This window comes from Spinacia oleracea, chromosome 2 (assembly GCF_020520425.1).
Source record: "Spinacia oleracea cultivar Varoflay chromosome 2, BTI_SOV_V1, whole genome shotgun sequence".
NCBI lineage: Eukaryota > Viridiplantae > Streptophyta > Magnoliopsida > Caryophyllales > Amaranthaceae > Spinacia > Spinacia oleracea.
Genome location: NC_079488.1, coordinates 60,672,741 through 60,744,829, shown reverse-complemented (window position 1 = coordinate 60,744,829; position 72,089 = coordinate 60,672,741). Strand labels below are relative to the sequence as shown.

The following is a 72,089-nucleotide window of genomic DNA, read 5'->3' as shown; positions in this document are numbered from 1 at the left end:
AAATGAGCCCCTAGGTATCTACCTAGTGACATAGAGCTTTGCATGTTGAAAGTTCCGGCAATATTTAATCTTCTTGTGTTATTAATTTGTTTGGAAAAGACAATATCGGATTTATGGAAATTCACTAGTTGACCCGAAAGGTCGCAAAAATTTGTGATGATATTCTTAAGATCGATACATGAAGCAGTTGTTGCTTTACAAAAGAGAAGGCTATCGTCTGCAAACATGAGGCAAGGTATTTTAGGGGTATGAGGAGAGATTTTAAAACTGATGCCAGTCGTATGATTGAGTCCTGCTCTGGTTAGCATTATGATAAAAACTTCCATACATAGTAGGAAGAGGTACGGTGAGAGCGGGTCACCTTGTCGAAGCCCTTTGGAGGGCTTGAAATGATCTGTGGTTGATCCATTGATTTTAAGGGAATAGGAAACTGTGGTCACACAAGATTTAACCCATTCAATCCATTTGTTGGGAAAACCAAAAGCTACTAGTGTTGCCCAAAGAAAATCTCACTCTACCCGGTCGTAGGATTTTTCCATGTCTAATTTTAGGGCACACTATCCTACCTTGGGTTTCGATTTTTGAAAAACATTAAGAATTTCTTGCACAATAAGGAGGTTGTCATGAATTGATCTTTCCAGCGTAAAGGCATTTTGAAAGGGGCTTATATGGTTTTGGAGAATCGGTGTAAGTCTTGAAACTAGAAATTTTGCAATAGCCTTATACATTGTGTTGCACAAGCTAATTGGTCTGAAATGATTTGGGTTTTCCGGGAGATTTTTTTTGGAATCAGGGCAATGATAGTATGATTAAGGGCCGGCGGGATTGATCCATGGTGGAAGAAGCTTTTGATTGCCGTTGTTACCTCTTTCGCAACGATGTTCCAGTAGGCTTGAAATTTTTTTGGTCCATATCCATCCGAACCTGGAGACTTTAGGGGGTTCATATCAAAGAAGGATGCTTTTATTTCCTCGTCCGAAAAAGGGGCGATGATGTTATTTTCTTCGTCTTGGGAGAGGATTTTTGGCAGGAAGGAAAGGTCGATGTTTCTGTTGTCTGGACTGTTAGAGGTAAAACGTTTCTTGAAGGATTGAACCAGGATTGATTGTACAATCACTGGGTTATCTTCCCATTGATCTAGATCATTTTTTAAGCGGTGTATTAGGTTCCTAGATGATTGCATTTTTGTTCGTTGGTGAAAGAAATGTGAATTACGGTCTCCTTTTGTTAGCCATTCTTTATGCGCAAATTTTTTCCAACTATTTTGTCCAAAGAGTAGAAGTTTTTCACGTTGTTTGATCATTCTAAGCAGGTGATCATGGAGTATTCTGTTGAAAGGTTGGCTTAGAAGTTGCGCTTGCAAGGTTTGGATTTTATCCAGATTTTGGGTTAACTTGTTGTTCATATGACTGTATTTCGAGTGTGCCCAAGATTTGAGTTTAAATTTTATAGTTCTTAATTTCTGGCTAATCCTAAAGAACAAGGATCCCGGAATATTATTGTAATCCCCCGTAATTTTATACATTTTATTTATATATTTTAACGAATATTTAATATATTTAATATATATTTAAACATAAATTACGGATTTTAGAAACAAATATGTAATTGAAATGTAATTAGTTTATTTCAATTGAAATACTTTAACGATTTACGAAATCAAAATGTATTTTCGAAATTTTACGTTAAAACGATTTCGAATTACGAAACCACGTTCTATTGAAATTAGAAAGCAATACTAAACATTGTGGATTCATCAACCTAAATTCTACTCCTAGCCCAATTGGGCAAAGCCCAAACAAAAAATAAAACCCTCCCCTTCTCCTTCCTGATTCACGTGAAAACTAGAGAAAGGAAACCAAAACCCTCCTTCACTATTCACGTAAGTTGCAAACCCTCAAGAACTCTCTCTCTCCTCGCCGCTGCTCTCCTCCCTCACGACTGAGCTCTCGCCGCCGGACTCCTCGACGCCGGTGAGTTTCCTTCTCCCTCTCATTCGATCTCTCCTCCTTCGTTCCTCCTTTGAGTGCTAATTTTTGTTCTTGCAAAACCTTACTTGTGGTGTGTGGAACCAGTAACCACCAAGACTCGCTGCCGCCGACTCCCTGCCGCCGCCAACACCTCCTGACCGCCGGCCGGTAGTTCTCTTTCCTCCTCCCTTTCTCTTTTCTATTTTATTCTTTTGTTGTGGTTGTGTATTCAACTGATTGTGGCTGACCACCACTCGTTCGCGCAGCAGCCACCGCACACAACCGCCGTGTCCAGCCCCTTTGCCGCGAGCCACCTCTGTCCGCCGGTCACTCCTACTCCTCCTTCTTTCTTGGTTATTTCTTAAACCCTAAGTAACTAATTATTTTAATTATAGTTTGTTAATTTAAATGATATTCTTGAATTAAATTTATAATTTTTATTGTGGAATATGATTTTCAGATTTGAGTGTTGTCATTATAAACGAATTAATTTCAGTTTTGATTAATTAAAATTAAGATTAGGGCTTAATCATAATTTATTAACTTGAATTATGTTTTCTTGAATTAAAGTTATGGGTTTTGTGATTTAAATTATAAATTTGAGATTATATGAATTTTATAATAAAGTTATTAATTTTCAGATTATCTAATTACATTGAAATATTGGTTTTTGATTGTTTAAAGTATGAAATTCAAGGTTTTTATGATTATTAATCCTGATAGGTTGAGTATGGATCATTGAATTGGTTGTGTTGAGATACTAGGAACGTAGATTGACCATGGTGAAGCTTTTAAATGAATTTATATTGCTGAAAATTTAAAGTACGATGTTTGCAAAAGTTTTCAACGAATTTCAATCACTAGTTCAATAATTATGATGCTAGGAAATCAAATGTTTAAGTTTTGATATTGGGGAAAGCTCTAAATATGTTTAGGATACATTTAGAATGCTTTATTATGGTTGCCAATGATTAGAAATTGATTGGGATTACTTGTTGGTTGTTTTAGGCGGAGAATTCTCTTTAGGCGACTTTTGAAAGTGTTAAAGTGGCCTATCAGTTTGTTTACACAAGGTACGTAAATACCTGTGTGCTTGGAATGTGTGCTAATTGTTGAAACCATGTTGAATTGTTGATGAACTTGGTTATGTTAATGTTGTTGATGAACTTAGTCAGGTCGAAATTGCATGTTTGATAATGTTGGATGAACATATTAAACCTTTATTGCATTTTGAGGATTATAACATGTTAGTATGGAAGATTGATGCAAATATGTTTGATTGGGAACACTAGATTATTTAGTATATAATTCAGATCAGTTAATTGTTGTTCCCTTTTAGCTTTTCACTACTTTATGAGGGCGGAGGACCTTATTTAGTAAGTTGAGACCTTATACCCATATACAGGGGTTGATCAGTATTAAAGAAAAGATTGGAGTTAATTGGAATGAGTCTTGTTTGATGCCTTTGTGATCACTTACTCAATTCCAAGATAAAAACAGTTGTAAATAAATGTGAGTTGCATGCCTTATGTGATTGTTGAGTCATAACAGGGTGTCAATTTGTAAATCATGTAAAGTGAAACTGAGTAGCAATAGCTTTAGACTGTGCACGTCTAAAGTGACGGACAAACAGGAGTTGGGGTTCATGGTGGTAGCCCATGGCCTTTCATTCGGACCGGATTGATCACCGCGTCCTATTTTCAGTCAAACGTTCCTCGATATCGCAGGTCACTGAGGCTACGGAGTCGCGCCCGTACCTCGTCTTCCTTAGTGAAGACTTCTAGCTAGAAAACTCGGTCCATTGCCTATTTCAATTAAAATAATGTTATTGTTATGAAAGTCTAGTCCAGTCTAGCCTAGTCTAGTTAAGTATGGTCGTCAGATTATCATGCTTTGTCTGCCCTTAATTATGTTTAATAGTATCATGTTAGGATTATTACTGCTTTAGTATGTAGTACTCAGCTTTGCTGATTACGTGCTTTGTTTGTGTGTGTTGATCATGGCTATGCCTATTGATCCTGTGATGACCCATCTTTGGTGAGCAGTCTCTAAGGATCAATAAGCGTTGCCCATCTACAGGTTTGAAGATGATGCATCATTGGGATCGGGATTAGAGAGCTTGTAGTTATATTTGTTTAATTAAGTGATTTGATTTGTTAACTTGGATTTGAAATTTGTCGTACTATTCGTGTTTCCTTATTTCAGTTAATTGGTTTTGGACCTAATATGTAATAGATTATTTATGAACCTAAAAGTTAGTTTTATGTTTTACGCTGCAAAATTCTGAATAAGCCGTTACGTTTTCACACGGGCGATAATACTTTGATAATTCCCTACAGTTATATTTAAGAAGGGTTATTTTAGAAAATGGGAATTGTTGGGGTGTTACAAAGTGGTATTTTTGAGCTAAAGGTTTTACTGACATTTCGTGTCTACCTTTTATAATTTAGGCGCCTAACTAACTAATTAGTTACGTAAAAGTAATTTCGCACTAGTGAATAAATTGAAAGTTATTAGCTAGAAATGTTTGAATTTATTTTAATATTGACTCTTGAAACGTGCTTTGAAATGCGTTCTTGTTCATGTGAATTAATGTATTTCGATTCTTTTGAAATTCAAATTAATATTTTCAAAAAAAAAAAAAAAAAAAAAAAAAAAAATTTTACTGCTGCTGCTGCTACAGTACCGTAAAAAAAAAAAAAAATTAATTAATTATTTATCGTTTAATAATTATTCTTTTAATCAATCAAATTCTTATAAATCATTCGTGTTTTACTCTTTTATGCTTCAATGTTTGATATACTATGATTATTTTGAGAGTTGGGTAGTATAGGAAAGGGCATATAGAATAGAAGCATTGTGTCTGCATTATGTCAACATGATTGTAATTTCTATACCTGCTAACTGTCGTGTCTTTCCTACGCGTTGCGATTGATATATATTCTTACTTATTGTGTATTGTGGGATCATACGGTAAGTGAGAGTACTAATTACTAACATAGAAACTATGTTTAATTGTTATAGATCACTAATCATGTCTGGCATACAAGGGAATAGAATAGGGAGCAATTCTAACCCTATTGTTCTAAGCGATGATGAAAATGAAATGGATTACGAGTCTGACATTAACAGTTACACCAGCCATGAACTTGTTCTGCGTCGAGTTTTAAGAGCAGGAGAACCTGATAGTGATGATGAAGCCCTTCGTGAATTTGATCGTGCTAGAGGGCAAACTAGGGTCGATATTTATCAAGTTGTTTTGAGACCTGAAAGCGATTCGGAGCCTGAGTTTGAGCATGAATTTGGGTTTGAGTTCGAACAAGAATTTGAGTTTGAGTTCGAACATGAATTGGAGGTTGAACCTGAGTTTGAGTTTGAGCCCGAACATGAACCTGAACCTGAGCCTGAGCCAGAGGAAGCTAATCATCAACTTCAAGGTCTACGAAGATCCTCTAGGCCAAGAAAAGAAGCTTATTATTTTGATATGGATGACGATGATGAACTTAAATATGAGTTATTCACCCTAGAAGGTTATAGCGAATCAAAGGACAAGTCTGATGATGTTTCCCTTTAGCTTTGCTTACATATTTAGTTGTGTGTGAGAAAAATGTTGGACAATCCGCCCAACCATAGTTTATGTTTATATCGTAGAACCTTTTTACTTTATTTTGAGAACAGGTGTGTGTTAATATTTAGGATTGTTATTGACATTCTTCTGAGGAATAAAAGTTAGATTATTGACTATCTAAAGGATCAAAGTTTTACGGGCACGCAAGGGGAATGTTTTCTTCTTTTATTCTAACTTATTATTCGTGATGATTGAAGTTATTCCTTGTCTCTCAGTTGAATGTTTTGCATGATTGTTCATTTCGTGTGCATTTTGAATGTTAATGTGATATTGCATTGCTAGAGGATAATGTAAGTAAAGTTTTGAACCTGAATTAGAACATATTAATTTCAGGTCACGCTCTAGGATGGCCAATAATAGTGACCTAGCTGCTGCTATTCGCCTCTTGGCGCAAAAACTAACCCAGGAAAGAACTGAGCGTCCCGATTCTGCAGGGGACATGTTTGAAAGGCTTGCGAAAGTTAAGCCACCATACTTTAAGGGGCAGGCAGACCCCACCTTCCTTGAAAACTGGATCAGGGAATTTGAGAAACTATTTGGGGCGGTAAACTGCCCTGAGAATATGAAAGTAGGCCAAGCTGTCCTCTACCTGAAAGATGAGGCCGACCTTTGGTGGAGGGAAAATGGGACTAGACTAAGTGCTGCTGAGGGATTCAATTGGGATTCTTTTATTGTTGCTTTGAGGGGGAAGTTTTATCCTCCTTTTATGAGGAAGCAGAAAGCCCAGGAATTTATCAACCTTAGGATGGGGAATATGACCATTGCTGAATACTACAGTAAGTTTATAGCTTTGTCGAGGTTTGCACCTGAGGTGGTAGCTACTGAGGAACTAAAGGCTCAGAGGTTTGAGCAGGGGTTAACCGATGAGATCCAACTGGGATTAGGCGGGAAACCTTTACGTCCTTAGACATTGTGTATGGAAGAGCTGCTCATATTTATGGCCTGCAGACCAGGAGAGACAAAAAGAATATTGTTGTTGGGGATAAAAGGAAAGAGTTTACTGCTGGGGGAAGTCAAGGGAACTTCAAAAGGAATAGAAATGGAAATGGGAATGATAATGGCAATGGTAACTTTCAGGGAAGAAATAACCAGGGGAATAACTACACCAACAAAAACCAGCCTAACAGAGTGCATCACTGTAAGATGTGCAACAACAATCACCCTGGGAAGGACTGTAAGGGGGAATTGGTAACTTGCAACTACTGTCGTAAGAAGGGGCATAGAGAGTATGAGTGCTTTACAAAGCAGAAGAGAGAGCAGAATGGTAGTGGGAGTAGTAACCAAGGGAAACCAGGGTTTAACCATTCGGGGAACCAAGGTTCGAAGCCTGCTGGGGCACCAAATAACCAGGGAAACCAAAACAAACCTGCCAATGGGAACAACAATAACAACAAGGCTCCCGGAAAGCTGTTCGTAATGAGTAGAAATGAAGCTGAACGTTCTGCAGATGTAGTTTCGGGTACTTTCTCTATCAACTCCTTATCTGTTAAAACATTGTTTGATTCAGGGGCAACATATTCTTTTATTTCGACCTCTATTGTTAAAAATTTGAAGTTAGTAGATTTTGAGGCAATTGATTTACCTGTTAGTATGCCCAATGGTGCAACAATAAGGTGTACGAAATTATTTAAGAACTTGCCTTTGAAGATAAAAGATTGCACTTTTCCATCTAATTTGATAGAATTTAGTTTGGGGGACCTAGATGTGATTCTGGGGATGGATTGGCTAAGCTTATACAAGGCCAGGATAGATTGTGAGATTCAGAAAGTAAGCCTAAAGAACCCTACTGGGAAATCAATATCATATAGACGTTTTGGGAAGTCTAGGAACTTTGGGGTGATCTCCGCATTGCAAGTGAGGAAATTGATCAATAAAGGGTGCGAACTATTTTTCTGTAGTGTCCAAGATGTGAGTAAGGAAACTGGGGTAAAGATAGAGGATGTCCCAATCGTAAGAGAATTCGTAGATGTATTTCCGGATGAGATCCCGGGTATGCCACCGGCTAGAGCCCTCGAGTTTACCATAGAGTTAAATCCCGGAACCGCACCTATATCCAAAGCACCTTATAGGATGGCACCCCCAGAAATGAGTGAGTTAAAGACACAATTGCAGGACTTGTTCGACAAGGGGTACATTAGGCCTAGTGCATCACCGTGGGGAGCTCCAGTATTGTTTGTCAAAAAGAAAGATGGGAGTATGCGGCTATGTATTGATTATAGGGAGTTGAACAATGTAACAATCAAAAACAAATATCCTTTGCCTAGGATAGATGACCTGTTTGACCAGTTGAACGGGGCAAGTGTATTCTCAAAGATTGATTTGCGTTCGGGATATCACCAATTGAGGGTAGCTGAAAAAGACATTCCTAAGACTGCATTTAGGACTCGTTATGGCCATTATGAGTTTACAGTAATGCCTTTTGGGTTAACCAATGCACCCGCCATATTTATGGATCTGATGAATAGGATTTTCCATGAGTTCCTAGATAAGTTTGTGGTGGTATTCATTGATGATATTCTGATCTATTCGAGGGATGAAAAGGAACATGATGAACATTTGAGGGTTATCTTGGAGACGCTTAGGAAGAACCAGTTGTATGCGAAGTTCTCTAAGTGTGAGTTCCGTTTGGAAAAGGTAGCATTTTTGGGGCATTATGTGTCAAAGGAAGGAGTCTCTGTGGATCCTGCCAAGATTCAAGCTGTGAGTGAGTGGCCTACTCTGAAGAATGTGTCTGATATTCGGAGTTTCTTAGGTCTAGCTGGGTATTATAGGAGATTTGTGAGAGATTTCTCAAAGATAGCAAGACCCATGACCAACTTGATGAAGAAAGAATCAAAATTTGAGTGGAGCGAAAAATGTGAGGAAGCCTTCCAAATTCTCAAAGAGCGTTTAACCTCAGCACCTGTTTTAACCTTGCCTGATGGGAATGAAGGGTTTAAGGTATATAGTGATGCGTCGAAGAATGGGTTGGGGTGTGTATTACAGCAAAATGGGAAGGTGATTGCGTATGCGTCGCGTCAATTAAAACCATATGAGGCTAATTACCCTACCCACGATCTAGAGCTAGCTGCGATTGTTTTCGCTTTGAAAATTTGGAGACATTACCTCTATGGGGCAACATGTAAGATCTTCACAGACCACAAAAGCCTAAAATACATTTTCACCCAGAAAGATCTCAACATGAGACAAAGAAGATGGTTAGAGTTGATCAAGGACTATGATTTGAACATCCAGTACCATGAGGGGAAAGCAAACGTAGTTGCCGATGCATTGAGTAGGAAATCTAGCCATAGTATGAATGTCTTGGTAGTGCCTGAAGAGTTGTGTCGAGACATGCAGAGACTTAGCCTGGAAATAGTAAATCCTGGGGAAACCAAAGCAAAACTGAGTGCATTATCGTTGGGGTTGTCTATATTCGAGGAGATTAGAGAAAGTCAAGCTGGGGATGGGTGCTTAGAGAGAATCAAAGAAAAGATGGGTCAAGGGAAAGAAGTGGATTTCAAGATTCATGAAGATGGTAGTTTGAGGTTCAAAGGGAGATGGTGTGTACCACAGAAGTGTGAAGAACTCAAGAGGCGTCTTATGGATGAGGGGCATAATACTCCATATTCTGTGCACCCTGGGGGTGACAAGTTGTACAAAGACCTGAAGCAAATCTATTGGTGGCCTAATATGAAACGGGAAGTTGCCGAGTTTGTGTCTAGATGCCTAACCTGTCAGAAAGTCAAAATAGACCACAAAAGGCCCATGGGGAAAGTTCAACCTTTAGAAGTGCCTAGATGGAAGTGGGATTCCATTTCTATGGATTTTGTTACTGCCTTGCCTAGATCAAAGAACGGAAATGATACCATTTGGGTTATTGTGGACCGTCTAACAAAATCAGCCGTGTTTATTGCGATTAAAGAGACATGGAAAAAGAAACAGCTCGCAAAGACTTACATTAAGCATGTAGTGAGGTTGCATGGGGTCCCAACCGATATTATCTCAGACCGTGATTCAAGATTCCTCTCGAAATTTTGGCAAAAGGTCCAGTTGAACCTTGGGACAACTTTGAAATGAGCACTGCTTTCCACCCTGCAACCGATGGTCAGACTGAGAGAACTAACCAGACTATGGAAGATATGTTGAGGGCTTGTGCGATTGACTTTAAGGGTAGTTGGGAAGACCATCTAGACTTGATCGAATTTTCATACAACAATAGCTACCATGCAAGCATTAAGATGGCACCTTTTGAGGCACTATATGGGAGAAAGTGTAGAAGTCCCACCTGCTGGAATGATTTCAGTGAGAATATAGTCTTGGGAACGGAATTCATTGAGGAGACTGTCAGGAATGTAAAAATGATTCAGGCTAGGATTCAAGCTGCCCAGGATAGGCAAAAGAGTTATGCGGATTTGAAAAGAAAAGATGACGAATTTGCAGTAGGTGATAAAGTGTTCTTGAAAGTATCACCAACCAAGGGTGTGATGAGATTTGGGAAAAAGGGCAAGCTAAGTGCCAAGTATGTAGGCCCATATGAGATTCTGCAACGAATAGGGAAAGTAGCATACAAGTTAGCCTTGCCAATGGAGTTCGAAAAGATGCACGACGTGTTTCACATTTCCCAACTAAAGCGCTATATCCCTGATGAGCGTCATATCTTAGAGCCTGAGAAAATCCAGATCGATAGTAGCCTCACATACGAGGAAAGGCCTGTGAAAATCCTTGATAGGAAAGTGCGTAGTACACGCAATAAGGACATCAGCATAGTGAAAGTGCTCTGGTCGAACCACGAGTACGAAGAGGCAACGTGGGAAGCCGAAGCTGAAATGAAGATCAAGTACCCAGAGTTATTTTCCAAGGTGAGTTACGAGGGCGTAACTCGTTTTCTTTAAGGGGGGTAGAATGCGATAGAAATTCGCGCTTTTACCTATTTTTTATGGTATTTTTATGCATTTTATGCTTATTTTTTAGCAACATTTACATGTTGATGCAAGTAAATAGATTCTCCGCATAAGAAAATGTGTTCTTGAGTATTTCAAGTAACGCTTAGTTGGCAAAAGAGTGCACAAGAGTGGCACAAAGTGCAAAAGTTTGGAAAAATATGCGAATTTTCGTGTCAAGTTTCGGGACGAAACTTCTTTTAAGAGGGGTAGATTGTAATCCCCCGTAATTTTATACATTTTATTTATATATTTTAACGAATATTTAATATATTTAATATATATTTAAACATAAATTACGGATTTTAGAAACAAATATGTAATTGAAATGTAATTAGTTTATTTCAATTGAAATACTTTAACGATTTACGAAATCAAAATGTATTTTCAAAATTTTACGTTAAAACGATTTCGAATTACGAAACCACGTTCTATTGAAATTAGAAAGCAATACTAAACATTGTGGATTCATCAACCTAAATCCTACTCCTAGCCCAATTGGGCAAAGCCCAAACAAAAAATAAAACCCTCCCCTTCTCCTTCCTGATTCACGTGAAAACTAGAGAAAGGAAACCAAAACCCTCCTTCACTATTCACGTAAGTTGCAAACCCTCAAGAACTCTCTCTCTCCTCGCCGCTGCTCTCCTCCCTCACGACTGAGCTCTCGCCGCCGGACTCCTCGACGCCGGTGAGTTTCCTTCTCCCTCTCATTCGATCTCTCCTCCTTCGTTCCTCCTTTGAGTGCTAATTTTTGTTCTTGCAAACCCTTACTTGTGGTGTGTGGAACCAGTAACCACCAAGACTCGCTGCCGCCGACTCCCTGCCGCCGCCAACACCTCCTGACCGCCGGCCGGTAGTTCTCTTTCCTCCTCCCTTTCTCTTTTCTATTTTATTCTTTTGTTGTGGTTGTGTATTCAACTGATTGTGGCTGACCACCACTCGTTCGCACAGCAGCCACCGCACACAACCGCCGTGTCCAGCCCCTTTGCCGCGAGCCACCTCTGTCCGCCGGTCACTCCTACTCCTCCTTCTTTCTTGGTTATTTCTTAAACCCTAAGTAACTAATTATTTTAATTATAGTTTGTTAATTTAAATGATATTCTTGAATTAAATTTATAATTTTTATTGTGGAATATGATTTTCAGATTTGAGTGTTGTCATTATAAACGAATTAAGTTCAGTTTTGATTAATTAAAATTAAGATTAGGGCTTAATCATAATTTATTAACTTGAATTATGTTTTCTTGAATTAAAGTTATGGGTTTTGTGATTTAAATTATAAATTTGAGATTATATGAATTTTATAATAAAGTTATTAATTTTCAGATTATCTAATTACATTGAAGTATTGGTTTTTGATTGTTTAAAGTATGAAATTCAAGGTTTTTATGATTATTAATCCTGATAGGTTGAGTATGGATCATTGAATTGGTTGTGTTGAGATACTAGGAACGTAGATTGACCATGGTGAAGCTTTTAAATGAATTTATATTGCTGAAAATTTAAAGTACGATGTTTGCAAAAGTTTTCAACGAATTTCAATCACTAGTTCAATAATTATGATGCTAGGAAATCAAATGTTTAAGTTTTGATATTGGGGAAAGCTCTAAATATGTTTAGGATACATTTAGAATGCTTTATTATGGTTGCCAATGATTAGAAATTGATTGGGATTACTTGTTGGTTGTTTTAGGCGGAGAATTCTCTTTAGGCGACTTTTGAAAGTGTTAAAGTGGCCTATCAGTTTGTTTACACAAGGTACGTAAATACCTGTGTGCTTGGAATGTGTGCTAATTGTTGAAACCATGTTGAATTGTTGATGAACTTGGTTATGTTAATGTTGTTGATGAACTTAGTCAGGTCGAAATTGCATGTTTGATAATGTTGGATGAACATATTAAACCTTTATTGCATTTTGAGGATTATAACATGTTAGTATGGAAGATTGATGCAAATATGTTTGATTGGGAACACTAGATTATTTAGTATATAATTCAGATCAGTTAATTGTTGTTCCCTTTTAGCTTTTCACTACTTTATGAGGGCGGAGGACCTTATTTAGTAAGTTGAAACCTTATACCCATATACAGGGGTTGATCAGTATTAAAGAAAAGATTGGAGTTAATTGGAATGAGTCTTGTTTGATGCCTTTGTGATCACTTACTCAATTCCAAGATAAAAACAGTTGTAAATAAATGTGAGTTGCATGCCTTATGTGATTGTTGAGTCATAACAGGGTGTCAATTTGTAAATCATGTAAAGTGAAACTGAGTAGCAATAGCTTTAGACTGTGCACGTCTAAAGTGACGGACAAACAGGAGTTGGGGTTCATGGTGGTAGCCCATGGCCTTTCATTCGGACCGGATTGATCACCGCGTCCTATTTTCAGTCAAACGTTCCTCGATATCGCAGGTCACTGAGGCTACGGAGTCGCGCCCGTACCTCGTCTTCCTTAGTGAAGACTTCTAGCTAGAAAACTCGGTCCATTGCCTATTTCAATTAAAATAATGTTATTGTTATGAAAGTCTAGTCCAGTCTAGCCTAGTCTAGTTAAGTATGGTCGTCAGATTATCATGCTTTGTCTGCCCTTAATTATGTTTAATAGTATCATGTTAGGATTATTACTGCTTTAGTATGTAGTACTCAGCTTTGCTGATTACGTGCTTTGTTTGTGTGTGTTGATCATGGCTATGCCTATTGATCCTGTGATGACCCATCTTTGGTGAGCAGTCTCTAAGGATCAATAAGCGTTGCCCATCTACAGGTTTGAAGATGATGCATCATTGGGATCGGGATTAGAGAGCTTGTAGTTATATTTGTTTAATTAAGTGATTTGATTTGTTAACTTGGATTTGAAATTTGTCGTACTATTCGTGTTTCCTTATTTCAGTTAATTGGTTTTGGACCTAATATGTAATAGATTATTTATGAACCTAAAAGTTAGTTTTATGTTTTACGCTGCAAAATTCTGAATAAGCCGTTACGTTTTCACACGGGCGATAATACTTTGATAATTCCCTACAGTTATATTTAAGAAGGGTTATTTTAGAAAATGGGAATTGTTGGGGTGTTACAATTATTTTGCCATTCTTTTCGAACAATATCATGAGTTTCTTTGTCTAGGACCCATAGATTCTGAAATCTATATAATTTACTTTTGGTGTTGGACGGTGTTTTTGTGTCTAGAAAGACAGGAGCATGGTCTGAGACTGTAAAGTTTCCATAGCGTAGGAGGGTGTCAGGGAAGATCGACTGAAAGCTATTTTGTGCGATGGCTCTATGCCTCTATCTAACCGTTGGAGTAGTAAGTCGTGACGATTGGCTTTCCATGAAAAGGAAGGTTGAGTGTTATTCACATCATAAGCATTAAGGCTCATTAGTAAAGAGGGGAGTCTTTGGCATTGAGAGGCCGTAATTGGGTTTCCTCCGAATTTGTCGTCGGGAGATAGTAATTCGTTAAAATCTCCTATTATTAACCATGGTTGAGTTATATTTTCATGAAAAGTACGTAGATACTCCCAGAAATCTTCTTTCTCGCTTTCTTGGGCCGGGCAGTAAACTCCCGTCATTAGAAACGTTTTGTTATTCGGTTTATACAAAACTGTCATGTGGGCACACCTCTGTACTATTGAGTAGTTCAAAACGGAGATGTTATCGTTATTCCAACAAAGCCACAAACCCCCACTATGATTCGAGGGATCAATGATTAAGTGTTGGTGGAAATTTAGAGCTTTTAAAAGAGTCTTGTTGTTTGCATTATTTGTTCTTGTTTCTTGAATACAAATAATATCCGGTCGAAAGTTATTTTTCATGTGAATGAGTTCCGCAAGGGCTTGACCTCGCTTCCCTCCTTGTAATTCCAAGAAAGAATTTTCATGATTAACACAATGTTGAATTAAACTCGTCGTTCTTAAAATGGACCTTACTACAATGCGTATTGTAAGCACAAATTAGATTTCTTTTCTTATAGACGGTTAAAAAAGGGTTTTGGATAAGGGTTCCCATATTAATCGAGAATTTCTGTTGAGGCGTAATTAAGGATACGATAGTTAATAAATGTATGAGTTCCTGGTTCCTGCACATAATATCTTTTACAGAAAGAAATTTAGAGGCGGATATATAAATCCGGTTCCGATAAGGAGCGAGCTCCTTAGGCAGTTCAAGTAGTAGGATTATCCTACTACATACCAAGAAGGGCTTGAAAAACCCTAGTGGACATACTAAGTACAAAATTCGAGTATGAAGTACGGGAAAGCTATTTATAAGTACATTATTACATTCTGACTGACGAACAAGTAAGATGTCGGTGGCACCACAAGGTAGTAGAGATCGATTGCTGCTTGAGTTCCTTTTTTGAGTCCAAACTGATTGTACCTGTCCAAGCACTAGGCAAGAAAGGCATGAAAAATGGAAAATAATAGTTATCGAATTTAAATACACAATGTTAGTTGTCGAGAAGATACTACTATGGTGGGTTTTACACAGAAAACCCTCAGGCTCATTAATATTCTTAAGGTGAGCTACATAATCGGGATAATGTTCGTTACGGAGTTATCTCACGAGACTAAACTTCAACCCAGCCTTTAGCCTCCCTAGGGTAGGGTACCTAAAGAGATTGAGGAGCTCAGAATGGAGAACTGACTCCGACAAACAAAGGGACCAGGGGCTAAAACAGTTAGGCGGTTGAGGGGCAAGGTCATAACGAAAAGTCAACATATTACTCGTAAAAAGGCAGCATATATTCTGTACTTTGGGCCAAAATGCAGAGGATTGCAATAAACATAACCAGAGGAGAGGAACATAATAAAGATTCGTGGTGAAGAGAGTCAAGATCAAACGAATTTCCGGTAAAAGACATAGTATAGACTGACTTAGAAGGGCGGATGCAGAAGATTGAAACTTTAAATAAAAGGAAAGCATCGTTTCAGTAATTGAGCAAACAAAAGGGACATACATAATCCAGCCATTGTACTGAGAACATGGGCATTTTACCAAAAAAGCTAAGGACAAGAAAAAAACAAAGGCCAAACCCTGACTAATTACATTACAACATGACCACCACCAGCATCCAGTTACAACGTTAGGAGTCATAATACAGCAGGGGCAAAAGTGGCCAAGAAACCAGAACACAGTAAACAAACCGCAAATACATCGACAAAAGTAGAGCAAAAAATAGTCTAGTCCATCAAAACCCAGCCAAAAACAGTACATCAGCCACATTCCTTCAATTACATTGAAGAAGTGGGAGAGAGGCTAGAACCATCTCTCTTCCTTCTCTTGTGAAGTTCTAGCTCACCAGGAGGAGTACCGGGATTAAAGAAATCAGCATGGGCCTCAATATCATCCATTTCATCATCAAGAACATTAAACGGAACTTGGTGTAGTTCCTTAAAACCCGGGAGATCATCAACAATATCATTTTCCATATCAGGGAGTAATTGTTCAATAACAGGAGGGTTAAGAGTGACGGTTTCTCCAGTTGAAACCTCGAAATCAGCTAGGCCTTGGAAAGGGTTCTTGGCAGGGATAGGAGCACCAACAACAACTATGGGTTTAGATGGGGAAACCAGAGCAACTGAAGGGGCAGTGTTGTCATAAGGGTGAAACTTGGGACGATTAGTTTTTAGAAAGGTGCAGGGTTTGGCCCTTCTCTTAGGAACAACCGTGAGCCAGTCAGTAGCAGCAGCATTATCTAATGAAGTTGGGGCAGTGAGACTAGTTGCATCCATTTTTGCAACCACAAGTTCAAGACACGGGGCAGGCTTAGCAGGGCATTGGTTCATACACTACTACAAAAGTTGGAATAAGTAACGCTAAAAAGAGTACGGTTAAGTGTGTTAAGCGTTTCATAGGATAATAGAGTACGGTTTTCTCTAATAACAGTTCTATGGGAGAAAGAATAGAGAACGGTTACGACACTTAACCGTTTCATATTTTTTACCATAATAAAGAATAATTTTATTTAATATATACATGTGTAGTAGGAGTAAGAATCAAAAACATATAAAGCTGTGTTTTAAATCTTTGATACAGGCGTACTATATTCTCATTAAAAAAAAAAAAAAAACTAATGCAGCAGCAGACTAAATAAATCAAACCGTAAAATCAAAAACCTCGCGCAAACCAAAATCTCAAGCAAAAGTGCAAAACCAAAACCTTAACATTCTACCCTATCCTTTCTAACAAAACCCCAGAATCCAATCTCCTGGAAAACTTAGACCATAATCACGCACCACTACCAGATCACCGCTGCACCACCAGATCACCGCCGCACTACTGTACCGCATTATTGTTCGTTGGCCCCCCTCTCCCTCTCCCTCTACTCAAAATCCCCAATTCGTCTAGCGCTTTTCGGCGACTTTTAGGGTTTTGCGCAAAAATTGAATCACACAGCGTCGAATGGCCGGAGCTAGATCTTTGTTCTTTGGCTCCCCTCTCCTTCTCTCTCCTTTGTATGTTCACCGGCCTCTTCTGTTTTTCCTTACTATACTCGATTTGTAAAGGTCATTTTTTGTTCAATTACCTTCTCTTTGGAATTGAATTTGAATATTGGATGATTGTAGAAATAAAAATTTCGAACGCTTTGAATTTTTGTGCCACTTGAATTTTAACAATGGTGCAGTGTGATAATTAGGTTTTCGTTCCCTCAAAACAAATTTCGTTGACAGATTGTTGTTTATTTAATTATGTTTTTTTTTGTTGGAAATCATCTAGGTTTGATATAAATTCCGCAAGTTTGTGGTTCCATTAGGATTTTTTCTATGGGTTATTTGCTACTTGTATATCTGAAATTGTAAATTTAAGGTAGGTAAGTCATTTAAGTTAATTTTCATTTTCTGATTTCTATGTTATGAAACCATAATTTCGTCCAAGGTTATTTGATTTTGTAAAAAGTGACGAGTACTTCTTAGTTTCCAATTGTTCTCTGCAATTTGTGTTTAAACTTGATTAATTAGTTTACTGAAGACTTTTGTGGGTTTGTTTCCTTTAGGGCTGTTTTATATATCAAGAAAGAATTCAACTTGCAGAGTGCACCAACTTTGGAAGGCTTAATTGTGACTATGGCACTAGTTGGAGCAACTCTGATCACAACATGTTGCGGACCGATTTCAGATCGTGTTGGTCGTCGCCCTATGATGATTATCTCATCTCTCTGTTACTTTGTTAGTTCCTAAATAATTTTGGGGTCTCCTAATAATTATGTTATACTCTTTCACCTTCTATTGGATGGTTGCGGAAATTGGTAGTAGTCACTCTTGTTCCTCTTTATATACCAGAGACAGCTCCAACTGAAATAAGGGGTTCATTGAACACACTTCCTCAGTTCACTGGTTCTGGTGGAATGTTTGCCGCGAACTGTATGGTTTTTGGAATGTCACTAATAGGAAAACCTAGTTGGAGATTGATACTTGGGGTTATTTTAGTTTCATCCAGTATTCACTATATATTAACTGTATTCTTCTTGCCCGAGTCTCCTCGTTGGCTTGTTAGTAAAGGAAGAATGAATGAGGCCAAAAGGGTTCTTCAACAATTGCGAGGCAGGGATGATGTCGATGGTGAGTCCTCTGCTACTTCTATAGTTCCATTGGAAAATTTTGCTTGTACAACTTAAGCCCCTTAAAACATTTCTGCAATATTATGGGGAATGACATTTACTGCATTGGTTTTTACTTCCTGTTCGAGGAAAACAAGCATGATAGCAAAAGATAAATTTAATTAGGCTAACAGTTGAGAGTTCAGTGAACTATATATGCTTAACTTCTGAGCGAAAATGGATGTGCATGTTAATGTTAGACAGACCAAAACAGATAGTAGGATGGTCATTATGAAGTAAAGGGAGTATGATTGTTTGGAAATTGATTTTGTGGGTTTCATTCTTCCTTTCAGAGATGATAACCAACATTGAGTAGAGTTTGAAGAGAGAAAAGTAACTATAATGAAGTAAACATGGATTTGAAAACATGATGCATCTATCTTTTGTTGATATTGCAATTCGGTCAAGCTGCAAACCAATAACTCCATCCCACTCACTGTCATTTTCTGTCTCATCTAAACCAGGGAAGATTGTTTCTCCTTTCTTTCCGTCTTGAAGTCTTATCTCATCTAATTGTTAGTGAGTATGATTTAGACTCACATCTGTCTAAACTTTTACTTAGTGTTAGTTCTTCAGGTTGGATTATGATGACTATGTAATACTTTGATCTAAGAGCTTTTTATTAAAACCTACTTATATTTTCTCGTCTTCTCCTTAAAAAAAGTCTTGAAAATGAAAGCAATGTTTGGAAATTGATCTTAAATAGATAGTTGATTGAAAATTGAAAGGTAAAGCAATGTGATGTAATTTACATTTTCTTTGATAGTTTGATGGGTATTATAAAGTTGTTATGTGGGCTAGCTTTGCTATCACCTCTTAGTTTTTTCTGATAAATCTGACAGGTTTGAGACATCAAATCCCTGTACTTGTTCCATAAGCAGCCTGCTTGATACTAATTCATGTCACTATTTCAGCAATCATGATAGCTAGGTTTAATCGTATAGTCAACAGTCTTAACACGAAAAAATACTGGCAATTTGAGACTTAAATCCTTAAGAGATAACCCGTGCTGTTGTTTGTCTGGACTTCTGTCTGCACCTCCCTGCAATCCTGTTGCTGTTTTTGTATTGCTTGCCGCATGTTCTTTGTTAAATACTATTTCTTCTTGCTATCATGTTCATTTAGTACTCTTACATTTTAACTTGTATTGTAGTATTTTAACAAAGCTCCCACGTATTCTCAAACTACGATTTACGAGCTAAGGGAGAGGTGGATCTCATACGTTATCGAATATCACCAATCAAATAACGATGAAGATGAAGATTATGATGATGATGATCTAGTGTGACTTAAGCTAGCTCAGGGAGATGGTTACCTCAGTTCAGTCCGGCAGATGAACTGCCAAGTCTACCACCAGTAGACAATTCCAACAATATGGTCCTTGTTCTTGCTGCAGAAGCTGCCATTGTTTTTGCTACACCATCCCTAGTTGCTGCTGCAATCCCCAGTACGTTGCTGCTGCTACAGAAGCTTCAGCTCTTGAATATTTTTTTTTTATTTATATTGGATTTTGTTTTTGCCGTACCTTAGTGTAGATCGTTTATATTTTATCAATGAATAATAAGATTTTGTTATTGAATGAACACTATTATGTTGTTATTGAATGAAAGTATTTTTGGAAAGATCGTGTGGATATCATTTTTATTTTATCTATTTAAATCTGGTTTACATATAGGACTTAGAATCGTAATATCCCTAAAAAAAAGGGGTAAAATATAGAACGATTGTCTAAGAAAACTGCTTTCTATCTTAATTTAAACGGGAAGTATATAGTACGCCTATGTACGGAAGATGTTCTGTATCTCAATATTTAACAGGAAGAATAGAGGATGGTTATGTACGGAAGGCACACTTTATTATAGAGTATAGGAGACGGTTATGTACGGTAACCGTTCTATATTCCTTCCTCATTTTCTGATTTTAGGAAGGGAATAGAGGACGTTTATCTCTTATCACTGTACTTTATGACTAGGTATATAATACGCTTCGTTTACCCGTTTTATAAACTTTATAGCGCGCTGAGTTGAAGAACGCCTCTAAGGCGTCCTATAAAGTGTATTTCAACAGTACTCTATACCCTTTTTTGTAGTAGTGATAGTGTGGGTAGGATCACCACAAACAGGACAGACTTCCCAAACACCCTCATAAGAAAGAAAATATTGCTGAGAGTCATGACCAAAATCAGAGAGATTGACCTCGGGACAGGCTTAGTAATGTTTAAATTGACACAGACACGAGCAAATTGACCCTTTTCCATATTTTCCTTAGTGTATCTATCAAGACGAATGGGATGGCCAACACAGCTTACAATTTGATTCAAATAACGCCAAGACCAATATTCAGTTGGGAGAAAAGGAATTTTAACCCATTGATCTACAGAGGTAATGTTGCTAAATTGGGCACGAAAACCAGGTCTCTAGGGCAACAAGACAAAATTAAGACCCTGGACGAACCAAGGCCTGTTGTTCCAAATTTCATTTTTATCAATAGGGTTGCTAAATTGAATTAAAAACCAGCCATTACCTAGGTACCTAAAGTTTACCTCTCCGTGAGTGTTACTCTAATAATTTTTTCAGCCTAGCCAAAATAGCAGCCTGAGGAATAAATTCTCCCCAAGCTCTCCCATGGAGACAAGTATCCTCCATTTTTCTTATCTCAGAATCAACAACAGCAGGGGCAGGGATTATTACAACAACTCCAGATTGACCGTGAACCTCTGGACCAGAATTGGGTTCAATACTCTGAGGTGGGGTACTGGGAGTAGGAGAATTATTGATACTTCCCACAGAGATGGTAGGGGTGACATTGGGGTTGTTGAGCATGGTTTCAGCTGAAGAACTAGGATCACTGGGATGTTTAAACTCAGTGGAAAGCTTAGGTGGGTTCGTCTTGAGAATGGAGGCATAATTGTTTTGAGTAAGGTTATCAGACATTAAGAGAATGCTAAGACAATAATTCAGAGTTTGAGATTTTAGAAGAGAATGCTTGTTCAGAATGCAACTAAGAGGTGGAAACAGAAGGGTGGAGTGATCAACCAAGAGAATAGGAGTACAGTATTTATAGTAAAAATGATTCTTGACACTCAGAAAGCAAATATGGGGGGTAAACAGGTAATTTTTCTTATTAATGTTCATACAACAGGCACAAATTGGGGAATTCGAAGAAACTTGGGGGTCAAGGTGAGCAGAATTAATTCGGATCAAAAAAGAAATCGGGAATTCAAGGGTTTTCAGAAAATAAAAACTCACAGACACACGCAACAATTCATGGTGAAGATTAACCGAACACAACAAAACATGGGACACCCAAACAAAACACAACAATTTAACATAAATTCGACAAAATTTAATGATGAACAATACATGGGAACAATAAAAAGGGGAGATGAAAGGGGACTTCCCTGGGTAAGGTTGCAACGCAAAAGGGGGATCTTTGAGGAGAAAATCCCCGGATCTCGTCATCCAAAGAAGATCAAGGACGTCATTGGCCAGCAAGGATGAAAATTGATTTAAATCACGAAAATAAATCGTAATAAAACCAATTTCATCATTAATTTTTTTCGAGAGAACCCAAAAAGGATGATGAACATCATCCACCACCGTTGGCTGCAAATCGTAGCCGAAAAGGGAACTCGAGAAACTAAACAAAATTTTGGGACTTGATAAGTAGGCGAAAAGGAGCAATTAGGATCATAATTACCGTAGGTCTTAGGTGTGATTACGAGGCTATGGTCGAAACCATTGGAGCTGATAGGGGAGAAGAAGAGTTGCCATGGAGGCAAGTGAGGAAGAAAGTGGGCGGCGGAAGAACCAAGGGTGAGGGTATGGGATTTTCTCTCTCTAGATTTCTTAGGTATCTCATATTTCTTTTTTCTCTTCCTTTTTTTCTCTCTCATTACTTCGTCTTCGTACAAGAATCTACTTTTGGCCAAGTGTTAGTTTCTAACTTTTTTCCATTAAATTTAAGAAAATTTTGACAAATACAAGTATACAATCTAATAAAGTTTTATATTTGTCAATTACAACCTCAAACTTTTAATTTATCAATTACAACCCATAAAAAATTAAATAGAAAAATAAGAATTAAACAAAATAAATCAAAAAATAAGAATTAAAAAAATCGAAAAATAATTTTTGTTATAGATTATGTAATTATTTTTTAATAACATTAGATTTTTGATGGAAAATGACACCGAGTTGTAATTTAAAATTGATATATAAGTTTAAGGTTATAATGTTATTTTTATGTTCTTTGTTGTCCTCTATGTTATAAGTAAAAAGAGTTACTATGTTATGATCACAATAACTATATGATAATAACAATAACTATATCTGCAACTCTGCTCGTATATGACTATCATTAATATTAAGAGATACTATATCATGTATATTAGTAACTATATGTTTTTTAATATATAGTTACCATGTTATCATTATGTTCTTATTATGTTCTTTCTTTGTACTCTATGTTATTAGTAATAAAAGTGACTATATTATTATGACAGTAACTATATGACTATAACAATAACAATAACTATATCAGCAATTATGTGAGTATCTTACCATCGTTAAATCTAAGAGTTACTATATGATGCATAATAGAAACTATATGTTTTACATAGTTACTATGTTATTTTTTTATATTTACATGTTAAATTATTAACTTAGTTTATATATGATTGATTCAGAAATACAAAGATGATGCATCTGAAATTGAACTCGTGCAAATAATAACTTCTACAAGGACCACAAAAGCATGAGAAGAAGAAGAAAGTTATGACAACAATGAAAACCAAGGACGTGGTACGTAGAGGAAGGAGATGACGCGGATGTGGAAGGAGAGGATGTGCTGGTGGAAGGAGGAAGGGACGTGGACGTGGCGATTAGTATTTTTTAGTCCAAAAAACATTTGAGTTAATGTGGTTTATTTAATAAAGGCAAATAATTAGAATGTCGTAGCTAAAAACAACTAACCATGTAGTATTTTTTTTCTTAATTACTGTTCAAGAGTTATAATTACTCTTACTTTTGATATAGTTACTTTTTTTTTATTTCAGTAATTATATGATATATAATAGTAACTATATAATAAAAAAAGTTACAATATGACCTCTAAGCATCTATATCATATGGTTTATTTTATAATATAGTAATTGTTTTCAGTTAAAATTACTTTTCTATATGATATAGTTAGTTAGTTACTCTTTGGATAGATTAGTTATCATTATCGAAATGACTATATTATTATTATTATTATTATCTAAAGATATAGCTACTTTACAGAATCTATAGTTTCTACAATTTACTCGTTTTGTTTGCAAAAATGAATATATAATTATTCTTATTTTTATAGTAATTGTTTTACAGTTAAGATTACTTTTCTATATGATATAGTTACTATTTGGATATAATAGTTATTCTTATCGAAATGACTATATATCTTTTTCATAGTTACTATTCTGAAAATATAGTTACTTTACAGAACCTATAGTTTCGATAATTTACTCTTTTTGTCTACAAAAATGAATATATAATTATTCTTATTTTTATAGTAATTGTTTTACAGTTAGAATTACTTTTCTATATGATATAGTTAATCTTTGGATAAAATAGTTATTCTTATCGAAATGACTATATTATTATTATTATTATTATTATTGTTTTCACAGTTACGATTCTGAAGATATAGTTACTTTACAGAACCTATAGTTTCTATAATTTACTCTTTTTGTCTGTAATAATGAATATATAATTATTCTTATTTTTATAGTAATTGTTTTACAGTTAAAATTACTATTTTATATGATATAGTTATTCTTGGGATAGAATAGTTATTCTTATCAAAATGACATTTTTTTTTCGTAGTTACTATTCTGAAGATATAGTTACGTTACATAACCTATAGTTTCTATAATTTACGTACTCTTTTTGTCTGCAAGAATAAATATATAATTAATTCTTATTTTTGATATAGTTACTATTTCTGATAACATTAACTATATGATATACGAAGTATAATAGTAACTATAGAATAAAAAGAGATACTATATGATATAAAAGAGTAAATATTTCTATAAGATTACAAAAAGTAATCAAAGCCTTCTTCGGTTTCTTGCTCTGTAATTAAAAAAACCATCAAAAAATCAATTCAATAACACAAAACCAAATCAAACCAAAGAACAACAAGAAATGCTACAGAACACACATCCACTGTAGGAACGGAACGGATTCGAACAAAGTCGATTTCCCCCAAAACACTAAACTTATAGAAATATTTACTATATGAAACAATCTATACAATATCAATCTCATCGAATCACAACAAATTTGCTTGATTTGTAGATCGAATCACAACCAATTTGCTTGATTTGTACGATAAAATGGTTGATTTGAGGGTTAGACTACCATGAGATTTGCAAGTCGAATTGATCTATATGATGATTGATTTTATGTAATTAATTTGTAAATGGAATTGAACTGCAACGGAGATAGCAGTAGAGGATGACGGAATAGCAAATGCGATGGAATCTCCGGCGATGGTAGATTCTTTGCCGGAGGCAACATCGTCGCAAGGAACACCACCATTGAGAGACTCACTGTCATCGTCATCATCATTATCGTCGAAATCGTAGTTGTTGTAGATAGGTTGGTCCTCTTTGGAAGCCATGGGGAAAGGGAGGATAGAGAAAATGGGAGAGGTGGTGTGGTGGGAGAGAAAGAAGGGGAAGGAGGTGGGTTAGGTCACGTGAAATTCTCCCAATCCACTATTGCTATTTACAAAAATACCCTAGTCCACGCTAATTATAGCGTGGACCGGGTCCATGCAAGTGGAAGTGAGTGGTATGTATGGGCGCAGCAGCAGATTCAGAATGATTTTATTGGGTGGGCCAAATTGTATATGTTATTTAATTTTGTGAGATTTTATTTTCCATCATAAAAATAGTAATTTATCTTAATAGGAAAAAATCGTAGTTTATGAAATAATGGATTCTTAAAACATAAAGACAAACTGATTATAAAAAAGCACATAAAGATAAACTAGTCTATTCTTGAGGGATGAAAGTAATAGAAATAAAACTTGAAATTAAAATTAAAATAAATAAAAGAAAATGTCTAACAGTTGAAAATTTGGAATGAAAATAAAACAAAACAATTTAAAATTTGCATTGGTGGGGAATTGATCCCAGAACTTGTGTGTATTAAAGCTCTCTAGGACTTTGACTATAGAACCAACTGGGATAAACCTATTTTGCAAATGTATTGGAACATTTATTAGTTATAGCATGGCAGATCCATGGGGTGGGCCAAGGCCCGGGTAAGCCCCCCTTGGATCCGCCACTGTATGGGCGCCACGTAGGTCATGCATCATCAAAAAAAAAAATTACTATCAAATGCAATATTTTTACTATAAAACTATGTAAATAAGGTAGTCGGTAAAAAGAATGAAACAAATATTTACTATACAAATCATGAACGAAGTATAGTTTTTTGATATAAAAAATTAAATTATTTAATTTGTAAATTAGAATATTAAGATTTTCCTACCGTTTTTGTAACGGATATAATAGGTTATATAAGTTAAATATTTTAGTTTCCAATTTAAATCATTACACATAAGCATGTCATGTCATCATTGTGACATGGCTTAAAGGTTGCAAGTTGCAACCTTTATCATTTTCGTAAACCTTTCTCAAAAAAATAAAATAAAATGAAAGAAGTCAAGTCCAGTTCTTCACTAATGATATGTTTTGTACAACTTATTTTGACTTATTTCAGACAAAATAAGTTAAATAAGTTTAGAAAAAAATAAGTTTTCTTTTTCACATTCTACACACATACAAGTTTATTCAGACAACATAAGGTTTAGGTAAAATAAGATAAGCCCTAAAGTTCTAATATGTTCAGATAACTTTAAATAATATAATATCATACAAAATAAGTCGAACACAACTGAGCCTGACATTCAAATTCTAAAGATAAATAAATAAATTCAGCTTCAGATGAGCATGCATAGTTAAAGGTAAAAACAAGCATTCCGGAGGGTGAAAAAGCAGAACAATTGGTAGCTTAGTGAAATAAGAAATATGTTTCACGATATGTGAATGTTCTGTTACAAAAGCTGCATGATTTTCCAACTAAAGCATATCAATTCAGATACTTACTTCTAAGTAATACATATGGAACAAGTAACCTCAAAATCACATATTGGCAGATTACATTCCCCAGAGCTTGAACTTGGAAATGGTATGATTTTCAGAGTGTACAACAAAGTTTTGGATCGATTGAACCTAAACATATGCAGAATGCTTGGTATCCAGTCAGTGGATGCCTGTTGCATTAAAGATTTGGGCATAAGTTAACCTCCCAATCATGTCAAAAAGCTAAGTTTCACAAAAGATAATTGGCTTAATTACCTAAAATCCAGTACATATTTTGACTTGCCCACTCTCCCAAGCTGCAGGATGGTTTGTCCTCCGTTTCCCTACAAAAGATGTCATTAATTTTATTTACTACAAGTTGTAATCCTTTGTTAGTATAATGGCGCGTTAGTTTGTCAATAATTTTTAAAACTAACACCATATTACGAAAATGACTTGAATGGGTTGAGCGTCCTTATTATGTTAATCTTACCTCCATAGTAAGCTGGAAGTTCTTAACTGAGCTCTGGATTCTAAGGCCAGCTCTGAGCTTTTCTCTGAAATCGAGTTCATATTGCTTTGAAGTCTGAAGATGATAAAAGTTTAGTAAGGACAAAAAAATGGTAAAATTAGAAGAAAAATGATAAAGGGATTGAATGGACCTTGTTATAATGTGGAACTCTTGATAAAAGGTGATGAACTTGATCTTGGCCCAACTTCCCCTCCCACTCTGATGGAAGGACCTTCATATCCTGCATGTAGCAGTAAATATGAGAATAATATCAAGTAGTTTGTAATTGTTTGGTATCATCTGAAATCTGAATAGCTACCTGATTATTTGTAGTTTTCTTTGAGTGTATGGACTGAGGCTGCTGCTTCTTTGAAATCCACGCTCTAAGACTTCTGTGCCTCCCTGTCCAGGTAGCTATTGTGGGCGTAAATCTGTACCGATATCAAATTTAATTAATGTAATTAATTAAAGGCATATAAGTTATAACTAAACAAGGATCATGATCATAGCTAGGGACGCTTACTCAACAATGGCCTGAAGCAATCTTGACCTGTCAGCAGGTGTCTTGGGAGACCGGCCCTATGATACAGGAAGGAACTCACATTTTCAGTTTAATCCTGTGTTGCTGTTTACTACTATATTTTCTACATGGTACTAGTTTAATAGTTTTACCTTATTCCAGATATAGTATCTTGAACCCATGAGGTTTGCTGTTACTACACCAATGAAGCTGTCATCTGATGTAGACAATATACCCTTCCAGTTCTGGGCTATGATGAATAAAGAACGTCCCCTATGTCGTTTATGGTAAGCAACACCCAGTTTTCTATTCTGCCTGCCTTCACCCTCCTAAATTAATTACAAGCCAAAACAAGTTATTTAAGGGTTAGTACCTCTGATGTGGTTAATACTTTGTAGGACTCCTACAACTACAAGAGACGCAAATGGGAGACACTAATCTACTTCAAAGTTCAAACATCTCTACTCGTGTCACACACAGTACAATATTCAAGTGTCAAAGTGTCTATATCCATATCGGTGAGTCATGAATCCGCCACGACTCCTACAACTACAAGAGACGCAAATGGGAGACACTAATCTACTTCAAAGTTCAAACATCTCTACTCGTGTCACACACAGTACAATATTCAAGTGTCAAAGTGTCTATATCCCATATCGGTGAGTCATGAATCCGCCACATTGTAACTCTGGTAAGATATAAATAATAAAATAATTAAAAGCGAAGAAAATTCACATTTTTTGCTAATCTAAATTAGAGCCAGTATCAATCAATATCAATATGCCTACTACTCTACTAGTAGTAATTTACCCAACAAACGAAGCATACATATATATACATTCTTCAAATTTTGTCCTATAAAAAGAAAATATATCTACGTTGGAGTTGTAGGATCCTCTATAGCTGCACTGCACTAATGGGAACATAATGTAATCAAGAATCTCAATGTATCTCTCTAATTCTGCAAGGACTATAATCAAGTAATAAACATAGAGAAAATAAAGCTAGCAAAAGAGACAAGTGAACCTACATTGGTATACAAAGAGTAAAGTGAACCACCACCACCACCAAACCCAAACCCAAACCCAAACCCAAACCCTTGAGGTGCAGCTTCCTTCACTATTATACAAGTGCACCTTCCAACATCCATTGGCAACGGTCTACATAACAAAGCCCTGCATAATTCAAACTAATATTATCACATACCCTTATTCTAATTAATTAATTAATTAATTAATTTTTAAAATTGATCACAAACCTATTAGGCAAAGTCGACCAAGAAGAAGCTGGAGCAGCCTCAGAGTCAGAATAATCCCACATATTCACCGATTTCGCGCTCTCCGTCTCCTCAATAGCATCCCATACCTTAAAACCCAAACCAAAACCGAAACTCGAGTCCGGCTCATTCAGTTGAATACACAATTGAAGAGAAGAAGCCTTCAATGCCCTTTCTTTACTATTCTGCATTGATTTCCCATCTGGGTAATGGTATTGCTTCTTACTACAATATTCACTTATATTTGCTACTAATTTCTCCTTTTTATCAACAAACTTTGAAACTTTCTTTGTCCTCGACATGGGATTATTTTCTTTACCACTCAAAATGTTGTTGTTTTTAAAACAAACAGGAATAACATTCACATTATCATCAACATCATCATTGTTACTCGGATCAATGAGGGGATTTGTGTAAAGTGAATTATACGAAGATTGCCGTAAAATTGACGTTTTCTTCAATCCAGCCATTTTGTGGGATAAAACTGGTGAATTTTTATTTTGGGGAAATTTTAATGTTAAGTGCTGTTCTTCATGTAAGAAAATTGGTGGAATTTGGGAAAGAACAAAAATAAATGAGGTGAATTCTTCAGAATATTTGGACTGAGTTATAGAATTAGAGAAGTTGTGGAGAAGAGGGCCCACAAAAATGGAACAGAGTAGTGTCTGATTCGTATAGGGAGTATCTCTCTTTTTGTCTTGGGTTTCGTTGTCATTAAGATAGCTGTGGGAAGGAGTTTGAATTTTGAAATTGGAAAATTGATAGTGAAAGGAGATTTGGGTTCGGGTGTGATTTTTGAATTCTAGTGTTCCCACATTACTAACGGTCACATTTTGTGAGTTTGTTGGAAATGGTGGAAGGCGCCAACTTGGTTTGAATTGTACTTGTATTCTTTTTACACTAATTCTTAAATGAACATAGTCAATACTAAATTTATTAGAGATTATGCCTAAAAGGAAACTTAACAACCTGATTCTAATCTATTTTGACGTGTTTATTAGAATTATTATGAAAAAATATGTCAAATTGGTATCGTTAGTACATGTTGTGTGCTTGAATAATGTGATTTTAATCACAACTCTCTTTTAAAAACATAAGGTTAATTTGATTCAAAAAATGGTTACTATATCTTAGAAAATTGGTGTTTAATTTAATTTATTATCGTCATTATGTGAACAATAAAAGTGATTATATATAAAAATGGAGCGTTAAAAGTCGCCCCATATTACTCAAAACCGCCCCACTATTTTACCTTATTTTCCATTAGTACCCTTACTTAATCTTACTTCCCAATTCTCTCCCACCACCGTCGGCCACTACCTCCGGCCACCATCGCCGGCCACTACCTCCGGCCACCACCATCACGTCGTCGGCGACAAAATAGCCGAGTCTTCACAAGAGTTCTTTTTTTTTTGGCTGGAATTTTTTTTAGAAACTTATGCATTTTTAGCTTATGAATTTTAAGCTTGTACCATGGTACAGACTTATGAGTTTTTAGCTTCGACCATGATATTGACTTATGCAATTTAAGCTTGTACCATGGAAGGAGCTTAAAATTCATAAGCATGTACCATTGTACAAGCTAAAAATGCATAAATTTCAAAAAAAAAAATCCGGACAAAAAAAATCTCTTGTGAAGACTCGGCCATTTTGTCGCCAACGACGTGATGGTAGCGGTGGTGGTTAGATTTGGGGTGGGAAGGTAAGAGGGTAAATGAGGGGGGTAAATAAAGGAGTGTATATGGGTAAATGAATGAGGCGGTTTTGAGTAATATGAGACGGTAAATAGTAAGCCCCATATAAAATGAGTGTTAGAGTAAATTATTGGCTTTGGGGTCCACAATAATATTATTGTGGACCACGCCCATACAAGAATAATCCTTCTTTTTAAATATATTGGCCGGTAGCCACGGTAAGGTTGTCTTCTGGAAAGGAGTATTGGATAACACATACACAAATTGGGTCGGTGTACAATAAATCTACTAGATTTTTTTTTTGGACGTATTAGACGACTTTAAATATGCTAGTCTTATATGCATGCGATGTGTGCGAAATTATTAAAAGACATTAAATTGTATTGTTACAACTAATCACAACAAATATTAAGCACTAAAAAATCATTCGCAAAGTTCATATTTAAAAACAATGAGGTCATACAATACATCAATCTTGCAATCTAAATAGTGAAACAATCTAATACTCATGCCCTTACATGACGGAAAAACTAAATCTTAGTACCAAAGTAAAGTAAATAAACGTATAAAATAGTTTGTTTCACTTTTTTCTCTTGCTCGTAATGTACTTGCTTAACCACATGCACTCCTCCGCCCAATCGATGTGCAACACATAACTAACATTATAAGAATGTTTCGAATTAAAATCTCCAACTGGTGGAGGTAGCACCCACAAAAAAGCTTTGTTTTCGAAGGCTGATAATACTTTTTTCATGACCTGATTGCGTCTATTAGGCTGCATGAATGTAAAAAATAATTTTTAATGTTAAATACAATAAGAGCTAATAAATTCAGAAGGTTATGTAGTCAGAATAGATTGAAACATGTTGAAGTAATTATTTTATTTCAGTAGCTAAGCAACCTAAAAGGTGTTGTGCAAGGTCATGTAGTATTGTTACTCTCAAATTACCACTTTTATCAAATATGGTAAGTCGAAGCAATAACCTACAATAACAAAATAAAACAGTAATTTAGATATTTTATATTATAATGTGAGTCTAAGTATAAAAAAGATTTAGATAGTTATTTTGGAATAGTTACAACATTAATGAGATTGCAAGATTGACACTTTTTTTTACAATAGCTAAACCTCAAATACGAAATTAATTGCTGAAAGAAAAACAAGATAAACGACACATATTAACAATTCCATGCGCCCTTGTCACTTGATGTCGGCCCACTTTGAGGATCACACATATCTTATAAGTAGAAGCCAAATCATTTATCTCCGAAGCTGTCCATTGTATAGCAATATCTCCAACCTTTGTTTTCGAGAGATTATTTATCAGATTTACCGAGTCCATAAGAATAAGCACTTCGTCTTCCATTTAGATATGCACCACCTCAAGGCCTGGAGGTACGCCTTAGCTTTCGCATGTAGATATGAGTTTGCTAAACCATGCATTCCTCCTCCATCCGTGCTTGAAGTGTTGTTATTTTTGTTCTGATTTATAGCCCAGCCTATTCCATCTCGCTTTGAACTTCTTTCCCATGATCCATCCACCTGCAAAACAAAATTAGGAAAAGAAGATTGATGTCGTCCCAAGTGGATATAATGAAAACCTGGAGGTTAAACTAGCTGATATGCAAACGATCCAGGTTCACCTTATTTGGTTTTATATAAACTTCAAAATCAGCCAAAACCAATTCCATGTAACAGAGGTGTATCACCCTAATAATCTCTTATATTTATAATTACACTTTTCCGACGAATATAAAAGAATTACCAAGATATTACCGCCACCGTGATAACGGCTAAGGCTATTTACCAGAATTACGCAGCGGAAATAAATAACCTTCAAAACATATTAAATAGTTAATGATCATCTCACAAACTGGAACCATTAAGGCCCAAAACCAAAGCATTAAATAGTTTAAAACTCATTAACTATAGTTTAAATAATAATAGCAATAGTCATGACTAAAAATCAAAATAGAGTTTATAAATACGGAATATGAAATAGTCTCTCAACACTATTCCCGTGATAACATCTCCCGCAAGTTATCTCTACGAACCTGCTTATTGAAAACTACTTCCTAACAATGCAAGTGCAATGATGGATCATCATAGGGTCATTAATGCGAAGGCCATGACCGAAAGACATGAATCACGAAGTCAGCAAAAGCTGAATACGAACAAGCTAAAATGAAATCATAGTCTAACATGCTTCACTCAACAATCATGATAATCCACATGCAAAAGCCATTCAAGTAAAAAATTAATCATGGAGACAGACTCGAGACTTGACACGACTCTTAACTCACATATTAATAAGAATTAGTTTCGAACGGGTAAAATATAACAACAAAAACCACTGAGGGAAACTGAGGGTGTTGGGAGCCCACCAAACACCAAATAATTAAGGTCGGGCTTGTTAGGTTATGATACATATAAACGAATATAAAGCATGCGGAAATAACCATAAATGCCAGGATTCCAAATTAACTGCCACATAACAATTAGCATAATTTAGATGCATACACTTTGTAGCGTGCCCTCCCTTGCTGCGCCCGAACCGAACAAGAACAAGTCTTTAGGACTTCAAGTGTCGTCCCTCCGTAGAAAGTCCACAGCACGTCCGGATCCGCCTTAAGATTGACCAACTAGAATCGCCCTTATGGTACTAGTAATATTCGGCTATTATGGGGCAAGTGTTTGGCTGAATTTTTGCTTAAATTCTTACCTTTGAATACTTGAAACTCGTATATAAATTGTGAACCAGGGCCACACATTTATAGGGGTATGGAAAGGAAATTGGAATCCTACCAGGAAACTAATTAGCTTAATTAGAATTTTATTAAAACTCTTATTAACTAATTTATCCATTTAGGATTAGGAATTTAATCATTAAACGAATCCCATTAGATTTAGGATTTGTATCGGACACAAACACACACACGAGCATGGCCTGCATGCGCGCAGGCCATGCCCGCGCACAGCCCTTGCGGGCGCTCAGCCCACGCAAGCCTTGCGGCCCACGCGAGCAGCCATGCTCGCAGCCCATTGCGCGCGCAGCCATGCTGGCAGCCTTGGCCTGCTGGGCCTGGCCTTGCGCTGGGCCTGGTGTGGCCTTGGTTTTCTTGTGTGGCGCGCTGGCTTGCTGGACGTGGGCCTGGCTTCGTGCTGGGCCTTCGTCTAGCAAGTCTCGTCCGATGCTAATTCGTACGACGCGCTTCCGATTAATTTCCCGATTCCGGAATTCATTTCCGATACGAACAATATTTAACATTTCCGATTCCGGAATTAATTTCCGTTTCGAACAGATATTTAATATTTCCGTTTCCGGAATTATTTTCCGATTCAAATAATATTTCCGATTCCGACAATATTTCCGTTTCCGGCAATATTTCAGATTCCGGCAATATTTCTATTTCCGATAATATTTTCCGATACGTACCATGTTTTCGTTTCCGATAACATCTACGACTTGGATAATATTTATATTTCCGATACGATCCATATTTCCGTTTCCGGTAATATCATCGTTTCCGGTGTATTCATTATTTGCCTTTGACGAACTTAGCTCCCACTGAAACCAAGATCCATCGATTTTGAATATCCATAGATGGAGTATTTAATGCCATTAAATACTTGATCCGTTTACGTACTATTTGTGTGACCCTACGGGTTCAGTCAAGAGTAAGCTGTGGATTAATATCAATAATCCACTTGAACTGAAGCGGCCTCTAGCTAGGCATTCAGTTCACTTGATCTCACTGAATTATTAACTTGTATAATTAATACTGAACCGCATTTATTAGACTTATCATTAAATGCATACTTGAACCAAGCGCATTATTTCCTTCAGTCTTCCACTTGTCCTTAGGGACAAGTATGCATTTCCTAATTCCTTTGTCACTCGATGCTTGCTCTTGAACATAAGGTAAGAGTTGTCATCCTTATTATGTCCAGAGGTGTTTCTCGGTTTCAGAGTTCAACTGATCAAATAAACAGATAATCATAGCCTATGATTCATCTGAGCTCGGCCATGCATTTTACAGTTTCTAGCTCTCCGAGTGGCCTTGTACAACTTTTCAGCATCTCATCCCGATTTACGGGAGGACAATCCCAATCTTGTGATCTTGAGATTAGACTTCGTTTAATAGGTGATTACCCGAGCGTTGCCTTTATAGTCTCCTTTTACGGTGCGACGGTTGACAACGTCAAAGTAACCAGTTCTCAAACAAGTAATCTCAAATCACTCAGGTATTGAGGATTAGTGTCTAATAATTTTAATGAAATTTACTTATGACAGATTTTCATCTCTTACAGTAAAGTTTCATAGGTCTGTCCGATACTAGTCCTCTCAAAGTAAGTATCTATGCAAATGATTGCGACATTGCCATGTCCACATAGTTCAAGAAACAGAACTACTAGTCATCTTGCATTCTAGTCGTCTAGCGTTTTCTATGCGTCCATCTTTATAGAAAACTCCGACCAGGGACCCACTAGTAGAAAAAACCCTTATTGCAGCGGGCTTTTAGACCCCTGTTGCAGCGTACATCGTATGCTGCAACTGGGGGGCCTGCAACAAGTCTGAACTTGTTGCAGCGTACAAGTTCGCTGCAAAAAGTGATTTGTTGCAGCGGGCTTTTAGATGTACGCTGCAACAAGTGCCAAAAAATTGGCAAAATTTTGGACTTGTTGCAGCGTACATATAAAAGCCCGCTGCAACAGACTCAACTTTTTGCAGCGTACATTTATTTGTACGCTGCAACAAGTCTGAATTTTTGCGAAAATTTTTTCCCTTGTTGCAGCGTACAACATATATGTACGCTGCAAAAAAGCACTTTTGGCGGGAAAATTCTAATTTTGTTTAGGGATACCTAGAGTGCCTTGCACCAAATATAGAAACCTGTCAAAACAATAATAGAATAACGCAACCTGTATAACAAATATAAAAACAACAACTGGAGTTTTGTATACTATATATCCCAAAACCAAAGTGCACATATTACATTTAAATATATGTTCCAATTTCAACATAAACATACATTTTAACATAAAATTTATTCTATAACAACTAAACCAACTCGATCAAGCGCGCTAAAGCCAATAATAAATACTTGTTGGTAAAAAACTTAGCCCATTGCTCACGAACCACATCAAATTCCTCGCATAAGGCGCAATCCTCGGAGTGTAGACCTTTACAAAAACAGAAATTTAAATTAAACATTAGATTAAATACAAATTAAATATCACATTTTAACATTCAAGAAACTAATGACAATGTCCTAATAGTCTAAAATGAGTCCTTAGGTTCTTTAGTTCAAAGTTGGGAGCGAAAATGTCATTTTAGCCTAAATATGTCCTATAACGACCAAACAAGCCTTAAATGTGTATAAGTAGTTAGAATAAGTCTAAGAAACTTAAAACTAAGCATATTAAACATGTAATAAGTTTAAAATAAGTCCTTAGGTTCTTTATTTTAAAGTTGGGATCGAAAATGCCTTATTTTATCCTAAATATGACCTATAACGATAAAACAAGCATTAAATGTGCATAAATAGATTGGAATAAGTCTTAGAAACTTAAAACTAAGCATATTTATCATATAATAATTTAAAAATGAGTCCTTAGGTTCTTAAGTTCAAAGTTGGGAGCGAAAATGTCATTTTAGCCTAAATATGACCTAAAACGACACAATGAGCCTTAAATGTGCATAAATGGATTGGAATGAGTCCTAGAAAGTTAAAAATAAGCATATAAAACATTTAGTAAGTTTAAAATGAATCCTTAGGTTCTTTGGTTCATAGTTGGGAGCGAAAATGTCATTTTAGCCTAAATATGTCCTATAACGACCAAACAAGCCTTAAATGTGTATAAGTAGTTAGAATAAGTCTTAGAAACTTAAAACTAAGCATATTAAACATGTAATAAGTTTAAAATAAGTCCTTAGGTTCTTTATTTTAAAGTTGGGATCGAAAATGCCTTATTTTATCCTAAATATGACCTATAACGATAAAACAAGCATTAAATGTGCATAAATAGATTGGAATAAGTCTTAGAAACTTAAAACTAAGCATATTTATCATATAATAATTTAAAAATGAGTCCTTAGGTTCTTAAGTTCAAAGTTGGGAGCGAAAATGTCATTTTAGCCTAAATATGACCTAAAACGACACAATGAGCCTTAAATGTGCATAAATGGATTGGAATGAGTCCTAGAAAGTTAAAAATAAGCAATAAAACATTTAGTAAGTTTAAAATGAATCCTTAGGTTCTTTGGTTCATAGTTGGGAGCGAAAATGTCATTTTAGCCTAAATATGTCCTATAACGACCAAACAAGCCTTAAATGTGTATAAGTAGTTAGAATAAGTCTTAGAAACTTAAAACTAAGCATATTAAACATGTAATAAGTTTAAAATAAGTCCTTAGGTTCTTTATTTTAAAGTTGGGATCGAAAATGCCTTATTTTATCCTAAATATGACCTATAACGATAAAACAAGCATTAAATGTGCATAAATAGATTGGAATAAGTCTTAGAAACTTAAAACTAAGCATATTTATCATATAATAATTTAAAAATGAGTCCTTAGGTTCTTAAGTTCAAAGTTGGGAGCGAAAATGGCACTTTAGCCTAAATATGACCTATAACGACACAATGAGCCTTAAATATGCATAAATGGATTGGAATGAGTTCTAGAAAGTCAAAACTAAGCATATAAAACAATTAGTAAGTTTAAAATGAGTCCTTAGGTTCTTTAGTTCATAGTTTGGAGCGAAAATGTCATTTTAGCCTAAATATATCCTATAACGACCAAACAAGCCTTAAATGTGTATAAGTAGTTAGAATAAGTCTTAGAAACTTAAAACTAAGCATATTAAACATGTAATAAGTTTAAAGTTTGGAGGGAAAATGCTTCATTTTAGCCTTAATATGACCTATAACGAATTTGTGTATTACATCAAAGTATCAAGCAAAACAAATATGTGTATTTTTGCAATGATTGAAGCACGAATGAAAGTTCTGGCAGGAAATGAGCAGTTTGTTTTTTTCTTTTGTCTCTAAGATTTTAGAAACCTATCAAACAACTACCAATTAATTAAAACCTATCAAACAACTACCAATTAATTAAACCAATACAGTGATACCAAATGGGGCCTTAGCATTCTTATGTCAACTATTCGATGCAATCTAAATGTGTCCAATCTTAATTGGAAGCTGATAGCAGATTGATATGCCTAGGCAAAAGGTTTAATTATTTCACCTTCCCCTAGCTACAACTTTCAACTAAGTAAGAGGTTCTTTATTTTGTACAATAAGAGTACATCATTATACTTAACAGAGATCAATATGCATTGTGTACTACTTAAAACCTTCATATAGGATCATTACTCCTCCAAAAAGACAGTCGCAACTCCACATAACCTGTTCGTTTTTTAATGAAAATTCCAATTAGGAAATAAATAAAGTTCAGAAAAGACAGCTTCTAAAGACTTACATTACCTATTGTACCAATGCCAGCCAATGCGATTCCCAGCCAATCTACAACATTCATAAGCTCCTTCAAGTAAAAATGGGAGAAAATGGAAAGTATAGCAAGTCCACATCCAGAAACAGGTTGGATGACAGATACCTGAAATGGTTAGAAAGCGATCAGAAGATCAAGTTGGTTTCAAAAGAATATAGCCAGCTTAAAACGGGCAAGATAGAAAAAGGAAAGTATCAAGATGCTGACCATTAAACACTGTTGTATGCAGCATAAGCTTCAATTACAGTTGACAATTGAGAATAAAATACACAGAATTAAAAGAGGTTGTTGAGAAAAGATGCAAGAACTTGAGAAAAAGTGAATTTCATGGTACCAGGCTACCAGCAATTAACAAGAAGATTATAGGAAAAAAAATACAAACCAAGAAGTTAAAGAGAATATAGTGTTGCAAGTGCAAGCAGTATAATGCTGCTTCTGCTACAGACCTACAGTATACACTCAGCAAGAAACAATAAACAATCGAAACATATGATTCACTAATGAAAAAACAGACCCATGCTTAAAGCAGCTTACAGACAGATGCTAGATACCAAGGTGACAATCACAATTCATAGGACAAGCAAAAATAAGGAAAACGGGAAGCGTAAATCTCATAACAGCTATCATAAGACAAAAGACACTATTAACACAATTTCTACATTATGTATACTCTATGAATAAAGGACATACTGGCTTGTGCTTTGTTTCTAGCAAAATCATCCTGCACAGTGCACACTAGTAGCAACTCTTCCATCAAAGTAAACCTTCAAGCATCAGTTTCTAAATACCAGTTGGGGATAAAGGGATGTTCGTTCATTACAATATGCACCATTACGTATAAATGTCACAGAAAAGACAACACGAAACAGTTTTAAGGTTCCTCGCCATATCGCTTGTCCCTGAATCCCCACCACCGCAGCGATAAACACCAAAGTACAATACATAATTTCCCAACAAGGGCTAGTTGAAACTATATCATGAACTTTAGCTTAGTTTCTAATTGCCTGGATAGCAAACCATTGTCTTTTCCAGTAACTACAGGAACACACCGGAACAGCCAACAGCCAACAAAATCAACAAAATCAAAATAAAAATAAAAGTTGAACAAACGAAAATCAAAAACGAAAATCAAAACGAAAATCAAAACGAAAATCAAAAACGAAAATCAAAAACAATAATCAAAACGAAAATCAAAAACTAAAATTGAACCCTAATCTGAAAACGAAAATAAAAAACGAAAATAAAAATTGAACACACCATACCACCGGAACCACGACGCCGAGCAACCACCGGAACCACGACGCGACGGGGAGATGCTGAACCACGGAACCAAGACAGCGACGCAGGGCTGAACCACGGAACCACGGAACCAAGACAGCGACGCAGGGCTGAACCACGACGCGACGGGGAGATGAGCAACCAACGGAACCAAGACAGCGACGCAGGGCTGAGCAACTCTTGGGTTCGACGGCGACGCGAGCTGAGTTCGACGGCGACCTTGGATATTTGTTTAAGGGAAAAGGCTTGGAGCTATAGCAGAGAAGGAACAGAGATTGAGCGCGGTTTGTACGTTGCAACTAGGAAAGTAAAAATTTTAATTTGAAACGCGGACTTGTTGCAGCGGGCATTAACATGTACGCTGCAATAACTACGGGTTGTTGCTGCGGGCTTTTATTTTGTACGCTGCAACAAACGCATTTGTTGCGAACAACTAAAATGTACGCTGCGATAACCCTTTAAAGGGTTTGACCCGCGTTGACCGGCTGGTTGTTGAAGCGTATTTATACTTGTACGCTGCAACAAGGGGGCTGCAACAGGGGTTTTTTCTACTAGTGACCATTTTCAACTTTTGACATTCAAGTTCACTTGATAGACATTTCTTAGTCACGGGACTGGTCCTGACAGTCTATCTTGAATATATCGTCAAATTGAAGGGACTCATCATTTAAAAAACCACAAATTAAATGGAAAAATGAATTCAATTCATTTATGTGAATGGTTAACCAATAATGTTTTACAAAGTATTAAACTCTAAAACTTTAAAACATTAAACTAGGACATCAAAGCCAATCTCCAATATGCTTGATTCCCATTGCCGTAGTGTGCGAGTTGTGCTTCGCTTATGGCAGAGGTTTAGTCAATGGATCTGAGATGTTGTCGTCAGTTCCAATCTTGCTTATCTCGACTTCTTTTCTTTCAACGAACTCTCGTAGAAGGTGAAATCTACGAAGTACATGCTTGACTCTCTGGTGGTGTCTAGGCTCCTTTGCCTGTGCAATAGCTCTGTTATTATCACAATATAGAGCTATTGGTCCTTTAATGGAGGGGACTACACCAAGTTCACCTATGAACTTCCTTAGCCATATAGCTTCCTTTGTTGCTTCATGTGCAACAATGTACTCCGCTTCAGTTGTAGAATCCGCAATGGTGCTTTGCTTAGCACTTTTCCAGCTTACTGCACCTCCGTTGAGGCAGAAGACAAACCCAGACTGTGATCTGAAATCATCTTTGTCGGTTTGGAAACTTGCGTCCGTATAGCCTTTAACAATTAATTCATCATCTCCACCATAGACCAGGAAATCATCTTTGTGCCTTTTCAGGTACTTCAGAATATTCTTGGCAGCAGTCCAATGTGCCTCTCCTGGGTCTGACTGGTATCTGCTCGTAGCACTGAGTGCATACGCAACATCCGGGCGTGTACATATCATAGCATATATTATTGAACCAATAAATGATGCATATGGAATCCCACTCATTCGTCTACGCTCATCAAGTGTTTTTGGGCGCTGAGTCTTGCTTAGAGTCATTCCATGTGACATGGGTAGGTAGCCTCGAGTCTGCCATCTTGAACCTATCAAGCACCTTATTGATATAAGTGCTTTGACTAAGTCCAATCATCCTTTTAGATCTATCTCTGTAAATCTTGATGCCCAATATGTACTGTGCTTCTCCTAGATCCTTCATCGAAAAACATTTCCCAAGCCAAATCTTGACAGAGTTCAACATAGGAATGTCATTTCCGATAAGTAATATGTCGTCGACATATAATACTAGAAAAGCAGTTTTGCTCCCACTGACCTTCTTGTATACACAAGATTCGTCTGCGTTCTTGATGAAGCCAAAGTCACTGACTACTTCATCAAAACGTATATTCCAGCTCCTTGATGCCTGCTTCCATCCGTAGATTGCTTTCTTAAGCTTGCATACCTTTTTAGCATTCTTTGGATCTTCAAAACCCTCAGGTTGTGTCATAAACAAAGTTTCTGTTAAAACGCCGTTTAAGAAAGCGGTTTTGACATCCATCTTCCATATTTCGTAATCGTAATATGCAGCGATTGCTAACACTATCCGAATAGACTTTAGCATTGCAATTGGTGAAAAGGTTTCATCGTAATCCACACCGTGGACTTGCCCGTAACCTTTTGCAACCAATCTAGCTTTGAAAACTTCAAGTTTCCCATCCTTGTCCTTTTTCAGTTTGAAAACCCATTTGCTTCCTATGGCTTGGTAGCCATCTGGAAAATCGACCAAATCCCAAACTTGGTTTTCAGACATGGAGTCTAATTCAGATTGCATGGCTTCTTGCCATTGTTTGGAGCTAGGGCTCATCATAGCGTGTTTGTAAGTCGCAGGTTCATCACTTTCAAGTAATAGAACGTCATAGCTCTCGTTCGTCAAAATACCTAAGTACGTACCTTTCCGGTTGAGATCTATATCTCTGCGATCTACGCGGGGTTACATTTCTAGATGGTCCTTGATTCTCACCAGATGCTTCTAAAGATCTCTGAGTTTCATCCTGAATGTCATCTTGAGCATTCTCTAGAGTTTGTTGTTCGACTCGAATTAGAGGTCTATTTTTCTCCCACTTGTCATTTTGGAAATGTGATCTCTTTCCAAAAAGATACCATCTCGAGCAACAAACACCTTGTTCTCAGATGTATTGTAGAAGTAATACCCCTTTGTTTCCTTTGGATAGCCCATAAGGATACATTTGTCAGATTTTGGATGAAGTTTGTCTGAAATTAATCGTTTGACGTATACTTCACATCCCCAAATCTTAAGAAAAGACACATTTGGAGGCTTTCCAAGCCATAACTCATATGGAGTCTTTTCAACAGCTTTAGACGGAGCTCTATTTATAGTGAGTGCAGCTGTGTTTAGTGCATGTCCCCAAAATTCTATTGGAAGTTCGGCCTGACCCATCATTGATCTAACCATGTCTAGCAAGGTTCTATTCCTCCGTTCCGACACACCGTTCCATTGAGGTGTTCCAGGAGGTGTCAATTCTGATAGAATTCCACATTCTTTCAGATGGTCATCAAATTCGTAGCTCAGATATTCACCGCCTCTATCAGACCGCAGTGCCTTAATCTTCTTGCCTAATTGATTCTCTACTTCACTCTGAAATTCCTTAAATTTGTCAAAGGATTCAGACTTATGCTTCATTAGGTAGACATAACCATATCTACTCAAGTCATCAGTGAAAGTGATAAAGTAGCTGAAACCACCTCTAGCATTTGTACTCATTGGTCCACATACATCTGTATGGATTAAACCCAATAGTTCAGTTGCTCTTTCTCCAACTTTAGAGAAAGGTTGCTTTGTCATTTTTCCAAGTAAACATGATTTGCACTTACCATAATCCTCTAAGTCAAATGGTTCTAGAAATCCTTCCTTTTGAAGTCTTTCTAGGCGCTTTATGTTTACATGGCCTAATCGACAATGCCACAGATATGTGATATCTGAATCATTCTTTTTGGCCTTTTTGGTATTTAAGTTATAAACTTGTTTGTCGTGATCCAGTAAATAAAGTCCATTGACTAATCTAGCAGATCCATAAAACATCTCTTTAAAATAAAACGAATAACTATTGTCTTTTATTAAAAAGCTAAATCCCTTAGCATCTAAGCAAGAAACAGAAATGATGTTTTTAGTTAAACTTGGAACATGGAAACATTCTTCCAGTTCCAAAACTAGCCCAGAGGGCAATGACAAATAATAAGTTCCTACAGCTAATGCAACAATCCGTGCTCCATTTCCCACTCGTAGGTCGACTTCACCCTTGCTTAACTTTCTACTTCTTCTTAGTCCCTGTGGATTGGAACATAAGTGTGAGCCACAACCAATATCTAATACCCAAGAAGTTGAATTAGCAAGTATACAGTCTATAACGAAAATACCTGAAGGTGGAACGACGGTTCCATTCTTCTGATCTTCCTTTAGCTTCAAGCAATCTCTTTTCCAATGCCCTTCTTCTTACAGTAGAAGCACTCGGACTCAGAAGTGGGTTGACTGACCTTCCTCTTTTCAGACTTGGCGCCAGTTTGCTTAGTCGGGCTGGCCTTCTTGCCACCTTTCTTAGCATTCCTCTTCTTTCCAGATTTCTTGAACTTGCCCCCACGCACCATAAGCACATCTTGTTTATCACTTTTGAGCGTCTTTCAGCGGTCTTCAACATACCGTGAAGCTCAGTGAGCGTTTTTTCCAGACTATTCATACTATAGTTCAGTTTAAACTGATCATACCCGCTATGAAGAGAATGGAGGATGGTGTCTACACAATTTCCTGAGAGAATTGCTGATCCAGCCGACTCATATTCTCAATGAGTCCAATCATTTTGAGAACATGTGGACTTACGGGCTCGCCTTTCTTAAGCTTGGTCTCAAGAATTTGCCTATGAGTCTCGAATCTTTCGACTCGAGCCAGATCTTGGAACATGTTCTTTAACTCACTGATGATCGTGAAAGCATTTGAGTTGATGAACGTTTTTTGTAGATCTGCACTCATGGTTGCAAGCATTAAACATTTCACATCCTTGTTGGCATCAATCCAACGATTGAGGGCTGCCTGAGTGACCCCGTCGCAAGCGGCTCCGGGCATCGCCTTTTCCAGGACATACTCTTTTTCTTCCTGCATAAGAACTATTTGCAAGTTCCTTTGCCAGTCAAGGAAGTTTTTCCCGTTCAACTTCTCCTTTTCGAGAATTGACCGGATGTTTAATGAATTGTTGTTTGCCATAGTTAAAACTACAATTGGAAAAATAAGCCAGTAAATAACCATTCACAGTTTCTCTTAATAAACTCAAATTCTAGCTTGCATGCATAATTTAATGTTCATTAAGCATTTTATTCAAGTTATGTGTTCCGGCAGGTGTGAATAAAATGATTCCAAGACCCTAAAACCATTGAAGAATTAAGCATATTATGTATTTAGACTCAATTCTAAAATCTTTTAGGTAAGCAAAAGCCTTTTGCTAATCGTATAGAAACTACTCTTGGTTAATAGGTACGTCTAAGAACTTATTAGGTAAACCAATTTTTGCCACGACATAAAAGGACTCCTTACTTATATCGTTGAGTTTCACCAAAACTAACATGTACTCACAATTATTTTGTGTACCTTACCCTTTTAGGATCAATAAGTAACACATCGCTGAGCGTAAAACTATTACTAGATTGATGTAAAGGTTATCCAAGTAAATGTTATTTTGGCATGGCACATTTTAACTCAATTTTTAAAGTTTGGAACTTAAGGCTCTTACTATGTTGGTTAGATTTTAAGTGAACTAAAATCCTTAATCATGCAACATAATCAAGCCACAATCTCATGCATAATTAAGACATATTTAAAGCAATAAATAACTTAAAACATGCATAAGATATTAATGTGATCTAGTATGTCCCGACTTCATCTTGAAGCTTCAACTTCAAAGTCCGTCTTGAAAATGGATTGGAAACTCCGTCTTGAATTTCACCATGGGAGGCGCCATTTTCTTCAAATAGGATAAGCTATAATTAAACTAATTACAACTATTTGATGGTACGCAGACCATATTTAAAAGCAATAAAAGTTGGTATTTTAGACCAATATTACATTCAAATTAATGGTACGCAGACCATATTTCTATCCTATTTGGGCCATACTAGTCACTTTTCAATAACCTGCAAAACAGTACATATACAATATATACCATTCACCCATTCATTATCATGAATGTCCCACATAGCTGGTTAGTAAAGCATGTTATGCATCACATAAATATTTGCAGCAATTAATCAAGGGCACCAATAATCTACCAATTATTCAGTCCTTATTAATTCTAATCAAGTTGTTTAACCTTAAAGGAATGTAGACCTAATGAAGAGTTTATGACTAAAATGCTCCCACTTAAACCAATAAATTCATATGCTTTACTAATTTTAAACAAAAAAATGTATTTCCTAGTCTAACCGGAAACATACAAATTTAATTAAAATTTAAAGCTCATATAAATTTATAATTGAATCCATTTAATTTATTTTCAGTTGAATTAAACAATTAAATTTAAATTAATTCAAGGTTTTCGTTTTAGTAAAATAATTAGTATAAATTAAAATTTATAATAATTATAATAATCAAAATTAAATTCCGAGAAAACAATTTAAATTATTAATTTTAAAGTTAATTAAAATCAATTCCGAACTGAAAATCTAGAATTAAAATCAAAACGTATCAATCGTAGCAAGACGAGGCACTTGGGCTTGCCCCCAAGCCCCATCGAGCTACGAGGCTGCTGCGCCCCGCACGACTGATCGCTGCACAAGGCACGAGCTGCAGCGCCGCACGCACACGCAACCATTGCAGGCCACGCTGCGCGCAGCCCCATTGCTTGTCGCGTCTGCTTGCTGCGCAAGGCAGCGCGCGCTGGGCGAGGGATCGCTCCCTGCTTGCGCGTTGTGTCTTGCTCGTTGGGCGAGCCAGCGCGCGCTGTGGCGCAGCCCAATCGCTGCCCATACGCGTCTCGCTCACTCGCTTGTGCCTTGCCCCATCGCCCTCGCCCATCACACAACACACACGCCCAGGCGCAAGGCCTTGCGCGCGCGCCTTGCATGTTGCTCGCTGCATTCGTACCGCACAGGCGACGAGCTCCCTTGCTCGTCGTCGCGTGCCCGCACTATACAACACCCCTTAAGGGTAACACGTATCGTCCAATGCTTTGTGCGTGCAACATTTATGAGCGTTTTTCATAAAAATTAAAGCTTTTTTAATTCAAAATTAATGACAAATTAATAAATCATATTAATTTCATAATTTTAGGGCGAAAAATAAAAAATTTATTAATTAATTAATTTCCGATTATCATGGATTCAAATCTAGGTCATAAAAATTTAAAATTTATCATAAATTAACAATTTTTATGGTGGTTTTTAATCATGGATACCTAATTAAATCGTCAATTAATTATGAAAATCAAATCAATTCTAAATTATTCAAATTTCAACAAATTAATTACAATTACAAATTAGGTTGTATAATTAACAAGCTTAGGCATTCAAATTGGTTAAACATATACAGAAGGTCAATCAAAAATTCAAGATTTAACAAGAAGAATCGCAAATATTCAATTTAACATCTTAAAATTACAATCTTTTGCGTTCGAAAAACTAAAACCTCCGAAAAGTCATAGTTAGGCTTCGAATTTGGGAATTCTGGGTTCGGCCGAAGAAGAATATTTTTGTCAAAATTTTAGAATGCCTTTTACATGCGGAATTGACACACAAATCACTCGATTTCGTTGAGTAACGAAGAAACTGCCGAAAAACTGCGTACATATAATTAAATAAACGCAATTTGGAATTAATTAACAATTACGAAAATTAATCACCCCTTTTAATTATTTGCAAATTTGTAAAATTTAACCATGTTAAGCAATTATTATGGAATTAATTCGTGATACCACTGTTAGGTTATGATACATATAAACGAATATAAATCATGCGGAAATAACCATAAATGCCAGGATTCTAAATTAATTGCCACATAACAATTAGCATAATTTAGATGCATACACTTTGTAGCGTGCCCTCCCTTGCTGTGCCCGAACCGAACAAGAACAAGTCTTTAGGACTCCAAGTGTCGTCCCTCCGTAGAAAGTCCACAGCACGTCCGTATCCGCCTTAAGATTGACCAACTAGAATCGCCCTTAAGGTACTAGTAATATTCGGCTATTATGGGGCAAGTGTTTGGCTGAATTTTTGCTTAAATTCTTACCTTTGAATACTTGAAACTCGTATATAAATTGTGAACCAGGGTGTAACACCCTAATAATTCTTTGCTTTTATAAAACCATTTTCCAACTTAAAATAAAGGAATTACTAAAGCATTACCGCCACCGTGATAACGGTTAAGGCTATTACCAGAATTACGCAGCGGAATTAAATGTCAACTAACTTTTGAAAACATAATTAATAAATATCGAGGCCTCCTACAATTTGGAACCATAATGGCCCAAAACCCAAAATATAAATAATTCAAACATTTCAAACATAATTAAAGTATTAAATAAAATAGTTTGAAAGAACGAAAGCATGCAACTCTCTCAATCATCCCAAGCCACATGATTTCGATCGTACTTGATCTACCAACCTGCTATATTATTCTACTCCCCAACAATGCAAGTGCAAATGATGGATCATCATAGGGTCATTAAGGCAAAGGCCATGACCAGAAACACACAAAGCACGTAGTCAGCAAAAGCTGAGTACTTACAAGCATAGAGTAAATGAAACTAAAACATGCATCACTCACTAAGTACTAATCAACATGCAAAAGCCATATAATACTTAACAAAAATCATGAGACACAAGACTCGACTCTTGACTCACAATTTAATTAGAATAAGCTTCGAACGGGCCAAAAGAATAATCCACAAAGGGAAAAGGTGATGGGAGCCAACCATACACCAAATATAATAATAATAAAATCGGGCCATACCGAGTGTCGGGCCATACCGACGGAATTCCTGCGCATAATATAAATAAAACAACGTCTTGTATCATTAGTAGGAGTACGAGCTTTCCGGCAAGACTCCCCCCATTGTTCATACTCAAGGTATATACGTTCCAAGAGTTTTGAAGCTTGTTCCGGTTGCACTTTACGTTTATTAATATTTTAATAAAGGCGAACTCAAGACTCGACAACATGCATACATACCATTAATAAACAACAACCAAAACAATCTTATTTTAATGCTTTAAGACTTGTGATCAACCAAGCAAGACACTTGTGATATTACTACCATGTTCCTCCTCACCAAAGTGAGACTCCACATCATGCACATTAACATGAGGGTTGTGCCCTTGCACGACAAATCCTAATTCATTTCATACATAATATTCCCAACTGAACCCTACATGTGCGGTGGCTTACGTGAGCTAACCCTTCACATGTGGTAAAATAAATAGTACAACGAGGTACAAATAAATGGCTCGAAGTATGCTAGACATCCCGTACAATAGCATACAAATAAATAATCCATCCCTTACATGTGAAATAAACCATACATGCATAAATATTGAACAACATGATTGACAATGAAATCCATCCTCATAATAATTTCAACATGCTTGATCAACAATTAATCCAATAAATCCAACATCACAAATCACATGCTCGTTCACCAAAATAAACATGATTCCACATAATGTAATTCACATCATCAACAATCATGTAATGTCATTGACAAAAGGTGTGGTCGCCCTAGACTTGTACGTACCTTGAATACCTAAGCGTAGGGGCCACTTTGCAATAACGAGCACTCAACTAGAAATCACCTCCTATCATCAAAATAATGAAACTTAAATTATTTCCATGTTCATTAAATTTCCAGCAACTTTATAAAAATTAAAACCTCCTTTAGACTTTAGAATTCAATCGTTTTTCAATAATAAAATCGTCTCAATTTAAAAAAACAATCCCTAGTACGAAAACATACTTTTTCCACCTTTAAAATCAATAAAAATCGACACTTTAAACCTCTATTCAAATCTGAAAATATAATTGATTATCATAATTAAAATCATCACCTAATTATGCTAATCAATTGACTCATTAGGTCTAGGTTAAACCCCTAACTTGAAAATTCCAATAAAACTAGTTTAATATCATAAAAATCAATGCTTTATTAAATAAACAAATCTGAAAATTCATCCTTTAATAATTAAAACAAACCTAATGAATCACAACACACAAATCCTCAAACCACGGTATTCATAACCGGTTCCGAGCATTTTAATTACTCAAAACAATATTAATATAATAATTTAAAATACGGAATTTAAATAGAATAGGTAAGGAAGAAGAGAATTATACCAATCCGGCCTATAGCACGGAACAACCACGAATATAATATGATTGGGCGAAAAGAATTGAACAACGAACGAACAACGAACGAACAACACACACACACGATCGTGTGTGTGCGCGCAGCAGCGAGGGGACGAGGCACAGGGGCGCGCGCTGCGACGAGGGGACGAGGGCAGCAGGGGCACGCGCTGTGCGCGAGGAGAGAGCGAGAGAAGGCGAGCGAAGCAGGGGCGCGCTGTGCGCGAGGGAGAGAGGAAGAGAGGGAGTGGGCGCTGGCGTGCGCGAGGAGAGAGCGAGAGGGAGTGGGCGCTGGGCGTGAGGCCGAGCAGCACGAGCACGGGGATGTGTGCGTGCGTGCGGTGTGCCGAGCAAAGAGAGGAGAGGAGTGAGGTGCAAGAAATCAAAAAGGGGCTTTATGAAATTTTAGGGGTTCATTTAATGATGGGGGAGTCTATTTATAGGCTCCCTAATCCCTTGATGGGCTAGGCTTAGGATATTTGAGTTGGGCTTAGGAATTAAATGAATTGGGCTAGCTTAGGATTTAAATTAAACTGTTTGGATTGGGCTCGATTAATAAAACGAATTGGACTTTTTATTTAAAACCCGAAGCTTTAAAAATCATTTGCAACTCATTTAATTTCCCGACTCAAGAATTAAATTTGTTTCGTAATTAATTAAAATAATAAATATTCTAATTAATTAAAATACATTAAATGCAATGCATTTAAATATTATTTAAACGATAATAAATCGTAAAATGCTTTATAAATATAATAAAATATATTTATAAATATTATAAAAATACGAGGTATTACAGAGGGCCACATATTTATAGGGGTATGGAAAGGAAATTGGAATCCTACCAGGAAACTAATTATCTTAATTATAATTTTATTAAAACTCTTATTAACTAATTTATCCACTTAGGATTAGGAATTTAATCATTAAACGAATCCCATTAGATTTAGGATTTGTATCGGACACAAACACACACACGAGCATGGCCCGCATGCGCGCAGGCCATGCCCGCGCACAGCCCTTGCGGGCGCTCAGCCCACGCAAGCCTTGCGGCCCACGCGAGCAGCCATGCTCGCAGCCCATTGCGCGCGCAGCCATGCTGGCAGCCTTGGCCTGCTGGGCCTGGCCTTGCGCTGGGCCTGGTGTGGCCTTGGTTGTCTTGTGTGGCGCGCTGGCTTGCTGGACGCGGGCCTGGCTTCGTGCTGGGCCTTCGTCTAGCAAGTCTCGTCCGATGCTAATTCGTACGACGCACTTCCGATTAATTTCCCGATTCCGGAATTCATTTCCGATATGAACAATATTTAACATTTCCGATTCCGGTATTAATTTCCGTTTCGAACAAATATTTAATATTTCCGTTTCCGGAATTATTTTCCGATTCCAATAATATTTCCGATTCCGACAATATTTCCGTTTCCGGCAATATTTCAGATTCCGGCAATATTTCCATTTCCGATAATATTTTCCGATTCGTACCATGTTTCCGTTTCTGACAAAATCTACGACTTGGATAATATTTATATTTCCGATACGATCCATATTTCCGTTTCCGGTAATATCATCGTTTCCGGTGTATTCATTATTTGCCTTTGACCAACTTAGCTCCCACTGAAACCAAGATCCGTCGATTCCGAATATTCATAGATGGAGTATTTAATGCCATTAAATACTTGATCCGTTTACGTACTATTTGTGTGACCCTACGGGTTCAGTCAAGAGTAAGCTATGGATTAATATCATTAATCCACTTGAACTGAAGAGGCCTCTAGCTAGGCATTCAGTTCACTCGATCTCACTAAATTATTAACTTGTATAATTAATACTGAACCGCATTTATTAGACTTATCATTAAATGCATACTTGGACCAAGGGCATTATTTCCTTCAGGGCTTTCTACTGACAGTCGGACCATACCGACGGAATTCCTGCGCATTTATAAGCGATAAAGAATGAAACAACGTCTTGTATGTATCATTCAAGGAGTACGAGTTTCTCCGACGCGACTTCCCCCATTGTTCATACTCAAGGTATATATGCTATGTTACCCTTGGGGATCAATCGTCATTGAGAACCTTGTACCTGTGGTGGCAAAATATGCTTCTAGGGCAGGCGTAAAATCCGTCACAGCTTTTGAGATCAATTATATGAGTATTGTATTCTTCCTTATATTTATTGTTAATTTCATGGTTACGACGTATTATTTCAAACAATCTAAAAGCGTAATTTATTGTTGTTACCATGATCAGCACTGTCAATTTCGTGAAGACTTATTACGGAGATACGCTTTATATGTAATGTTGTTTTACGAGAATATTGTTGTTATGATTTATTGTTATTCTTGAGGAATTTCGTGAGCATGATCTAAATGTTATACTTTGGAAATCATTAACTATTAATTCGATGTCATGTATTATTCATTAATTTGCTACCACGATCGATTGATAAATCTAAGGGCCTTTTGTTGGCGGCATCATATTGAATTGTTACCTGATTTTTTATTCTGATGTTAATATCAAAGTTGGGCATGTCACCGTCCTGAGCTACTGCTACCCTTGTTGGACATTGATCGTTATAACAACAACTATCCCTGTGCATGTAAATTATGAAAAGGTGTTAAATCCTATGGAGTATATTGGATTTTGTGCTCCGACGTGGTACTTTTGTTTCTGGATGTGATCTTGGCTTATATGTTACCTGGGTTGAGGCGTGCTTGAAAAAATATCCCGAATATTGCAGCCATGAAGATTTTAGCACAGGAAATCACTCACGTGTTGCATTCAGATGAAAGTTTGCATCATCATATAACTAAAATAGCTGGCCTGAAATTAGAGGGTTAGCAGGGACTAAGGTACCCAATGATGATGAATCAATGGTGGATGATGCGGATGCAAGTAATGTGAGTATGAATATTTATGCATTTGATAACCGGGGAGCTTGGCTCCTATGAAAAGATCTGAATATACCGTATTTGCAAGGTATTCAAGTGGGCACTACCACAACCTAAGCTACACGTACGCGGCACGACAAGGATGACAACAACCTACCCTCAACAAAGAGGATTTGGCCGCACACAAGATGTGGAGTAGGCTGCCCCGTGACGTGTGTAAGAGGAATTCTTGGATATTGTCAACTTGTTCTGTTATGGGTCGTTGATGGCAATGTCGTTTTGGCACTTTACAAGCATGAGTATAAATCATTTATCAAAGGTGATCAAATTTTACGTGAAAGTTATAGCTTCTACAACGAGTTTGACATCAGGGAAGTTCCTTTCCAATTCATTTATTGTCTAACTCTATCCTTACATAATATGGTTATTATGTGACCTATTTTATGCATGATATCATTTGCGATGCATTGTTGAGTTATATGTGGGCCGGATTGAGTTGTATTTGAGACTAACTAGTGAGTTTGTTTGGCTGTCAATGAAACACTTGTCTAAAGGATAGTGGAAGACTGAAGGAAATGTGTCCTTTTCGCAAGGTGCATTAATCAAATACCAAGATTTAGATTAATTGCAAAATAATTAATTCAGTAAGATCAAGTGATCGGAACAGCTAGTTGGAGCAATGTATCCGATTAGTTAGTTCTAATTCTTATTAGGCTCACAACTTACACTTGACTGAACTTGCGAGGTGACACTAGTGGCATATGGCAGATTGCCTGATTAAATGAATAAAAAAAAGCATTTAATGATTAATTGGAAATTTAGTTCGGAAAACATAAATATACGATAAGTCATTGGATCGTAATCTTATATCGTATTGCATATATTTGTAGGCCGGGCCGTAAGAATAATCATATCGCACGACATTGGATCGTCAATTTCTATATGACTAATTATTATGGCCACAAGGCCATACAGACTCATACGAGAAGCGTGCCTGCCAAACCACGAGCAAAGCGCGCAAGGCCCATGGGCAGCAGTGCGCCTGGATGCAAAGCAACATCAACAACAACAGGCCCAAGGCCTTGATGTGCCGTGCGCGGGACAAACATAACACAACAACAAGAAGTGTTATTTAGAGTGTTGTCTTGGGCGCGACCCAAGGCCCAGCCGTGAGCACGCGAGTTTTGCGTGTGTGCGTTGGCCGACCATTGACCTTGTGCTTTTGGTCGGTTGACAAAACTATATGCAAAAGGGTTTTATTTCACTAAACCCTAGATGTTTTCCACAACCTTAGAACACACATTACAACCCTAACTCTCTGTGTGCCTCCTAGAGTGAGTTTTTCCCAAAAAGCCAAACACCCTTGAGAAAGTTCTAGGCTAACAGAATCAAGGCGGATTTGAACGTGCCGCTGGGCGATTGTAGAGGAACTACACTTGGATTAATTGATCGTGTTCGTGAGGGAAGTGGGAGTACATGCTACGAATGTATGTTACGTTTAATCTATACTTTTGCATGTGATCATGGTTATGGTGAATGTTTCGCATTTCATTAATTCCCAACAATCAAGTGATATATGATGAGTATTAGACGCAAGGCCTCAGACGCGCATACGAAGGTTAACTAGTAATGGCACAACCCATGATCCAAGAGCGCAAGGCCCATGCGTGCGACAGTGTGTCATAAGTGGCCCAAGGCGTAGGCGGGCGCACGCAAGCGCTAGCAAAGCAGCGGCAGCCCTGCATCAGTGCGCTGACCTATGCACGACCAAAGGCCCTACAGCTGTGCGCGATGTGCCAGATGTTGGGCTGGCTTGGCCGGTCACCCTTCCTTGACTTGTGCCCTAGGTTTATTAGTTTAAACCTAAAATATATTTTGCCTCTCTCTATACCTAATTCAGACACAACCTTAATTCTTAGTGTGCCTCCAAGAGAGAAAATAACCAAAATTCATCCATAGAAAAATACCCTGAAAAAGTTATAAGCTTATGAAATCAAGGCGGATATTAACGTGCGAGTGGTCTATTGTAGAGGAACTACATGTGGAGTTCTTGATCGTGTTCGTTGCGCCAGTGTGAGCCAAAATACGTTGAGAAAGTTCTAAGCTAATTTAATTATGTAACGTTTAATTCATACTTTTGGATGGATCTTAGTTTTGGGATTATCTTTCCGCTTTGTTTATTAGATTAGCATAAATCCCAACAAGAGGCACCACAATCATTTCACTATAAATACCCCCACTTTTTAGTTAAAATGGAGGAGCTTTTGGTGCAATTTTCAATAACTAAACTCTGCTAATTTAAATACACTCTCACACTCATACAAAAATATGACTCTTCAAATACAAACTTCAATCATCAAAATCTTCAAAATTCAAGTTCATGTTTTTGCAATTGGAGCTCAAGCAAAGAAGCTTCTACCTAGGAGACCTAGGTTAACTTTTTAGGCTCTAATCTAATCTAAATTTCTACCTTTCTTTGCATTCAATTTTTACATTCTTGTCAAATTTCCAAGGATGTTCATTTGAGTTCATAACTCACATGAAGTAGGAACATGCCTTAAAAAAGAGTAATCTTTGGAGGGGCTGCACTCTTGAAGTTTCCTTGAAATGATCTTCCATACTCTTCTTACAACTTCAAATTACACTTTTCCGAAACCCTTTTCAAAAATATGATTATAAGAGATTTCATTCTCGAAAACTCTCCTTACAACAATAATTGTACAATTGTTCGCCTCAATAAATACAATTTTGCAAATGTTTAAGGATAATTGAAGATGTGCAAACCCATATTCAAACTAAAACTCGTGAATTTCAATTTTCATGTTCAACTTTCAATTTAACGTTCAAGGATGTTTAAATGAAAACAACCTCTCTTTAAACTAGAACTTTTGGACATTTGGAACACATAAAAGTTAGGGTGTTTCATGCTTGAATTATCCTTCCTTTTAAACATTAAGTCTCCTAATTTCAATTTATAAATACAAGTTCTACATTCAAGTATAATTTTTAACTTCAATTTCCAATTTCAAACTCAAAATCAATCATATTTAGAAGTGAGCAACCACATATTAAAGTTAGATTATCATACAATGTTGAAACATTAAAGAAAAATATGTCATACTTGAACTTTTTTTTTCCTTTGAATGTCAAGCCTTCTAATTAAGACTTTTCAATTCATTATGCAATTAATATCTATTATTTATACTTTAACATGCTTATTTAATCGCTTTATTTCAATTTCACACTTATAATTCATTTTGTTGCATTAGTCCTTCTAGGTACAACTGTTTTATGCACTTCTCTACAATTTATGTGATGTTTTCTTTTACTTGCTTTTCACCACCATTTCCATGCTAAATACAAGAGTTATCAAAATTCGATCACGACTAATAAGATAACTTTGGACAATCGGACTGTGTTCCCACTAATCTTGACTAATTACAAATGATCACCTTCTAGAATACGATTTTCTAGTACAAATACATGCTCACCCGCCTAAACTAGATTCATGCATGCTAGGATTATTTCCACAAAAACGATTCTTGCATTGAATTTACTCATGCCTTATCCAATTCAAAAAAGTGTTTTGTTCATGAACTTGATTTCCTAATCGGTTTCAATTTCAATGCTTTGTCCGAGAGTCCATATAGTACTTCTTTCCCAACGGACTATAAATATGTTTGGTGGCGACTCTTTCAAGTACAAAGGTTCAAAATCGTAGGGGGGTTTTAATGTTCTACTGTTCAAAGATAAAATATCATTAATTACAAACCTTGTATTCGGCTCCCCATGAGGGTGAGATTGTAAAAAATCAAGTCAACGTTTACACTCATGATTCTTGATAAATTAGCCCGAATTTGACGCGTTTAAAAATTTACCAAAACATTTTCCTAAACCATTAAAATTCACATATGAAAAACGTTTTTGGAAACTTGCACGAAATGTACCCCCTACAGAAACGTTGGGCCTAAGCATCGGAAAAATATCTCCACGTGACAGGCTTTCCCACCCAAGAAAACGCCTCCGTTTGGCGCTTCGAGGCTAGCCGCTTCCCAGTGCATCGATCACCCATGAAACTCTCGTACAACACAAGTGACATCATCGACCGCGCTCGACCAACAATCAACAAGGATGCTAGCCTAACGAATCCCACTCCTTAGGACTACAAGACGTCACCTTTTTAGACACCTTGCTTGTTGACAAGAATTATCCCTGATCGCTCAACACGCCCCCTTCAATAACAGGTCCCCCACATAGTAGTCACGAACATACCCCTCGGTCCGTCGGGGGAGCTCCTCTAGAGCTTGCTCTCCTACTCCATGGTTAGTGCACCATTGATACTGGTTTAATGCCCCACCAAAGCATCCCACTGGCAACCCTTTATACTCGCGCCAAACCGAGTAGTGACGGAGGAGGAACGTCATAATTCATGTTGTTTCCTGATGATCTAGGAACCTTCCCCATTGATGATGTTGTGGCGACTCTAATGCCACATGTCACAGATGGGTCTTTTGACCGTTCGCGCGGTGCATGATTACCCGAGCCTTTATCCAAGCTAGTCTATCCCATATGCGCCTCATATGTCGAACATAACAATGGTAGAGAAAACATCACATAATGATACTAACATGCAGCAAGTTACATGCATCAGTAAAGGCACATAGGCAAACAGACTTATGAGAGTTGCTTCATATGTGACATGTTGGGCATTAGCATCGGAAAATCATCACCACATGATAAAGTTATCAAAACGATTACTAGTCAGGTCCGGGTCTGGTCATCTTTGGTCTCTGGTCATGATCCGATCAAGTCGTTTTGGGCCACTTTATCACCCGGGTTCAGGTCGGAACTACTACAAAAATGGGCTAAGGAACCATTGTTAGGGCACCACATAAGTCACTTATTAGGTTTCGTAGATAAAGGAACCAATTATCTTAGAAGTGCGGTTTCTCAGAAAAAAATATAAAAAACCTCATACCTGAAATATATGGTTTCTTAGATAATATCTATTCTAATATTTAATAGCAGGGAGGTTGGAGAGCCACGTGGCCCCCTCCTGAAATTTCAATATTTATTTACAATTTTTTTTTAAATGGAAACGCTTGCGACATGAAACACAAAAAAAAAAAAAAAATCCAACCGTCGCTTTCTTCTACAACTCTCTCCTCCAACCTTTTCATCTTTCACTCTTTCATCAATTCAAGCGGTTCAAGCTCAAAACATCAATTCAAGCATCGCGTATCTGCAATAAAACCTATCTCAAATTACGACTATAATTTCCAAAAAAAAAAAGATCTGCTCCGATTAATCTCCGTCATTCTCTCTCCTCTGACACCGCTGCTCATCATCAACTATGGCGTTCTGTTGGAATCATCTCCATAGATGTCCGATTACTATTTCAATGGTGATGTTAATTCGAGTGTTTCTCTCAACCCAAATGTTTTCTTTAAATTTCTCTTCCGATAGGATTTCGACCTGCGCCTCTGACGCTACTGCAAACAACAACTTCAAACTGATGAAATTTACAATTGATAAGAGTTTGTTTTCTCTCTAATTAATTCCTAACATTAAATTTTCTTAGTTTCATAGAAAACCTAATTAATTTCGAATTTGAATTTCTATCTAATTTGTGTTCATGTTTTCAGGATTTCCGGCATTCCCCACCACCATTGGATATCAACCGATTTTGGGACATTTTCCCCCACATGTTAGTTTCTATATTCTTCAATCTCTATATTTTTCTGATTTTTAAATTCAATTTAGGGTTTATAGATGTTAATGTGAATGTTGTATTCCATTTATAGATTTTCGTTTCTTCTAGTGGATAAAGCGGTAGATTTTAATCTGGAGTATCAGCGGTGTCTTTCATGAGAGGTCTATATGGAAAGGAAAGTTCTCTCTGGGGTTTTTACATAATTTTTTTATTATTAAAAATGATCGATTTAACTGTGATATTTTTCTAATAGCAATGGTGATGAGTGTAGGTTATGTTGGAGATAAAGAGGCAAATGCTGCAACCTTCCATCTAGATTGATGATTGAAGGCTGGTGATCTTTGTTATTTTGATTCTGATGGATTTCTGTACATTTTAGACCGATTAAAGAAATATAGGTATGAAGGATTGAAAGTCAATTCTGCAATTTTCATTTGTTTGTGTCTTGATGACCAATTGTCGATAATTTAAGTTTTTTTCCCTTCAATACACCGAACTCAAAAGGTCATTGTGCTCTCTCATTTCATCAGGTTTCAGTGAGCCCTATGTCATCTGAATGCATTTCTAAAGTTAAGCTGATTCTAATTTGTGTTTATGGGTGCTTGATTTCCGGTACTCCTTACTATTATGGACATTAACCGATTTCACAACAGTTTGCCCCACATGTGAGTTTTTATATTATTCAATCACAATATTTTTTTTAATTTTCAAAATCAATTTAGGGATTGTATATGTTAATTTGAATGTTGAATTGTGCATTCATAAATCGTCCTTTCTGCTAGCAGATAGAGCGATAAATTTTAATCTTGAGTATTAGCGGTTGCGATCGAGAATTCATTCAAGTTGTCTGGTATTTTAATCAATGTTAATTTCTTCTCTACCTATTTTCATGAGAGGCCTATTATGCTGGGTGTTCTCGTGATTTTGGTACTTTTAAATTGCTTGTGCATTATATTTGTGTCTTAGTTTTAATTAGCGTTCTTCCCTTTATTCGCATTTATTTCGGGCTTCAGTTTTGATTTTGTATTTGTGATCAATTTTCATTCAATTGATAATTGATCAGCATTAATTGAGGATACTTATTGCCAAAATATGGCCAACATTGCTCTTCTTTATTATTGTGTTTTACATACGAAAAATTTGTAAAGAATATAAGGTTTTCTTAATATGTAATCTAGTACGAAGTACTTTGTAGTAAATATGCTGTTGGCACACACATACAACAGACTAGGAAAACCAACTCCCTAACTTTTTTTTGAAGGAACTTCTGTGATTTTTGGATGTTGTCTGTGTGTGCGATCCAACATTGATGTCATAATTTATCAATTGTTCTCTTCTTTGGTTCTTCAGATTTGCTTAATGTAAAAAATAAAATAAAATAAGCCTTCAAGAAATTAAATTCCTCTAGAAAAGCATTTTTGGGCTAAGATGTTTCATTGATCATGTATTTTTTTCCCCTTTGTTTAGATTTATATAAGCTTCATACATTTATAATTTTAACTAGGCTTTTGCCTCATTACATGTTTCTTCTTATTCACTCTTAGAAGTTCACCGTGAATTACAACCATGATAGGTACATTATTTAGTTTTGATCTTCCTGTGGTTAAAGCTCGATGGCAATATTCAAAACCAAATTGCAGATATGACTCGAAAAGTATAGGGTCATTCAAAAAGATTAAATTCAAAGAAATATGGTAAAATTATAACAAATTTCACTTTGAAGTTGCATGTACTGCATAATTACTACTACTACTACTACTACTACTACTACTACTACTATGTCATGCATTGAAAAGTTGTAGGGTGTTTCCTTGGTTTTTTTTATAGTCTAGGGAGCTTATCTTCAATGGTTATTTATTGGAAACCATATATGAAGTATTGAGTTTGCGATTCAATGATTGATTGAATAATAGATTTGTGAAGCAAAGCCCCAGAATAGTTCTACAAATGCAATTATCAACCGAGAGAAATAATTTGGATTGCATTTGGGTATGTCATTTTTATGGTGTAGAATAACATGGTCAAATCCAGCTACATGTATTAAATGTGTGAGTTGTGTATGTTGTTTAATGATTTCATCTTGCTTAAAACTTAAGTGTGATCATCTTTTAATAGTACGTGGCTTAGAGCTTCTTTTTGGAAATAATTGAGCTTGCATTATATGCATTATCATTTGTATATAGCTCAAACATCAATCTCTTCATATGCGTGATTGAACTTATTGAACTATAATGTTGGCTTATCAAGTAGGAGTGGAGCATAAGTATTTGCATAAAATATCTTTGTATGGATCTAATTTGTAACTTGGGATATTTAGAGGATAGAAAAATAGTTTATAATTGAAAATCATATCATTTACAAGAGAATAGGAAAATAGTCCGAAGTTGGAAATCTGATCAGTTATAAAATATTTGTTTAGAGTTGGGTTTTTTAGTGGCATTCTACTATTCTAATGGAAGTTGAACCAAACTCTATAATATCCTACTTTTTTAATTTTTTTATATCTATATCAATGTTTTCAGCGTCTACTCTAACTCGCATATTTATTGACTCTATACTGAACTACTGATAGATTTTTATTTGACTTCTCTAAATTCGTTTTTCCTTTCATGTTGGAATGACCATTTTAATGAAGATAAATCATGGTGAGGCACAAGATGAATGTCAATATATATGGAAAAACGGATATTCCGTACAAATCGCTCCCTCTTACTCTCCAGTTTTAAGGATCTTTATTTAGTAATCCATATCAATGATGGTCAAAAAATTAAGGGTGTAGTGGTCTTTGTTTAGTACTCCATATAATTGCGGTCAAAACATTAAGGGCTTAGTGGTTTTTGTTTAGTACTCCATATATATGTTGTCAAAATACTAAGGGTTTTGTTTGTATACGCTTATTGAACTTGGTTCATGCTAAAATTGGTCTTGCTTTTTTAATTTCACAGTCAAGTTCCAACATATATTAAGTAGTGTGTCACTGACTCACTGTGTCTTATGTACTTATTAGTGAGATGTAATAAATAATTTCTTCTTATTTATGTTTAAGATTTATCTCAAGAGACTGTAAACTCTCAACAATTGACATACAAGTGTTTGAAAAGTAGATCTTCATATTGGTTGGCATGGTTGCAGTTTCTCCCAACCAAGCTTGAAGAAAAATTAGACAGCTTCACTATATATATGTAGTTGGTACTAACATCAAATTTTACTTTAAGAGAACCCATGCTAATACTTTTTCTTTCAGGGTCTAAGCACAATTAATAGGTCACTCTAATATTATCTTCTCTTATTCACATTTCACATAATTATTTGACTGTAATAGTGAAACCGTACAAAACAACGGAAAACATGCATAATAAAATGAAAAGAAAAATGAAAAACCAATTTCAATAACGATAATAAAAACATGTTTGTAAAAAGCTTGGTACTCTTCTGGACATATACTTCATCCGTTTCAAAAAAATTGCAACACTTTCAATTTATCCACTATTCATTTATTAATTTTTACCATAAGTTTTTACTAAATTATTAAAACCAAATATTATAAGTAAAAGGTTGGTAGATTGATTTCATTGTATATTTTCATAATATTAAATTTTAAAATTAAAAAAAAGTATGATTAGAGATATTTACGGTCAAAGTTGTGTCTTGGCAAACGTGCTAATCAAAGTACTAAATTTTTTTTGAAACGGATAAAGTATATATTAAATTTGATAAAATTATAAACGAATCACTTTTAAACTAAAATAGAAATCGTGCGTTGCACGGGTATAAAACTAGTTAATTTAATAAAGAATCAAAGGAACCGGATATCTTTTTAAACAAGTTTCTTATATAAATATGGTTGCCCAATTAAGTAATTTTGACATTTTTTTTCTTCATATATTACTATGGATGGCATATATGCCGCTGCAAATCTTTTGATGTTATTTTTCATCCACCTATATAAAATAACAAACTCTCTATTTCAGTCATTATTTTCATTATTCAATGAACGACATTAATTATTTTATTTTTTTGAAAGGTAATTTCGACCAATATAAAAACCCAATCTAAACCGCATTTCACTTTCTCTCACCTCACCAGTTTCTTTTTTTTTCAAGGGTTTCGCCGTTTTACATCTCTAACCCTTTTCAAGTTTAAACTACTAGAAAAATGACCTTTTAAGGCGCTTAGATTGGGGGGAATTCTAAAATAGTGCTGATAGAAGTCCCGCTTGGTACAATTTGGAGTGCTTAAACAAAGCGCTTCTTGGAAGAGCTCCAACAGTCCCAATTAAGAAACGCGGGAAATGAAAATATTAAATTTGGGTAAATGTTTAACTACCTCCACTCCGCAAACCCTAGCCGCTAATCGACAATAGAAAGTATTTATGTACTTCTCTAACCTCTCAACCATACGTTTATCTCTCTCATTTCTCTAGAACAGATCTTTCTTCCTCGGATTTCTCAAGGTAAATGTGCTCTGGATATATTATCTTTTCTTGAATTAAGCCTATTATTTCCTTGACTCTTGTTAATATTTTCTTGTTAATAATTTCTCAGTTACCTGTTTAACTCTTTTATGTTGATGATGAATCATATTTATATAGGGTATTCTAGGCCCATTTAGGTTGCATTTCTAGGCATTTGTCTCATTTTAGTTGCATTTAGAGTCATAATTGCATAAGTCGTCGTTATTGTACTCTATTACGCCCCGTTTGTGTTTTCTTTGATATTTCAGGTGATTTTACAATCATTTGGGTGCTTTCGGAGTGTTTGGAGGTGGATCGAATGATCACCGGATGGTTTGAGTTGGAGACGAAGTGTTTGATCGGAGAATTGAGCTTTCTGGGGATGATTAGCTCGATGTATCGCTTGTGCATAGCCTCGCAAGATCCCTCGTTGGCTCGCAAGATCTCTCGTTGGCTCGCAAGATCTCTCGTTGGCTCGCAAGATCCCTCGTTGGCTCGCTACATCTATCGTTGTGCCTCGTCGCTTCATGGCAGCCTGCTATGCACTTCACTCGGCCAGCGAGGGATGGCTCGCTAGCTCCCTCGCTGCCTTGTTTCTCTGCCTTGAATCACTTCAATTGGCCAGCGAGGGATGGTGCGGGAGATCCCTCGTTGCTCGTCGCCTTGGCTTGCTGCACTTCACTCGGCCAGCGAGGGATGGCTCGCTAGCTCCCTCGCTGCCTCGTCGCTTCGTTGCTTTGTCTTACTGCACTTCAATTGGCCACCGAGGGATGGCTCCCTCGCTCCCTCTTTGCTCGTCGCCTTGGCTTGCTGCACTTCACTCGGCCAGCGAGGGATGGCTCGCTAGCTCCCTCGCTGCCTCGTCGCTTCGTTGCTTTGTCTTGCTGCACTTCAATGGGCCAGCGCGGGATGGCTCCCTCGCTGCCTTGCCTCACTCCTTGCTCTACATTGCTACACTTCATTGGGCCAGCGAGGGATGGTGCGCAAGATCCCTCGCTGCCCATGTCACGCCAATTCTTGCGTTGCGTGCGTAGCCTTGGATGGCCCGGTCGTGCTCGGATTTCATTGCCACGTCATCGCTCCATCGACCAATCATTGACGACTTTTATTTTTATTTTCTTATTTATTTATTTATTTATTTTAGAAATTATGGAGCATATAAATACTCAAGGGAGCTAATTTATTTCCCTCATGATATATTTTTCCTTAGAATCCTTTTAAACGCTTAGTTTTTGATATGTGCGTTTTATATAGTGTTTCACCCCCGTCCCTTAGTACTTTTTATGTGTCAAACGTGCTCTTAGGAGCCGTTTCTAATACTAATGTGTGTTATTGAGTGTGCCTTGAGTTTCAGGTTTGATTATGAGAAATTGGTCTTTTTAGACCCGTTTCATGTTGATCTAGGCCACTATATGAGCCCGAGGAAGTTCGGGACCTCCATCGTCGACTTTCGGGAGCCTTGGATGCTTATGGTTGAGCCCCGAGAGTTAGAATCAGTGATATGGGCGAGTTATATTGAAGATTGCAAATCGCCCTGGGAGCTGAGGGCGAAATGCAACCATCGGGAGGAATTAAAGCAAATTTGACTCATCAATGCGCGCCCGATCGGGCGCAGGTCGCCCGATCCGGATCGGGCGGTCATCCTGGAGCTTATGTGTAGAGTTTGCAATCCGCCCGATCGGGCGGATTTTGTCCCGATCGGGCCGACTATCGAGTGGATCGCCCGATCGGGCGAAGCGTCGCCCGATTGGGCGACGCCAACCTCCAGCAGTTTTCGCTCATTTACTTTCCGTTTTTTAGGCTTTATTTTGGCAAACTATATAAACAAGCTTTAAATATTTTTAGAGGAGACCTTATTTTCTAGTATCAAACACTTAGTTTATTTTCCCAAGCTTAGTTTTCTCTCTAATTTGTCCCAAACACTTAGTTTTATTTCCAGTCAAAAGATCAAACTTTATTGTTCCATTGTCCTTCAATTAGGTATTGTTCTTTATTTCATTCATTTCTTTTGCTTTAATTATGTCTTCAACTATGCTAATTGCTTTGTTTATTGTCAACATGCTTGAGTAGTTTAATTTCTAGGGTTTGGGGATCCATGAATTAATATGATGGGATATTGAATAATTGTGATTGTTGGCATTGTGATTAATTCCTATTGATTGGTTTATTCCACTATTCAATTAGATTTGCGCAGGTTTAATTGTGTAGTTATGCAATATCAAGTTAAAATTCGAGAGATGCAATTTGATGTTTAGGCTTGTGTCAATAGGTAGAATTGGGATTGATAAGTAGCGAGAGCCCGTTAATTCTAAGTCTATGACTAGTATCGATTCGAGAGAGCATGCTAGTCTAATTAATTACTTTGTTGATTATCATGATTGTTCATTGTCCTGGATTGTTAATCGCTGGTGAACCTATGCCCTAGATTTCCTTAATATATTGATTCATACTTATTTAATTATCGTTCGTAGTCTTAGTTTACAAACAATCAACCAAATCTTGTTCTCAATAGTTTAGTTTAGTTAATTAATAGTAGAAAGAACGCCTGTCTCCCTGTGGATTCGATCCTGACTTCCCTTGCTACCTAGCTAGTGGACCTTAGGTTATTTTTGATTAGGTGATACGACTTTAGCCTGTCAAAAATTTGGCGCCGTTGCCGGGGAGACGGTTTTATTTTCTGTTGTTGATTGCTTATCCTAGATTATTGTTTGTTACTACTCAAGGAACTCACGTTCCTTGAGACCGGATCTCACATTGTTTTGTAGTCTTTGTCTATGCCCAGGACCGTAGGTACTAGTAATCTTACTCCATTCGATCCTGAGCCCGAAAGAACCTTTCGTAGACGAAGAACTTTCATTGCACAGTGTGGGAATTACTCTGATTCTGATTATAATATTGGTGATCTTTTTCCTTCAGATACAGATTCAGTTTCAGAGATAGAGATGGGTGACGAAAATCTGCTACCGCCACCTACCCCACGGCTTACAGACTATTCTAAGCCAAGTCTGTCCGTGCTACCAAGGGCGATCATGCCTTCTATTGCAGCTGAGACCTTCAAGATTGAGCCTGCATTGATTAACATGATCGAGAGACGCCAGTACGGTGGGGAACCAGGTGAAGATCCGAATCTTCACATTCAGTCCTTTATCCAATATTGTTCCACCATCAAGCAAAAGGGATTGACTCCGGAGCAGACTATGGAGATACTTTTCCCGTTCTCTTTGAGTGGGAAAGCTAAACTGTGGATTAATGGGTTGAATCGGGCGGCTTTGAAAATCACTAAATTGGGAGTCCTTGGCTCTTGCTTTTTATGTTAAATATTTTCCACCTGAGAAAACGGCTCGTCTGAGGGGTCAGATATTAGGTATCTCGCAACAAGCAGATGAGAGTTTGTTCGAGGTCTGGGAGAGATTCAAGGATTTGCAAAGAGAGTGCCCGCACCATGGTTTGGAAGATTGGTTCTTGATTCAGCAGTTTTATAATGGTCTGGGCAATGAGTCTAGATGTTTGTTGGATTCAGCTGCCAGTGGGAGGTTCATGCAACTTGAGGTGCCTAGAGCTATGGAGGTAATTGAGGAGATAACCATTCACAATGCCCAGTATGGGAATCCTAGAGGTCTATCTAATAGGGGTGGTAAGCATGCATGATTTAAATTCTATTGAACAATTAACTGCCCAATTGACTGCTTTACACTGTAAGTTTGATAATATGCAAGCAGCCAATGCTCAACCTACCCAACCTGCTAGTGTAGCTGCTATGAGTGCCCAACCTGCTACTGTTTGTGAAAGTTGTGGAATGTCTGGTCATTATGCACCGGAATGTAGGAGCTCTGTTGAACAGTGTAATGCATTTCAATCCTACAAAAAAAATAACCCATTCTCCAACTCTTACAATGAGGGCTACAAAAACAAACCTCTACTATCCTACAGGAGCAACAATATCCAGAACCCTCACCAAGTCCAACATCCACCACAATAGCCATACCAACCCCCACATCAACAATCCTACAAACCACGGAACAACTACAACCAACAGTCTAGTGGACCACCTGGGTTCCCTAGAAAACACACATCACCTCCACCACCACAACCTCAAGCCACACAGCCTGACCCGATGCTAGTAGAGATGAGAAACATGATGCTACAAATGCAAAAATCTCTAAGTGAAAAGGATGCAAAGATCGATGCTCTTACTGCTCACAACAAGATCATCGATACACAGTTGGCACAAATGGCTACTACTATTGTAGGGAGGCCACCAGGCCAATTTCCTTCACAGCCCGAAAATAGGGAGACTGCTAATGCAATTACATTGAGGAGTGGTAGGGATTATGATGGTCCTTATATGCCGGTTGAGGTTGATTCCAGGGTGTCTGCTAGTGATCTGGTCAGTGAGGAAATCCCGAAGATAGTTATGGATGAAAAGGAAGCTGAAAAGGTAGTCAATGAGAATGAGGCTACAACTGAGGTTAAGAAGGGGGCAGATATTCAAGTACCACCTATTGCACTCCCCTTCCCAAACCGACAACTCAAGAATAAGCTAGACAAGCAGTTTGGCAGATTCTTGGAAGTGGTAAAAAATTTGCAGGTAACGGTTCCTTTTACTGAATTAATTTTACAGGTTCCTGCTTATGCTAAATTCATGAAAGATATTTTGACCAGGAAACGTGCTTTTTGTGAGGTAGAGACTGTAGCTTTCACTGAGGAATGTAGTGCTTATTTGCAAAACAAGTCTCCACCTAAACTTAAAGACCCCGGGAGTTTTTCCATCCCATGTAACATTGGCACTGTATTTATTGATAAGGCTTTATGTGATTTAGGTGCTAGTGTGTCTGTCATGCCTTTGTCTGTCTGTACTAAACTTAATATGGGTGAGCTTAAGGTTACTAATATCACTCTACAAATGGCCGACCGTTCTGTCAAATACCCCTTAGGTGTTTTAGAGGACGTCCCTGTTAGAGTAGGTAAATTCTATATACCTGTAGACTTTGTAGTACTAGACATGCAGGAGGATTCTCAAATTCCCATAATCTTAGGTAGACCCTTCCTTCACACGGCGGGGGTGGTCATTGATGTTAAAAGTGGGAAATTGACTTTGTCTGTTGGGGATGATAATGTGACTTTTTAATCTGAATAGTTCCTTAAAAGGTCCCATGCTAGAGGAGGAACAATGCTATCGTATAGATGTAGTTGATTTTATTACTCGTGATAACGTCTCCCAAGTTCTCGAAAGAGATCCCTTGGAGGCAGTGCTTTGTTGTGAGTCTTCTGCAGGTGATAGCAGTTCTTGGAGTGCTGAAGTGGATGCTCTGGAGTTGGCTCTTAATGGTGGAGAATCTGAGCCGGAGAGCACCAAATTGAAGAGGTTAGTTCGGCCGGTTTGTTCTGTTAAAGAGGTAAAGAAACCCGAACTTAAGCCTCTTCCTGCTAACCTTAAATATGCGTTTTTAGATGATGAACAACTTTGCCCTGTGATCGTCAGTACTGCACTTGATGCATACCAGTTATCCCAACTTCTTGTTGTGTTGAAAAGGCACAAAAAGGCCATTGGGTACAGTATTGATGATTTGAAGGGTATTAGCCCTGACTTTTGTATGCATAGGATACATCTAGATGAAAATCATAAACCATGCATCCAACCCCAACGTCGTTTGAACCCTGTCATGCAAGATGTTGTAAAAGCTGAAGTTATGAAATTGCTTGATGCGGGTATTGTATATGCTATGTCTGATTCAAAGTGGGTGAGTCCTGTTCAGGTAGTGCCTAAGAAAGGGGGGACAACTGTGGTGAGAAATGAAAAAAATGAGTTGATACCAACTAGGGTAGTCACAGGTTGGCGCATGTGCATTGATTATAGGCGTCTTAATGTTGCTACTAAAAAGGACCATTTTCCCCTTCCCTTCATTGATCAAATGTTAGAAAGGCTAGCCTGTCACAAGTTTTTCTGTTATCTGGATGGTTATTCTAGATTCTTTCAAATTCCCATACATCCAGACGACCAGGAAAAGACCACCTTCACCTGTCCCTATGGTACCTTTGCATATCGTAGGATGCCTTTTGGTCTGTGTAATGCACCCGCTACTTTCCAACGTTGCATGATGAGTATCTTGGGACATTTGATATCTGATGAGGGCATTCAGGTGGATCGAGCTAAGGTCCAAGTGATTGAACAATTGCCCCCTCTAGTTAATGTGAAGGGTGTTAGAAGTTTTCTTGGTCATGCGGGATTTTATCGCCGCTTTATCAAGGATTTTTCTAAAATTGTTAAACCACTTACCCAGCTCCTCCTCAAGGATGCCCCGTTTGTGTTTACTGATGCTTGTCTTGAGGCCTTTGACAGGATTAAACAGGCCCTGATTTCGGCTCCCATCATTCGTTCTCCCGAATGGGATCTTCCGTTCGAGATAATGGGTGATGCAAGTGATTATGCAGTTGGGGCAGTTTTGGGTCAGAGAAAGGAGAAGGTTTTACATGCCATCTATTATGCAAGTAAGACCTTAGATGAAGCTCAAGTTAATTATGCTACTACTGAGAAGGAGCTTCTAGCCATAGTCTATGCCTTGGATAAATTCCGCACCTATCTGATTGGATCCAAGGTGATAGTCTATACTGACCATGAGGCCCTTAAGTATCTGCTCTCTAAGAAGGAAGCCAAGCCTAGGCTTATTCGATGGATACTACTGCTACAGGAGTTTGATCTAGAAATCCGCGACAAGAAAGGGGCTGAGAATGTGGTTGCAGATCACTTGTCTAGATTGAGGTATGACGATGGTAAGGGATCTACACCGATTGATGATTCATTTCCGGATGATCATTTACTTGCACTTGCCAGTCAGTCACCATGGTTCGCAGATTTTGCTAACTACATTGTGGGGGGAATTCTTCCGGCCGATCTTACATATCAACAGAAGAAGAAATTCCTACATGATGTCCGGTTCTACTTTTGGGACGACCCTTATTTGTTTCGTGAGACTATTGAAGGGTTGCACAAGCGTTGTATTCCAGAATGGGAAGTTCAAGGTGTTATCAGTAGGTGTCATTCTTCACCTTATGGTGGTCACCATGGACCGTCTAAAACAAACGCTAAGCTGTCACAATGTGGCTTTTACTGGCCTACTATGTTCAAGGATGCACAGGCTTTTATTATGGCTTGTGATGCGTGCCAGAGGGCCGGCACCATTTCGAGGAGGTATGAGATGCCACAGAACGGGATCCTTGAGGTTGAGATTTTCGATGTGTGGGGAATTGATTACATGGGACCATTCCCATCGTCCAAGGGTAACTTGTATATCCTTGTTGCTGTAGATTATGTGTCAAAGTGGGTGGAAGCTGTTGCCTCACCTACCAACGATGCAAAGACAGTCATTTCTCTGTTCAAGAAAATCATCTTTCCGAGATTCGGGGTTCCGCGCGCTTTGATTAGTGATGGAGGGTCACACTTCCATGAAAAGCATCTGGATGCGCTCCTGCGCAAGTATGGGGTTTATCACCGCACTGGGCTAGCCTATCACCCTCAGACAAGTGGGCAAGTTGAGGTCTCTAACCGAGAGATCAAATCTATACTTGAGAAAGTGGTGGCAAAGTCTAGGAAGGATTGGAGCGATAAGTTGGATGATACTCTATGGGCATACAGAACCTGTAGACACCTACTTTTGTCCCCATTCCCGCAAGGGAAAGGTTCGATGATGAAAGCATAAAAACTCCACTTGACAACGCATCTCCTATAAAATAAACAAATCTCGATTCCCCATTTCATTTCACCCGAAACCTGCTATTTATGGAAACCTGCTAAAAATTGTAATTGCCGTAAAAGGTAGCTTCTAAAAGTGGCAAAATCATAAAAGATAGAAACCTGTCAGAATTAGGTGTTGCATTCCAACATAAATCCTAAATGAGATAGAAAACCGCGAGAATCCTATTCCTAATAGGGTTCGGAAATAAGAGTTACGTAATAATTTAAATCCTAACGAGCCTAGAGTTCGTAACGGGCCCAGACGCATTCCGTCACAAATTGATACGCGCTAAGAGACTCAAATTAATCTCAAACTCTACGGATTTTAGAATCCGAATCTGACTAAACAAAAACTGCCCAGACCCTATTTTCAACGCCTGGCTCTGGGCGCCGAAATCTTCGGCGCCCAGACCTGGGCGCTGAAAATACCTGGGTACGTTTCTTTTCCTAATTCTATGCGGATTAGAACTCTGCAATTCTATCTTTCCACGAATTCTTCCCTATAAATAGGCCCCTAGTTTCGACGTGAAACAACACAACAACACATAATATATTCTGAGTATTGACTCAAAACCCCTTAGCCCAAGCCTCTCGCTGCGAAACTGTTCACGCGTTCTGTCGCAATCGATCCATAAATCGAACAGAACGTATCCTGTCCCGTAAATCGAGATTCGTTAAATAAAAAGGAGAAATAGCAAAGTCAAAGTGGTTAGTTTTCTGAGAACCCTGACGCACCTCTCAAGGGTGCGTCGTAATGTGTCCCTTTTCGATGATTTAACTGCTTTCCTCGCCCTTTTTATGAACTGTTAAGCTAACCTAATATGATTGTTCTATCACGCCTAATAAATATAATATTTTTGGGAAATCGGATTATCATGCTAGGTCCCTTAATGCTATTTAAATTAGATAATCACGATCGAAGTAGTATTATATGCTGCATGTTGCTAAAATCAATTCAGATTAGTTTAATAGTTAACGCATGTCCCTTCAATTATTTATGCTGAGCTAGTAAGGATATCCTGCCTCTTGAGTTATCGACGAGCAAATTACTCCTCTCGGTAGTTACAGTCCCCCGAACCCTCAATCTCTACCTTGCGGGTGTATATTGAGAGATCCCCACACCAGGGATCACAAGGGAACCTACGGCCGTCGTGGTCAAACATAATTGCACTCCCTTTATGTCACGACAACCGGGTTTTGTCAGTTTTTCTCATTGTCGTTAAAAACTGAATGGCGACTCTTACTCACAGGAAATCCAATTACACTTGATTGAATAAAAGAATCGTCACACCCACGAGGGACAGGTCACGCATTAGCCTCGCGCTTTTTCGACCCCCTCACAGTGGCGACTCCACTGGGGATAGTGAAGTAACGAACACTTGGGGGGTACAGTGCGTATCCAAATAGGTTTACCAACAAATTGGTCAAATTTTACGCAACCTATGGAAAACGGCAGATGAAAATAATGGCAAATACTTCACTCATTTGACCGATTAAGTAATATGTTTCCACTTCAGGACATATCTCCCGAGATCCGGCATACTAGAACTTATTCTAAAGCTAAGAACTACGCGCGACCTGATTCTAACAAGATACGTAGGCAATCCTTACCAAGGATTCTGTCCAAATAATAATAACAAAATTATATTCTTTGTGTAAAAAAGTGTTAGACATATAAACAAAATTGAATGGAAACTAAAAATACGCCTTTATTAAAATATAATAAGAACGAAAACAAAGTGCTAGGAATAAAAAACAAACACAACTGAAATAAATAGAGGGCACCTACACCCTAGCAAAGAACTACACTACTCTAGTTTTTCCAAATCATCAAATAAAGTCTTGAAGAGAGCAATGTTCGCAGGATCCATCCCCATAGTCTTCTGCGCTGCCCCAATATCAATCTCCATAAGAACTGGCTCCTGGACACTAACTTCCAAAGATGCCAAAGCTTTAGAAACATTCTCAGTTATAGCCTGTTCAGCCTCAAGGGCACAAACAGTGGTGGGAGAAGGATTACTATCATCGACTGGACCAGCCACTGTTTCTACAGGTGGCTGAGCCTTCCTAACCCATACATTGTTCCAGCGACAATCTCCGCGAGAGCTTGCATTTTTTTTAACAACAGCAGGCCCCTTCATGTTAGGCACCTTTTTAGGCCTGACACTGGAACGGGGAAGAACTTCCTTTCGCTTTCGATCAGGACGAGCTTTCACAGTCTTAAAACTATAGGTACGAGGTCTGGCAGAATCAGGACCCTCATACTTAACACGAATACGAGGTATCAAAAGCTCAGCCGGCTCTCCATTACGAGCCTCGGTCCTCACATCCTTGTCATCGGAACTCATCCACAACGCCCAGGACCAGGCGCCGAATATTCCAGCGCCCAGCCC

General features: G+C 37.3%; 1 protein-coding gene, 1 long non-coding RNA gene and 1 other non-coding gene across 4 annotated transcripts; 1 reads left to right on the top strand and 2 right to left on the bottom strand.

Annotated features, from left to right (window-relative positions):
• Positions 1-16,574: 16,574 nt before the first annotated feature.
• LOC110794308 (uncharacterized) lies at positions 16,575-19,747 on the top strand. Of its 2 annotated transcripts, none has more exons than XR_008927856.1 (3): positions 16,575-16,972; positions 17,512-18,076; positions 18,408-19,747. It is a non-coding gene; the product is annotated as an uncharacterized lncRNA (long non-coding RNA). The 2 variants fall into 2 exon arrangements; XR_008927855.1 differs by having other exon boundaries at positions 16,576-16,972; positions 19,268-19,747.
• A 6,433-nt stretch (positions 19,748-26,180) lies between these two features.
• On the bottom strand, positions 26,181-29,282 carry LOC110787115 (tubby-like protein 8). The gene is made up of 9 exons (XM_021991684.2): positions 28,541-29,282; positions 28,313-28,457; positions 27,435-27,611; positions 27,286-27,341; positions 27,082-27,193; positions 26,914-27,003; positions 26,745-26,837; positions 26,528-26,595; positions 26,181-26,442 (listed from the first exon to the last, which is right to left on the bottom strand). Exons 1-9 carry the CDS (start codon positions 29,026-29,028, stop codon positions 26,367-26,369), a joined length of 1,305 nt encoding a protein of 434 aa, XP_021847376.1. The 5' UTR covers positions 29,029-29,282; the 3' UTR covers positions 26,181-26,366.
• Positions 29,283-65,306: 36,024 nt separating this feature from the next.
• LOC130468250 (small nucleolar RNA R71) lies at positions 65,307-65,413 on the bottom strand. Its single transcript, XR_008928668.1, has one exon. It is a non-coding gene; the product is annotated as a small nucleolar RNA R71 (small nucleolar RNA).
• Between the last annotated feature and the right edge of the window lie 6,676 nt (positions 65,414-72,089).

What these genes read in the sequence shown, in the direction of transcription:
- LOC110787115 (XM_021991684.2), bottom strand. Translation starts at nt 29,028, where the DNA reads ATGGCTGGATTGAAGAAAACGTCAATTTTACGGCAATCTTCGTATAAT. An exon ending in TTGCTTCAGGCCATTGTTGA is followed by an intron (nt 27,194 to 27,285) that starts GTAAGCGTCCCT and finishes ATATCGGTACAG; the next exon opens with ATTTACGCCCACAATAGCTA. An exon ending in AGAAAACTACAAATAATCAG is followed by an intron (nt 27,004 to 27,081) that starts GTAGCTATTCAG and finishes TGCTACATGCAG; the next exon opens with GATATGAAGGTCCTTCCATC.